General features: G+C 42.5%; 1 protein-coding gene and 1 pseudogene across 1 annotated transcript; both read right to left on the bottom strand.

Annotated features, from left to right (window-relative positions):
* Positions 1 to 18196: 18196 nt before the first annotated feature.
* On the bottom strand, positions 18197 to 63709 carry LOC148012436 (uncharacterized). The gene is made up of 2 exons (XM_087669639.1): positions 63407 to 63709; positions 18197 to 18602 (listed from the first exon to the last, which is right to left on the bottom strand). Exon 1 carries the CDS (start codon positions 63581 to 63583, stop codon positions 63407 to 63409), a length of 177 nt encoding a protein of 58 aa, XP_087525765.1. The 5' UTR covers positions 63584 to 63709; the 3' UTR covers positions 18197 to 18602.
* On the bottom strand, positions 18626 to 21491 carry LOC148012437 (uncharacterized; annotated as a pseudogene).
* Positions 63710 to 72089: the final 8380 nt, after the last annotated feature.

The following is a 72089-nucleotide window of genomic DNA, read 5'->3' as shown; positions in this document are numbered from 1 at the left end:
GTGGTCATCGTAGTCATGGTTGTAGTAGTGGTGGTGGTTTTCTTGTTTGTTGTTGTTGTTGTTGTAATGGTTTTTTTTGTTTTCTTGTTTATTGTTGTCTAGTTTTCTTATTTGTTGTTGTTGTTGTAGTAGTGGTAGTAATAGTAGTTCTTTTTTCTTTTTCTTTTTTTTTTCTTTTAGTAGTAGTAGTAGTAGTAGTAGTAGTAGTAGTAGTAGTAGTAGTAGTAGTTGTTGTTGTTGTTGTTGTTGTTGTTGTTGTTGTTAGTAGTAGTAGTAGTAGTAGTAGTAGTAGTAGTAGTAGTAGTAGTAGTAGTAGTAGTAGTAGTAGTAGTAGTAGTAGTAGTAGTAGTAGTAGTAGTAGTAGTAGTAGTAGTAGTAGTAGTAGTAGTAGTAGTTGTTGTAGTTGTTGTTGTTGTTGTTGTTGTTGTTGTTGTTGTTGTTGTTGTAGTAGAAGAGAGAGATATATATGTTTTGTTAAAGAAAATGAGAGAGGGGGAGGAAGAGAAAAAAGAAGAAGAAACAAGAGAGAGGGAATAAACATACAGAGAAAGAGAGATGGAAGGAGAGGAGATAATGAATGGATAAAAAACAAAGAGAGAGTGGTGGTGAGGTTTGGTGCAACACCACGAGACAGGAAACACTCTGACATACGTTAATTTGTGGGTGGGTGGGTGGGTGGGTGGAGACTTTACATACGTTAATTTTTGCTAAGTTACAAGAGAAGAAATCCCTTCTCAAACAATTTAAGAAAGAAAAAAAGAATGATAACAAAAACAAATTGTTTGTCGTAACATAGACAAAATGGAAAATGATGAAGGTCTTGATGTTCAAGATCACGAGGCGTATCTTAATCAGCGTGTCCCATATCCTTGCTCTCAATGCAAGCTGGCAATTCAACAAAAACATCGATTGTCTATAGAACACGTGCGACGCTTCGATGAGTTTCAATCTGAGATTATTGATTAGGCGATCTTGGATTTTCAGCAAACATTAAGAAAATTTAATATCAATCATGCATTGTACCGGCAAGCTAATTGAATACCATATACAAAAAGATTGGGTGTGACTGGCAAATTTTCTATCGAGGGAGGTGACGTCTCGTCCCAAGGAGGAGTGCACCCTTTACGGACAATTAGAAGAGTTCGTGGGCGTGCAATGGATGGAGTGCCTGAGCCAATCCACCACTTGGAAGATACTACCCAATCTATACCATCAATACCAAAGGAGACATACAGCCTTCGAGACTTACCTACAATCTTGGAGCCTAAGATGGAAGCAATGATTGATACATTGATTCCCATGGATGCCGAGACTTCTGATTCGCTTAGAGAGGAAGCATCCATACCATTATATGATGGGTGCCGAGTATCTCGCCTGAAGACACTGCTTGCACTCCTAGGTGTGCAAGTAAAATACAGATGGAGCGATGCAAGTGTGTGACCGAGTTGATCAGGTACCTTGTACATACGCTTCGTTGATCTCTTTTTGGTACTATCATTAAGAACATTTGTACTTTTTCAAGGTGCTTTATGATTTTTTTCAAGTTACTAAAGTATCATATATTACCACTTGCAAATATCATGCCTGAGTCTCATGATGATGCACGACATGTTTTACGAAAGCTTGGCATGGACTATAACAATATCCATTCATGTATCAACGATTGCATACTGTTTCGAGGAGAATACGAGATTATGGAAACATGTCCAAAGTGTGGTTCTCACAGGTATCGATAGGACTTGCAAGGGAAAACCATCCCTCAAAAATTTCTTAGACACTTTTCACTTATCCCCCGCATAAACCACATGTTTCGTACATCCGATATGGCAAGCTTGACAACATGGCATGCACAAAATAGGTCCATAGATGGAGTTCAACAAATATCAGTGGATTCACGTGCATGGAGCCACATTGACTCCACCTTCCCAGGCTTTGCCCAAGAGCTAAGGAATCTTCGGCTCGGTCTTGCAATGGATGGCGTGAACCCATTCGCTTTGCGCTCAACTTCTTACAGTGTGTGGTATATAGTCCTTGTCAACTACAATATCCCTCCATGGCTTTCTACAAAGAAAGGACATCTCATCCTTAGCTTACTCATCCCCGGTCGCTACAAAGTCAAAAATATGGATGTGTGTCTTCGTCCATTAGTCGATGAGCTTAAGATTTTGTGAGAGGAGGGGGTCACCATGCAAGATATGAGCAAGTGCGATGGTCGACGGTCCGTCAATATTCGAGGCATTCTCATGTGGACGATGCATGACTTTCCAGGATTCGGAGAGTGCTCAGGTAAATAGGCTTCCGTTCTCGTTGGTAATATCTATCATAGCTCGTTCAAGTTTGTATTCTCTGGATAGAGATGTTGGGACAGGTCTGGTTACCTCAAGTTATCATGCATGTCCATTGTGCGGGCCACAATTAGACTCCCGAAGATCACGAACCATGAAGAAGATGGTATATCAAGGACATGCCGCTTTCAGAGGGTCATGAACTCAGAGAAGGTTTTCTTGGATGACCTCCAACACGTATGAATACCTAAAGCTGGTACGAGCTGAAAATGGTCCATGCGGAGTCACATCCAAACGAAATGCGACGGTTTTCAGTTTTCTACGAGTTGCCATATTGGACCCACTTACAGATCAACCACTTGTCGGATCCCATGCATATTTTCAAGAACGTGTGCAGCTTGCTATGGGACCACATCACAAGAAAGAGAGATACTATAGGGGTACGAATGGATTTGAAGGAGGTAGGCAAGACAGAGGCGCTTTGGCTACAGTCAAGTGTTGATGGTCGCGTGCAGCTACCTCGCGCTCCTTGGGTTTTGTCCACTAAAGAAGAGCGCATTGTGAAGCAAATAGTCAAGTCTATCCGCACTCTGACGGATATGATGCGTTCTCTCAGGTCTACATTTTCTAAAGACGACCAATTATCAGGGCTAAAATCCCATGATTGGCATAAGATATGTCAGGTTTGTACTACGAATGGATTGTAATTGACCTGTGCATTTTACTATTTGGAGTGTAGTCATTGTTCATAATGCTTTCTCATTTGTGGCAGTTTGTACTACCGATCGCGATCGCAGGATGCCTTACTCCAGAAATATGCGGGCCATTTACAGGTTGTTGACTTTAGTACAATGGATCTCACAGATGGAGATTAAGAAGTCCTCTATTGAATCCGCAAGGCAGGGAGCAGTGGAGACGGTCTGTCTCTTTGAGAAATACCTGCCTACCAACATACTCACGATACAAATCCACCATCTTGTGCATCTTGTAGATGAAGTGGAAATTGTTGGACCTATCCATACGCGATGGATGTTCTTCTTAGAGCGCTTCATGAAAACCCTAAAAGGATTTGTGCAACAATGAGCTCGGCCAGAAGGTAGCATGGCTGAAGGTTGGTTGGTGTCTGAGGCGCTAGTGCATATTTCACAATGGCTACCAACGGTGAATCCAGACAATAGTATGCTATGGTCGCTGAAGGACAATGATAGACTGACCGGAGATGTGGTGGTTGAAAATGGGGTAAAAAAAGAATGGATATTGCAATGGAGGAGAAAGTGAATCGCTTTTGTATGTTGCACCATGCCTCTATGCACATCTCGCTAGATATCCGCAAGCTAGGCAAGATCGAGAGAAAGCGCGATCTCAATTTCAATGTAGTATGCACCATCGACCAATTCAATATCCTGAGGGCATGGAGGAGATGCCGCGGTTTATGTCAACGCGATAGTTGCATGGAGCTTTCACCGCAGCGTCTCGCGAAGGGGCGGAGGTCTCAACCGAGGAGTGAAAATTCTCGAGGGGATGTAGTCCAAAGATGATGATGTGTTTAGGATTTGTCATATCTATATTTTATATGCGACAACTAATTGAGTGTTTCAATGTACAGTACAAAATATATAGTACAGCGTGGTCACGCGAACAGTATTTTCGCGTGGAGCATATTGACAAAATGCGCTCCACAACAAACTGTGGTATCATGGCAAGGTTCAAGCAAGAGAGCTGACGACGAGCAACGGATCCAAACACGGTTATAGATGAGATGGAGTATTTTGGGAACTTGCAAAGTATTGTTACGGTGGATTACCGTAGCTTCTCCATGATACTATTCAATGTGCAGTGGTTCAAAGTGGTACTTGAAGGAGCTGGAACAACAATTTGACGAGGTCCATCTGGATTTCTCGAAATAGATTCCGAAAAAAAATGGACGGATTTGCGCGACACCTTTGTGTTGCCGGTCCATTGTGAACAGGTGCATAAACTTATTTGTTTGTTAATTGTATTACGACATGGTACATGTCACAATAGTTAAATCTCTCTTGTACGTGTTTGTGAATATGTAATCTTCTATCCAAACATCCGACAACCTCGATGGTGGTATGTTGAACCTTCAGCTCCTCGAAGTGCTAGAGTATATGATCAAAGTGATGTTCCGAGCATAGATGAGGACAATATGCAAATAGAGAGGTCAATATTGCAAGGGGTGGAGGCCAGGGAAAGCTTGGAGCATGTAGAGGAGCCAACATCGGGTAACAATGATGGAAATACAAGAGTCCAAGAATTCTTCGAGAACGAGGTGGACTCATCCTTTTGTGGTGACATGTCTATCGACCTTCCAGTTTATGCCGAGTTGTGTCAGGATATTGACATGGGACCATAGGATACTTCATACTTGGAGTATCCACTTACTCAATTTGTTGACTAATCGCTTATAAGGGTACATAAGATATGCATTTTAAGTAAGATCATTTTTTTAAGATTTATATTACCGTACTTTGTATGATTTAAATTGATTATGCTAACATCATTTTTTATCTATGCAGGTGACCTTTGTGGATACTTAGATCTTCAGCATGAGTTAAGGGATGAGCAATGAGAAGTTGCAGGATATCTTCACATGCATATCTCCATATCAGATAGCGAGATTCATAGACATGGTAGACCAGGAGCTGTCTCGGACATCGTTAGGCCACTCTATTAGATCTACTTCGGTGCGATCAGATGCTTCAGCTTCGAGTAGACAATGTTAATGCTCTAGACTTGGGCCAGACGGAGGGAGTGCTTTAGGTTCAAGGGGATGCTACAGAGATACGGATGCAGTGAGTCCGCGGTCGGCTCGGGATACAGGTGCTACTCCTCGCTTTCATGGCGGTTCCAGAGAGTGTGGCTCAGGTGGTTGCTGTGGAGACACGGACGCGGTGTCTCCGTCTCGTCATTCTGCTAGAGTTGCGTCACCTCCAGGATTTGTCACACATGTGGGGACGTCTACTCCAATCACTCCAGATTTTTCTCAATCGTCCGCAGATGGCACCCCTATGGGTGCTACTCCGATAGATACTACCCCGGTGAGTACACCAAATGTACAGGGGTCTCCTGGATATGCCCAGGAGCGTGATCGCAAGTGGGAGAGGACCCATCTTAGCCATACCCCAGAGGGGTATGCCTACCTTGTAGATGATAGGTCAAGAGCCATCATCGTGAATGATTAGGGGAGGAGGGTAATGGCTCGCATGAGAGAGTTGTGCCAACAAGTTTTTGGGCACAACATCTTGGATCATTGGAAAAACATACTGGAGGGGAGCAAGGACTACATAGTAGCATCCTTGCATGAGGAGTTTCTAGTACCAGCCACAGCAGATAGGTTTTCTACGGGCTAGATGATGGAGTGCATGCATGCATATATGTCACACAGACAATTGGACGCACGCAAGGCACTCAAGAGTGGGGCTGCAAAGCACGAGTGGCTAGATGTAGACGATTGGCGCCGACTAAGGGAGGAGGCTATAGATTCTCCAGGACGTGGGAGTTAGAAGCGCGAGGCGGCAAGGGCACGACTAGAGGCTGGAGTGGTCCATCATCTTGGGAGTGGCGGCCACATGACATATCTGGAGGACTTTGTAAGTTTTTCTTTTGTTTTACTTGCTTATTTTTTTGCAATATCCTTTGTACTGACAATCGTGTTTCTAACCGTTAGTATTTTTTTTCCTTTGGACATACCAACCACTTATGACTGTTCATGTCTCGAGCAACGCTCCACTACGAATCACGATCTGATCGACCTTGAGACTTGATATGCAAAGAGGCACGATCTCACTGCATTGATCGACCAATTGTATGGATGCGGCAGCCCTGTAAGTCACTCATCTTTCTTATCCATAGTTACCATGTTTAATTAGAATGCATTATTGTATGGTAGACTGATGTGTAGTTGTTTCTTTTTTTGCAGAGTCCGTTCGATGCTCCTTTGTGGTAGGATAAGCTTTCGGATGGCGAGGATCTATAGCTCGCCCTTGGATCCCTAGAGCTCACACACCCTTCTTTTTTGGTCGCATGATTTGTGTAGACATTTTCTATGTAGTAGTGATATCTTGCCATGATTATACCAGTCGTTTTCATTATGCGATCGTGTATTTATTTCATGTATCAGTGTTATGATTTAAGTACACTTTGTCTTTATTTACACGAGCATTGTACACAATGCAGAAACTATTTTGTATGGCCCAAATAAAGCACATAATGCTATATGTGGCAGGCTGTCCTACCACAAAAAAAAAAATTCCCTATTACCGTCGCTATTAGCGTCGCAAATTTACCTGCACGCATCGTTATTGGTGTTGTTATTAGTGTCACAAAGTGTCGTTATCAACGTCATTATTTGCATCGGTATCAGCATTGCAAATGTGACGTTGATACCAATGCAAATAGCGACGCTCATAATGACGCTGATATTGACTGTTCTATGGCGTCGCCAATAATGACGCTTTTTGCGATGATGGGGAACAAATTATTTATTTACATTTTTGTCGCTTTTAACGTCGGTATAAGGCCTATATCTTGTAGTGTAATCAAATAATAAGTATCCTAAAATGGGTTCTAATTCATTGTTTCACTAAAATACATTGTGCACAACATGCAATCAACCTGGAATAACCTATAGAATCTGTAAATGGTTAAATATTAGCCCCAATCACTTCCCAAGTGTCTTATTACTCATCTGTACTCATGTACCCTACTAATGAAGGGTGAAATAGGTTGAAATGTCATGTAATCAACTTATAATAGACCTATATAATCCCTGTATAATAGTAAACAAAGTTCCCCTTGAGTTGATTGTTACACCCCTTCAAGATCTTTAATAGTGGGCGAGGGTCACCTCTCTATTATCCAACTATCTCCCACCGTATCCACCTTTTTCCTTGGTGGGAATATTAACATGGCAAGAGAATTCTATTTAAGAAAACAAGGATGAGATGCATAGCTGAAAAAATCATTTAGCCTTCAATGATATGCAAAGATTTGATTGATGAAAATGGAATCAAGAAATGAAGGTTGGTTGAGGATCTTGCCACCACTGTAACTCAATGACTCACTGATTGCAAGTACTTACCCTTTACAAAAAAAAATTATTTGGTACATGAGAATTACACAATCAAATCAAGGTTATGCATCAAGACATTATAAATGATAATCATGATGAAAGATCACCGAAATGAATGTTGAAATTTAGTTAGGCTTAGATTGATGAAGAGAATTAATAATCTTTGATCTATTTATCAATTTAGAGACTTAATTAATCAAGAATCTCCCATCAACAAGTGAAAAATATTAAAACAAGTAGATGTTGAGAGATTTTAGAGATTAAGCAAGTGAAATGTCTCAATTGAGCTTGAAGAAGATGATTGATTCACTTAAAATCAAACTTCAGTCCATTAGTTGAAGAGATTGCTCCAAATCTGTCCAAGAGCTTCATGCTTCATAGAATCCAATCAATTTAGCTCATACATACTTGAAAACCATTAAATCCTTGAAGGATTAATGCCTTGAGTATTCTTAAACACTGAATAACAAAGATTTAAGATCTCTAACCAAAAGCCCCAAAATATGACTCCGTTATATACTCCAAGAAGCTCAATATGATAAAATATTTCTAATTTCTTCAAACTTGAAGCCAATCTTGCTTGCAAATGGTAGTAGAGAAGCCTTGGAAGTCAAAAAGAGCCAAATATTAAAGAAATTGAAGCTTCAGACCTATGGCTAGGGCTATACCCTACTAGTTTTTAGGATTTCACGGATCTCTAATCAAAGGAATGAAGAAAAAGATTAAATATCACTTGAAGAGGAAGATTATTTACTTACTTAAAGCTTGGTGAGCTTGGAAACAAGTGGCTAATGATTGAGGTGTGCTATAGAGCCCAATGCAAGTAGTATATTTTGCATCGAAATTTTTGGGGCTGATCAGACCTTCACATAGTCACTCAATGGACCTAGCAAGCTAGTGCTCTACTTGTTGCTTTGGAAGTGTAGAACCTTTGCCCCATTGTTAGAACAAGAGATATGATCACTGGAGATAAAGAAATAGGGTTTCTTGGTAGCCACCATGGAAGCTTTAGCCAAAATCTTAAAAGAAAGAGGAAAGAGAAGGCCTATCCTAAAAAGTAACTAGACTATTAACCAAGACTAACTCTGTTTTCTCCTTCTTTTACCATTTTACCTCCAAAATGGTTTGTTTCTTGTCCACAACCTCCCAGTTTGTCTATGATGCCTCCAACTTTGCCTTTATATACAACAGATTTAGCTTTGACTAGGTTGTCCTTAGTCTCCTTTGGTCCTCTGTACCTATCCAGTTCTAAGCTAACACCTTGCTCTTAAGTAACCAGAATGTAATAGTCTGTGAAGGAAATCTAGAGAAAGATTGAACCAAATAAACCAAAGACCAATGCTTTGATACCACTTGTCAAGAAGAGGACTAAGAGGTAAGCAAAAGGAGAGCAAAAGAGAGAGAAAAGAGAAACAAGTGAGAAAGACTAGAAATAGAAGAAAGAAGAGAGAGAAGCCATGAAAGTAGTGAGCAAGAGGTGAGATGAGAGACAGTAATTGTATTATTGTCAAAAGATGTCAAAATTTGCATGTCTCACATCTTTTATACATATGCCAACGTGACAAGGTATTATCAATAACCTCTCACCACTAAAACATATATCTTCCCAACTTCTTCAATTTTCTTTAAAAGATTGATTATCTCGTCATTCTCCTTCAACATAAATGCCTAATATACTAGAGACAAATCTCTTTGCAAGATTCAGTCTCATTTTCTTTACCCCGTTTACATAACTCGGTTATATTTTTTAACGGCCTTTTTCTCTCTCTAAATCCTATTAGAGTTTCCTTTAGCGTAGTAATTTTTCTTGCAAGGGTTGTTAGTATTTTCCAAAATGTTGACCTTGTTCATTAGCCCAAAAATAGGTGTTTGAGTTGTTAATGCTTCTTTCATTTCAAGCACCTACCTTGTGTATACAAAAGATGAAAAATGTAACCACATGAAATATCCAAGCATTCCATCACTACCATCTCTAACATATCTTACGAAGTCGTGAACATTGAGAAAAGGAAGAGGCTTACCTGTTGAACAATTTTATGTGGATAAATATTTCCATCCACCCATAAATCTATATGATTCTTTCTTTTCAGTCTCGTGATCTAATAGCCTCATCCTTATCCAATAATTTTCGATGATGTATACTTCTCTAAGATTAATAAACTAGATCTCTTTGTTGAATAGCAAGTTTATATTTGTGTACACGTGCTTGTATTACTTGAAGACATATTGTTAAATATTTTAACAAAATAGAATCAACTAGGTGATAATATTATAGAGAAGAAAAGCAAAAGCAGAATAGTGAATGGTGCAACAAATGAACCTGGAAGAAAAAACAAACATGTTTTGGTGCCAAAATCTGAACTACGCAAAATTTTACAAGAGAAAAACAACTAAAAAGGTGACCCCTAACATGATTAAAGAATGAAGGCATTTAATGGCATACCTCTTCGATGAACCATATATTCCCTCATTAATCACATCTAAACAAACAAAATTGGAGGGTGTATTACTCAAAAATCCCTTCTAATTAGCAACTTAATCATTTTCTCGTGCCATTTTTAAAACATTTGTGTCCCTAATGTCAAGTTCATGGTTGGTCACTCAAATGTGTGTGTACATGTGTGCGCGTGTGAGTGAGTGAGTGAGTGAGTGAGTGAGACAAAGAGAGACAACAACATAAGGCAAAAGCAAACTATTCTAGGTAGCCATCTAGCTCTATAAACAATAACGTCATCATACACCACTAAGTGTTAATGTGCCTATGTGAATGTGCATACACGAACTTGGTATGCAACACACATGTACTTGTTAACTATACATGTGCTCTTTGTTGAGTAGCTTGCACACAAGCACTAGAGCATGATGTGGTTGGTGAGTGTGTTGGCACTTAAGTGCGAAAGGAACCTAAGTAGTGGAGTAGATATGTGTGTGTGAGGCATGCTTGATTGATCAAGGGCTTGTGTGAGGATATCCTGATACTTGAGTGCTTGGGCACTCGAGTGGTGAGGACTCCCCACTTGAGCCCTCACCACTCAAGCATCTAAGTAGCTAATTGGTAAGGAATCATTGTACGTGTGATATTGGCATACATATGTGCCCTCAAGGGCATTACGAAATTGAATGGTGAAGGTGTATGGATGACAACACTCAAGTGCTCTAAGCACTGGAGTGACTGAGTCCTTTGGTGTGAAGTTCCCCTTTCTATTCACAGTCAAATGCACAAGACACTCAAGAGGATAGCAGGAGTGTGGATGTTGGCACTTGAGTGATCATGTAAGTAGCCTTCATATGGACTTGAGTGCTTGGGTACTCAAGTTTGTGAGCACTTGAGTGCACAAAAGAAACCAAGTGCTTTTGCATGTAATCAAGTCATGAAGTGGTCACATCATTCAATTCTAGGCAATTAATTTCCGATCATTGCCTTCATGTGCACTTCTCGAGTTGGTCAATTGAGTGAGAGTGTAAAGGCTAGCAATGCCACACTAAAGACACAAAGAATCACTACAAATTAGTAGCCAAAGAAAGAAGCATGGGAAACTCTTCCAACTTGATAAATCACCTTTTCAATACTTGTAGCCATATAAGATAAAAGAATGACTACTTCTTTCTCTTACTAAACTATTGGTATAAGAGGTATGGATATAAATTTCAAAATCATGTATATATTGAAATCTTAAGGCATGACTTTGGGCATACCATCACTACAAAGAATTGGCAAACTTTGTGAAGCACATTACATTGGAAAGAAAAATAGAACTAAATTCTCAAGAAGTATAAATAGATCAACTGGATTCCTTGATCTCACTCATGCAAATGTATGCAAATCAACCCATAAACCTTCAATAGGTGGATATACATACAATGTAAGCTTTACTAATGACTTTTCTAAGTATACTTGGATATTCTTTAGGATATCCAAGGTTTGAGTGGTTAATATTTTTAAGCACTTTCATGTTATGGTTGAGACTATGATAGCAAGTAGAAGAATCAAATTGTTTAGGTTTGGCAATGGAGGAGAATTCTTATCCAAAGAATTCGACCAATACCTCCTAAAACATAGGATAAGAAGGCAACTTACTTGGAGCTTCTCAAGGTCCTTTTTTGAGGTGGCTAGATGTGTGCTAAAAGATAAGCAACTTCCCAATCGTGTTGGGTTGCACCAAATCAAGTCCACTTGTGCTAATTGATGAACTAATTATCTAATAAATTACTAAGAGATATTACACCATATCAAGCCTTTTATGGATCCCAAGTATCTCGTCTAAAGGTCTTTGGATGCTTACCTTTTGATATTCATGATGAGAAAAGGAAGAAGCTTCATGAAAAGACTAGAAAATATGTGTTTTTTGGACATATTGATGTTACTAAAACTTACAAGCTTTATGACAAAAAGGAATCTTTTATATTATCAAGGAATGTCATATTTGATGCAAATTCAGGGTAGAAATCAACTCAGTCCTCACATTTTAAGATATGCTCTTCTACACCTCTCAAACTAGGCTGCATTAATATGAATACGAGATTTGTATAATATAAAAAATATGGGATAAGTATACAATAACCCCAACAATATGGGACATAATACAAGGACATGTCAATAAATACAATGATTATTGTATTGGATTAAGGATATGACTAATGGAAATTTCCTTTTGTATAAAAAAAGGCTTACGAATGATTCTTCATATACGATAGAATTTTTTACATTCTTTTGTACAAAAGAACATTACCCTATCTAAATGGAAGTTATTGGTGCCAGAGCGGGATGATTGGTCTACACGTCCAAATCAAATATCCTTTGTCCATTAGAAATTCCTATTACATAGATTTTTGTTCCAAGGGATTCTCTTTCTCAACATTACCAAGAGCGTGAACAAACTCAAGGAGTGTAATACCACCTCCCTTTCCCAACAAGAAATGACTAGTATTCCCAAAGACTCTTCTCACAATTAAAAGAAGCATGAATAACATGTATAAGCAAATTGTTTTGGAACTAATAGTGATTTTGATGTAGAGAGGAAGAGACTCAAATTGAATAGTATTGATCGGTTTGTGCTACCATCACCGAGATCAAGCGACCTTCAGATGTCGTGAATCTCATTGTCTTCACCACCTAGCAAGATTGATGGCCAACTTCTCTTATGCCATTTACTATGTGATCATTTGTTAATGAAAGAAAATGTTTTTTTTAATCTTTTAAAATTTATATTATTTTCTAAGGTTTTAAAAGAAATCTTACATGACCCTATTCATGTGCATATATTGAAAATTTTTGCCGCAAAGACTTGGTTCACATGCAAAGAATTGAAAGCTATCCTAGAAGCACAAAATCTATCAAAAGATTAATCAACTGCAAGAATTATTATTCTATGTAAACTATTTATATTTTATGTGATCATTCAAAAGATTATTCTTATGTACACGAGCTTCTATTTTCAACAATGTTAGGACATTCTAATACCAATGAAGTAAACACAGAGTCTCTCTTTCCCAAGATAACTCTATAGAAACAAATTGATCTTCTCCAACATAATTTGAATGGTGTTACCAAAGTGCTTCAAGAATGAAAACAACAATAAAATTCGTCCATAAATAAGGATAATCTCATTTCTTGCATTCTACAAGACGTCTTGAAAGGGAAACAAACCAAGAAGGACCAAAAAAAAAGTCACATAAGTTTGTTTTAGTTATCTAAATTTGATAGTAAAAAGGATGGAATTTTTATTTGGTTGAGCTAGTTCGATGACTACTTTGATTAATAAGCCTTTCCAAAACAAGATAAAATCAAGTGTGCCACCAACAATTAGATGGATAAAGCATTGCTTTGGTGAAATGCCCTTTGATGTAGCATCAACCAACCAAAAATGTGAAAATGTTTCAAGCAAAAGTCAAACAATCATTTCTTCCACCTCAATTTCATCTTCATGCAAGAAGAAATTGAGCAAACTTGTCTTAGAAAGAAGGCAATAGTGTGGCTACTTACATCAAAAGACTTTGGTAAAGTCTTCTTCTTTTGCGCATGCTTGAGGAAGTTCCTAAGAGCACACTCCAACGTAAATACAAAGATGGTGAGCATCCAAGCTAAGTTAAATTCTCTCAAGTCCACCTCTTCAAGATGTTATTTCCTACGCCCACAATGCAAAGAAAGAACTTCAACCATCACACAAATTTTTCTAGATGGAAATTTTGATCCTTCAACAATAGTTGCAACCCAAAGAAACCCTTTAATCATTATCACCTTCAAACCTTACAAGCAAAAAACAAAGCCAAATAGGAGACAATAAGATAAAATCCCAAAATATAAATGTCAATACCCAATGCAAAAGATTCAAGTCTACTTGCTACCATTGTGGACAAGCATATCATTTTCGAGTAACTGCCAAGTGAAACTTCTAATCAACAATAATAACACCAAGCTCAATTGCACAACATCAAGAAGGTACCTCATTACACACTGATTGGACTATGTATTCCTTAAAAAAAGAAGTATCAAACGATGAAAAATTAGATACGCATATCCCTTTGTATGCTTTGCTTAAGATGAAAGGTTTTGTTAAAGATTCTGATGTTACTATTTTGCATGATGATGGTCATTATAAATTTATAGTTATGCCTTTCCATTTAACAAAAACATCAATTATATTTGCAAGCATGATAAATCAATTATTTCTAGATTATCAAGGTTTTATGATTATCTTCTTCGATAATATTCTAGTTTTCAGTGAGTCAAAAGAGAAACGTAAAAAACATCTTAGAATTGTGTTTGACTTACTATATAAAAATCACTTATATGTAAATTTTGACAAGATTTTTTTCTAAAATCAAACTTACTACTTGGGGCATATAGTTTCTACCCTAGAAATTACTATGGATTCAAAGAAAGTTCAAATCATAAAGGACTGGCACATCCCTAAGCCTATGCATGAAGTGGAATCTTTTCTTAGTTCATCGGGTTTCTACCAACAAATTATCGAAAATTTTGTATTGATTACCTTACCTTTGAATATGTTGTTACATTAAAATATTATTTTTTGATGGGATTCTAGCCATCAAAAGTCTTTTGATTCTCTAAAATACATTTTGGCCCATACACCCACACTTCCATTGCTAATTTTTTCTCAGGCTTTCTTTCTAGTAGTAATAATTGATGCTAGTGGTTTAGGCATATGTGCAACTTAAAATGATCACCCTATTTCCTATAAAAGTTGAATAACTAAAACCCTTACAACAAAAGTACAGCACATATAACAAAGAACCATTGGTTGTAGTGCATGCTTTAGATATGTGGAAACCTTATCTTATGGGATTTGAATTTCTTATCAAAACAAACCAACAAGCTATCAAACACTTCTTGAACTAATAACTCATCTCTGCCTACCATATCAAATGGACATCACTCATTCAAAACTTTCACACAATGATTCAATAACAACCTAGACACACTAAAATAATTGTGGATACATTGAATCATAAACCTAGCAAAATATATTGTTGTCTTATCTACTTAGTTTTGATTAAATAAAATATGTGTATTTGAATCATATTTATATTGTTGAAGTTCAAAATAAATACAAGCTATTATATTCAAAGAAAATGATTTACTTCGGTTACATTTGAAAAGAGGAGGTCAAAATTCATTAAAAAACATCCAAAGATTAAATTAGCATAAAGGTACTATAGATAATTCTATATTATTTGTAAAATAAATGATAATATATTCAAATTAAGCATTGCTCCTCAATAATAGATTTATAATTCATGAAACTTTTTATAAAAATATGATAATATTACTTAATTATTTTTATAAATTTTCTTTCTCTATTTACCACACGATCATAACCTATTACGCATTGACTTGCGTATGACACTAATCGCATTATGCTTGGTAGATAAATTGCAAGAAATTATTGTGTTTAATATTGTGGTAATCTAATTATTATAGGGAGTTATGGAAAATAAATATTTTGAAAAAATGTGAAGATATTGTATGCATACTTATAATTTATTTAAATTTTATGCAATGACAAAGGCTAGAAATTATATGCATACATGTAATTCATTTAAATTTTATTTTTTGTCAATCTTAAAATAAATTTATTAAAATAGAGTTGGATAAATTATAACAAAAGCATGGCATTCATACAAAGAAAATAAGATCTTAAAAGAGGACTTTTTTTATTATATTTTAAGCATAAAAAACTAAATATAAATCCACAAATACTATATAAGGGAGATATTCATCCATGCATGGAAAAAGATTATATCCAATCTTGTATCGTACATTCTTTTTCTAATCTCTCCTTTGTTGGAATTTATGAGCTTTATAAATGTCCTCTTAATCTGTACTATTGTATAATGAATGACAACAAGATGGAGATAAAAATGCATTGTATGCAAAGTAAAAATAAAATATAATATTTAAAAAAATGCTTATTAAGTCAAAAAATGCATAACTAACTATACAAATAGACTAGCGCCATAACCCATGTAATTAAACACATATAATAAGCCATGAGTTAGTGACCATGTGAGGATCATAATGACCACTCGCGTACTAAGTGTAGACGTATGGACCCATCTACCTAGGTGATGTTCACATGTTGAACTTGCCATCTCAACACTTGTTAATAAAACTCCTGCTCCCCCTTCATAGACCACAATCTCTCTCTCTCTCTCTCTCTCTCTCTCTCTCTCTCTCTCTCTCTCTCTCTCTCTCTCTCTCTCTCTCTCATATAAAGGTACTGAACTATATACATATTATATGTACAAGGAGCAATTTAGTCACTATTCAAAAGCCATTATGTAAACTTTAAAATACAACCCAAAACAAAACATTCACTTCAAACATGAACAATAATCATGTGAATAACATCAAACCATGGAGTAACCACATCGTGTTGACATCATAAAAGTCTAAAAGGATGATTTAAAACAAACGAATTTCTAGTATAATAAATGCAACAACTAATCATCTAAAGTCATTAAGTCCAAACCGTTTAGATCATAGTTACACGGTAGCAATGTCCTAAAATAGGAAACACATTTAAACTTTTAGAAACATTTTCTACAAACAAAGCATGTTTCATAACAAAAAGTTATCAAAACTCTCTTTCAATATGTTTTACTTTGGAAATTCTGATAATTATCATGCAAGTGTGACAATTTAGAGCGCGCGCGCACACACACACACACACACTCTCTCTCTCTCTCTCTCTCTCTCTCTCTCTCTCTCTCTCTCTCTCTCTCTCTCTCTCATACATATGTATGTATGTCATAATTCAAAACTACATGTTTAAGAGTCGCACTCAAACCTTGTCTTTGATGCTATAATCATAATATAGTTTAGAATCCAAAAGTAACTACATACCTAAATATTTGACATTGTTTGAAGTGCATATAGTGAAATTGATCATTAATTATATACTTTGTAAGTATTGACCATAAACTCAAAAGTATGCAAGTTCTATGATCCCTACTTTTTGTTGTCTATGAAACATTGTGAAATTTCTTCCTAAAAATTAACATTGTAGTAAACTTGTTTGAAGCTCATTTCCAACCCTACCATTTTAGAAACTTCTAGCTACTAGGCTTTAAGTGAAGCCCCATGCCTAACCAAGTCTTACCTTGCCATTTCAAAACTTCTAGCTAGTACTGCGTAGATGAAGCCTCGTGCATATTCATTCACCAAGTAAGAAATAAAAATATAAGATGTCCTTTTACACACAATATACAAAAAAGATCATGGCTATGAGCAATCCTACATTGCCACACCATGTGACCAATAGGAAAAACTACTCAATGAAAACCCATAGACATAGCACTCTAGATTAAAACCTTGCCTTCATACAAGATCTTGGATTTCCATGTTTGAACAAAATATCATTGCATTTAACATGATCACTTTTCATGGTCAACTCCATATAAACAAACTTTCAATTTAATACACATGAACATTTAACCTCAATACATGTTCATACACTACTTTCTAACAATAAAACGTTCAACTACTTAAGTCATTGTATTTATTCTTGAATGTTCCTTATTTTCATGCAATATATTTTGGAAAAAAACTCAAAAATCCTAATTGACTGAACACAAGCATCTAATGATCCTCTACATGTGTCATTTTTGTGATTTCCATTATATTTACAAATGACGATGCCCTATGCATGCCACTTTGATTTCAAAATCAACACATTTTCAACTCCTTTGCACAACATATTGATATTCCCTCTTTTGTCTATTTTACAATTTCAAACTACTAAAAAACCCCTCTTTTTACACCTTAAAATCTTTTAATAACACACACACGCGTATGCACATGCATGGATACAGATGCATACATCAATACCTTGCATGTATGCATCCATGCATGGGTACTATACCCATACACATAGTATCTTCACATTGTAGATCTATAAACATGAACACCATACATATAAGTACTGTAGATGACCCAATAGAGCAAATTCTACAAGCGCCGGAGAATACATATTACATTTCACTCCTGCAATACTGCTGGCTACAAAATCCTGTGTTTAAGACGATAGACACTTTTTCTTGCTTCAAAATACCCATTGGATTGTTCTGTTCTAGCCGCCAATCTATAGCTATTTGAATAACTAGAGAAAACTCTCATTTTTCTTCACAACTAAATGATTAAGCCTTTGAACTTAGCCTCTACCTTATCACATCATGAAGCAGAGAAAATTTTCACTCCAAAACAATCTTCATCAAGGTTGGTGCCCAAAAGAATTATGAGAAATGAGAGAGCATAGCACAACAATGTAGTAAGCCAAGAAAGAAGGCCAGCATAAAAAATGAAGTCTATGCTGACAATTCAAGAAATACTCTCTGGAGCCCTTGAACATGTTCCAGCTCATTGTTTAAAAGGCAACAAAGGGAAGATTGCAGGTTAAGACAGTTGCTCTGAACATAAATTCTAGAAACTTTCAACTTTTAGCAAAAATTAAAGCACATTAAGTGCACACCTTAAAGATACAATGATCAGAGCAGTATCTGGCTCTGATGATATAATGGATATAATGGGTGCATTGATGCTCCTTGCCTTCTAAGGGGTTCATCTCTTCCCCATGTTGTAGCTGAGGTCTCTTTGTACAAAGGATTCTTGATTATTTATACATCATGTATGATGATCTCCCTCCTCGTCTTGCATTCCCTCTGCCTGATTTGCCAGATTTTCATCTTCTGCACATTTGACTCTGCTCAAAACACAATCTAAACTTCAGGAAATATGAAAAAGATAATTGAATTCATGCACAACCAAACCCATCATCTTCATTAGCCTGCAATCCTAATGGGTTGAGGTGAGGGGTGAACAGGGTGGAAGTTAAGTGATTTTCTCTGATTAAAGACCATCTGGTATGAATGAAAATTTCTGCCTCATTGCTCCATACTTAGTGTGTGCGCACACATGCACACATGCATAGAGCATTCGCATACATCCCAAAGCAGCAGCTTTATCACTGGTCAAAGGCAACCAATGGATAATCAGCAAAGATTCTTTTGAAGGAATATTCCTATCCCAAAAGCTTTCAACTTCTATAGCACGTTGTCTAAAAGAGGAATCCCATCTAAATAAAAATCATCCAAGAGAATACACCAAATAGCATTTTACTTGGTATGCAGGAAGCACTTTGATGATATATCTCATTGGAGTGCCTTGGATGACCAATGATAACAGATTCTGAAGCTAGACAACGTACAATTCATCTCTAAAAAGTTCCAGCAGAGTGGAGTCACAAACATATTTTTGTCGTTTGGAACTTTGATTATTTTGCTACTACCAAAAGATGGATAGAATCCTTTGTACGCCCCATATGGTCATACAAGATTGAGTGTATTCTAGACCATGGTTGTCACGTCCGATGGCATCCGATTAGTACAGTCCGATGCTAGTACGGTACTAATCGGACTAATAAATCTTGGACCTACGTCCGATGTTACATCTGATGAAAGAAAAAATACATATAATTTTAAGTCTATGCTTAATGTTTGGACTTAAAAGTTAAAACATAAACTTAGAGATTCAAGTCAAAAGTGCAAAAGAGAGTTGAAACAAGACTCCAGAGTGTACTATGTAGCATGAATAATGAAACCAACAACTTTGTTATGAGCCAGATGTGCAATCTCATACAAAAAGTGTACAAAAATGGATTGAGATAAAAGCCATCATCCATGGCTCAATCCAAATCAAGATACATAGTTACTCTAGGTGCTCATATCACTCTCGGCATCGAAGGTAGAAGCATCCTCGTCACCGCTTGAGGAGCCATCACTCTCCTCAACAAAATCACCCTCACTAATGGCATTGCCCTCGTCATCATACTCGGGCTCTCTAAGCTCTAAGTGAGAGATAGTGATAGGTATGTCCTCGTGGGCCGAACTAGGAGTACTTCTTGAGCCACTCCCATGCCTCGTATAGCATCTAAGGGCCCCACAAGCATCACGGGTAGCCGATGTGGATGCCAAAGTGGAAGTTCCATCGCTACCAGCGCGAGGGCGAATAACAACGCGGGCACGTCGTGCACGAGTGCGAGAGATCCGCCGATCTATCTCCTCGAGCTCCAAGTAAAGCTCCCTAAATATTTGCTCCTCTTCCAAGTCTCTCTCGCGAATCACACTTTTAAGTGTACTAACAAAGAGCTTGAGTGAATCCACATTTATGTATATATTTAAAGAATGAAAAACTTGGATTGAATAAATGAAACTTCTTTAAATATATTTCATAATCTATGAATAAAGTTATGAACTAAAAAGTATAAAAATTAGATATACGATACTTGTCTTGCCATAGACATCTCATGCATATTGCGTAGCATGCGTAAATTATAGTGACAATAAATTAGTCGCTCCAATTGTCGTGTGCTAAGCTTGTTACAAATTTTGGTGTGCACGAGGGAATAGGCGGACCAATTCCTCTCACATGCACCTGACGAACAATCCTAAACTATGTGAAGAAAAAGTAAGTTTAAACTTTAAGCTTGCAAGTTATAAGTTGTAACTAGAATTAAATGAAAAAATAGAAGAGATTTTCAAACCTGTGCAAGAATGCATAAGGTCACTCTTTAAAGGTGAGACAATTGGTAGCCAAATGACCACCAAAAAAGGGGCTTCACCAATAATTCTCGCTTCCAACAAATGGTAGATGCGAAAGCGGTGCCCCTTTGATCACTATAATTAATGAGCTCCTAGAGGAAGACACCATAGTGCTCTTCTGCCAAAGCCTTCGGAAGAAAGGCATCACGATCGGCAAGAACATTGGCATCCATGAAGAGGGTTTTTTGAAGGCGGGATGCAAGAGTGCCGCAAACCCATGTATGGGTCGCTTCATCCACTTGCATCTTTTCTATGTCAAAAAGAAAATGTCATCTCTTTTAGGGGTGATATCCAAGCTATTACTACAATAGGTGTGAGATGATAGAGATTTAGAGGGAGATTTAGAGGTGAAATTTGAAAAGAAAGTGTGAGACAATATGAAATATAGATTCTAAAACTAAAAAGAAGCATGAATCATTTTTTTATATATAAAAACAATACCATAAAGAAGAGACCTCCCCATCCAAGATGATCGATGATTGTATCTCCTCCATCGCATCCGCCATAAGATGATAGAGAAAGCTAATAGTAGCCCCCTCCATGTCTGTCATGCGAAGCACCTTATAGATGGGAGTGATAGCAATGATAATGCCCCTCACATCCATCCAAAATTCCTCCTTTAAGCAAAGCCTTTGAACGGCCTTTGCTTCCACTTGGCTTGATATAGACTCCCCTTCAAGCCATTCCTTAAACTCATCTACCACAACCATTTTTTGTAGCTTGTTACGAACGTCATAGAGACGCTTGAGGAGAAGCCACATGGCCACAAACCGAGTCTTCAAGGGCTTCTTCAACTCCAAGTCCAAGTATGAGTAATATATCACAAGAACTCGGACCTTGGAGTTGACAATGCCAACGATTGTGCAAGCATCGTTGACAATCCTCGCCACCCACTCCAACTTGCCTATATCTTCCATAAGAAGATCTAGACAATGTGTAGCGCATGGTATTTATACTATGGACGAAAACTCGGCCTAAAGTTTCCGCCCCATAGATGCATGGAAAGATCACCTCCTCACTTTCCCTTATAAGGCCTTTGCATCACTTCAATAACAAGTATTTCCAACAACAATCTTCATAGACATCGCCGGGAATACGGAGGCATGGTGTGGCTTCCCCTCCTAATTTACAAAGGTGGATGAGAATACCAGTGACGGAGATTTGGAGCTTTGGGCAATACTTGCATTGCACTTACAAGTGTTGGATTTCTCCTTCACTCATTCGAAGTAGACACAATGCAAGCGAAAGACCTCATGGAGAGGGGGTGCCATTGATGATGTATAGAGAGAGCCTAGAGAGTCACGGATGGAGGGTGAGATGATTGAAGAGAGTAAAAAGAGTGGAACAACTGTAATCAGTTGTGGAGTGCCGTAGCACAAGGTTTAGTGCTTCTGAAAATTTATTTGCAAATCTGAAATTTCTGCTTTTACGTGGTCATTTATTGATGGATGGTACTTGTTTGTACCTTGATCACTTGTGTGACAGTTTGAGCCTGCATTTGCTGAATTTTTTTTGTCACATTTGAAAATCATGGTTGGCAGCAATGACAGCAGTCATCTCATGCACATAAAGAAGCTTGAAGGAGCACATAACTTTGCAGTCTGGCAAAAACAAGGCTATAATATCCTGGTACAGAAGAAGCAAGCAAGGCTGATTAAAACCAAAGGGGCAAAGGCCGCAGATATGGAACAGGAAGACTGGGATGAGTTAAATGAGCTTGCACACTCAACCATCAAGCTATCCATTTCTAATGCCTTGATGTTTAACATTGAAGGTTTGGATTCTGCCTATGCTATTTGGACTCGATTGGAGGAACCGTATGCCCAAAAGAGTGCTTTTATAAAAAGCTTATGGATTTGCGTATGGAAGAGGGTACAGCAATGTCTACTCACTTAAGTGAGTTTAACTCCATTTTCAGCCAACTAGTTGCCTTGAAGTTCATAATTGATGAAGAATTTAAGGCTATGTTCTTGCTTTGCACTCTGCCAGAGAGTTGGGATACATTCAGGACTGCTATGAGCAATTCTAATGCGATCCTTTAGTATGCTGATGTAGAGAGTGCTACTCATGGAAGAAATGAATCGGCAAAACAATGCATCTAGTAAGTCTTCTAGTGCTTTGCATACTAGGGGCAGATCACAACAGAAAGGCAAATCTGATAGGAAGGGACGCAGTAAATCACGTAGTAAGGATGTTGAATGCCATCATTGTGGCAAGAAGGGTCACTTTAAACGTGACTGCTACAAATGGAAGAAAGAGAGTCAAGGAAGATAAGAAAGAGAGTCAGCCTAAGAAGAGCAGTGTCAAAATTGAAGAGATGAATGTAGTCACTCGTGACAGTGACAATAGGAATAACGTACTCTTTGTCTCTTCACACTTTGGTGCACATGCTTTACTTGCAGATACAAATGATGACATGCATACTTGGATTCTCGATTTAGGTGCTTCCTTTCATGTCACCCCTCATCGTGAGTGATTCTCTGCCTATACAGGGGGTCGACATGGTGTTCCTCATCTTGGAAACAACTATGCATGTGACATTACAGGTATTGGCAGTATACAGTTGCAGTTTCAGCATGGTTCTGTCTTCACACTTCAGCATGTACGGCATATACCTTAGCTCAAGAAGAGCTTGATTAGCACAGGGTAACTAGATGACGATGGATTTCATACCACCTTTGGTGATGGGAAATGGAAGATCTGTAAGGGATCTAGAGTGATTGCCAGAGGTTATAAGAGTGATGCCTTATATCCTCTCCATGTATCTAGTGCGCATGACCATGTTGTTGTCGTGACCAAGTAGCCAAGTGTTTCTTTGTGGCATGGCCGGTTGGGACACATGAGTCAAACTGGAATGAAAGTGCTTTCTCGTTTGGGTTACTTACCTTCATTAGCATTGTGATCATTGTGTTTATGGTAAACATGCACAGACGTCTCATAAGAAGTAATCTTCTCCTCTAGAGTTAGTACATTCCGATGTATGTCAAATGCCAAGGTTATCTTTAGGAGGGAAAGAATACTCTGTCACCTTTGTTGATGATGCTATACGGAAGATATGGGTTTACCCTATTCGTAGCAAGGACGAAGTGCTTGACAAGTTTCAAAAATTCTTGGTACACCTAAAAGTATTTGGCTGCGAGGCTTTTATGCACATTCGTAAAGAAGAACACAGCAAACTTGAGCCAAAGTCCTGTAAATGCATTTCCTAGGATATGGTGACAAAGGTGAAATGGGGTATAGATTATGGGATCCCGAGAAAAGGAAAATAGTACGCAGCAATGATGTTACCTTCCGAGAAGGTCGCAAGCATAAACAACCAAAAAAGACAGGAGATCCATAGGATTGTATTTCGGGAAGAAATACCTTTTGGACAGCAAAATGTGCCCGCTGTATAGCAGCAAATACCTGCTGTAAATGAACATGCAAATGCAGAAAATAATGCTAGAAATGATCAACCAGCCATTACTCATAATGATGAGCCACTGGATGTGTAGGAACAGCCAGGACAACAAGCTGTTAATGCTGATTTGCAAGCTGGAAAGCCAGGACAGCAAGCTGAAAATGGAAATTTGCAGACTCAACAGCCAGCAAACAATGATCATTGGGTTAGGAGATTGTCTAGGGCTACTAGACAACCTGATAGATTCGTTCCTGACGCAAACAATATGGCTGATTATGCCATATTGTGGTGAACCGTCTTGCTTCAAGAAAGCAATGGACAAACAGGACAGCAAGAAATGGTATAAAGCCATGTTGTCAAAGATGGAATCTCTAAAGAAAATTTGCACTTGGGACTTGGTGCAGTTGCCTAAAGGGCAAAAAATCCTTCCATGCAAATGGGTTTACAAGATGAAGGTCACTTCTAGTTCCTCACCAAAGTACAAAGCAAGATTGGTTGCAAAGGGGTACAAGCATGAACATGAAGTTGGCTTTGATGAGATCCTCTCTCCTATAGTCAAGATGACTACATTGAGAATCATTTTGGGCTTGGTTGCAACTGAACATATGGAGCTCATACAGATGGATGTAAAGACTGCATTCTTACATGGTGATCTGCATGAAGACATATATATGCAGTAGCCTAAAGGGTTTGTGGCAAAAGGGAAAGAGAAAATGGTATGTAAACTCAAAAGGAGTTTGTATGGGCTGAAACAAGCATCAAGAGAATGGTATCATAAGTTTGATACATTTATGCAATCTCAAGGTTTTCATAGAAGTCAAGTGAATCACTGCTTGTACACCAAGAAGGCAACAGATGGCAACCTGATTATCTTGGTTTTGTATGTTGATGACATGTTGATTGTTGGCAGGGATACTCATGCCTTGGACTCACTAAAGCAAAGTTTTCATGGCAACTTTGACATGAAGGATCTTGGTGATGCAAATCACATTCTTGGCATGCGAATACTCAGAGATAGGTCAAAAGGATTACTCTATCTATCTCAACAGGAGTATATCTCCAAGGTTTTACAGTGTTTCCATATGGAGGGGGGAAAAACAATTGGGGTTCCATTGCTTCCATATGTGAAACTCAGTGCAGAGGACAGCCCTACATCTGATGATGAGAAGGCTAAAACGGCCAAGATACCTGTTAGCAAATATTAGCCAGCTCATGGTGTGAGTCTGTGTGCAGAGGCTGGGCATTTTATGTAGCATTTTATGCAGTATTTTATGGCGCATTTTTGTGGCCATTTATGATGTACTTTTAGCATTTATTGCTGGCCGACCTGCATTTTATGCTCCCCACTTTTGTGGCTATTTATAGGGCTCCTCCTCCACAGTCTTTGGTACTTCAGCCATCAGTGGAGATCCTTCTGGGAGAGAGGAGCCGGTGCTGAGGAGCCCACGCAGCCAGTGACTCACCGTTGTATGCTGCTGTCTCGTGTTCGATATGGATTCCATTTCCCGAGCATACATCTGAGTTCTCATCTGTCTACTGTGTTCATTCATTCTTTCTTTCTTCTGTCTTGTGTTTCAGCATTTATTTCAGCATATTCTTTACGCTTCCATTGCTGCACCACTTCTGACATGGTATCAGATTTCAGGCTGCAACCTATTTGTGCTGTGTTTTCTTGCTGATTTCAGGATTTACACCCTTCTTGCTGATCAGGCAGCTGTCCTTCCTACTGGCGACTGCTGATTTGCTGCTGGCGACAGTGTTTCAGCATTTGCGTTTTGCGTTTTTCTGGACAGATTTGCGTTTACTGCTGTTCCCCTCTTTGCTGCCCGTGTTTCCTTCATCACACTGCTGGCAACAGTCTTTAGCCCCTGTTTCTTCAGTTTGCAGCCTGCGTTTTGCTGTTTACAGCATTATTTTTGCCTGTTTTTCTGATTATTCAGGCCGTTTTTGCTGTTTTTGGCAGTTTTTGACTGATTTTTTCACTTTGTGCAGCAGCTTTTGGCTTATTTCGGTCAGCCTTTGGGTTATATTGCATGTGAACTCACTATTTTTTGGTGTTTTTGGTTGCGTTTTGGCTGTGCTCACTCTCCAAACGACCTTCTTTTCTTCTACTTCTCTTTTCTACCTCCTCCCGATGGCCCCTCCGTGCACCTCAAGTGAAGATAAGCTACAGGGACGGCTTCCGTCACAGTATGGAGGGTCAGGTGAGGCTCGTGGAGCTTCAGTGAGGGGTTCGCAGAAGACAAAGTCGCAGCCACATTGTTACCATTGTGGGAAGACAGGTCATCTACGGAAGGATTGTATAAAGTTAGCGGCGTCCAAGAAGCAGGAGAAGACGTCGAAGCGGGATGCGGACTCCTCCGATGAGTCATCATCTGCCTCTGATTCTGACTCCGATCCTCCAGCCTCGGCCACGGCCAAGACGCGGAAGGGATCGTCTTCGACAGATCGTGGGAAGGGATTGATGGCCCCTTCCACAACTGCTTTCTAATGATGGCATGATGTCATCCCTCACGACTCTCTTGTGCCAGAGAGGGAGTGTGAGCGGGTGTTGGTGGGGCTGCCATGCCTCATCTATATTTTGATACAGGTGCACAGGTTCCAGAGAGGGACGTCCCTGACGCATCGACGGTATCTGGCAGTGAAATCCTAGAGACTGGTGTTGATTTCTGGGTTCATGATGAGCTGTTCTTCTTGACCGAGAGCGAGAGGCTTTCGTCTGGAGCTCACATGAGGGGACGCTTTGGTGGTTTGGCCAAAGGCGGGAACTCCATGGTCACATGTTCAGAGACATGTTTGGCAGATTGGCTTTGTATGTCCTGAGTGACATAGGTGACATTACACAGAGAGCTGCTATGAGTCTTCTCTATTTTCAGGTGTTGTTGGTACGATCGACATCGACATCAGATACTCTCCGAGGCATCTTGGTGGTGGGCTGGCCACTCACCGCTTGGACATCCATGGTCCTTCTGGTGTTTCTTTGTTGTGTAGTTTATGATTCTCCATCATTGTACTATTTTATTGTATCAGATCACACATGATCTGAGAGAGGGTGTTAGCAGATATTAGTCAGCTCATGGTGTGAGTCTGTGTGCAGAGGCTGGGCATTTTATGTAGCATTTTATGCAGTATTTTATGGCGCATTTTTGTGGCCATTTATGATGTACTTTTAGCATTTATTGCTGGCCGACCAGCATTAAATGCTGGCCGACCTGCATTTTATGCTCCCCACTTTTGTGGCTATTTATAGGGCTCCTCCTCCACAGTCTTTGGTACTTCAGCCATCAGTGGAGATCCTTTTGGGAGAGAGGAGCCGGTGCTGAGGAGCCCACGCAGCCAGTGACTCACCGTTGTATGCTGCTGTCTCGTGTTCGATATGGATTTCATTTCCCGAGCATACATCTGAGTTCTCATCTGTCTACTGTGTTCATTCATTCTTTCTTTCTTCTGTCTTGTGTTTCAGCATTTATTTCAGCATATTCTTTACGCTTCCATTGCTGCACCACTTTTGACAATACCATATGCTTCAGCTATTAGCAGTTTGATGTATGCTATGGTCGCTACACATCCTGACATTGCCTTTGCAGTGGGAGTGGTTAGCAGATACATGGCAAACCCTGGTAAAAAGCATTGGGAAGCAATGAAAGGTATTATGAGTTACCTCAAAGACACAAAGGATTTGTGCATCTATTTTGGAAAGCAGAAGGCATTTATTATTGGCTTTACAGATGCAGACTACGCTGATCATGCGGACTGCAGAAAGTCCACTTCAAGGTATGTGTTTACCTTCACAAGAGGAGCACTCTCTTGGATCTCTAAGCTACAAAAGTGTGTTGCATTGTCTGCTACAGAGACAGAGTATGTGGTTGCCACTGAGGCATGCAAGGAGGCTTTATGGCTTTCACGTCTAGTGGGAGAGCTTGGCATTACAGAGTTACATGTTCTCCATTGTGATAGTCAGAGTACTATCATGCTAGCACGGAATCCCATCTTTCATGCAAAGACAAAGCACATACAGGTAAAGTATCACTTCATTAGAGATATACTTAACAGCAAGAGCAATGAGCTTGTCAAAGTGCATACAGATGATAATCCTGCAGATCTTCTCATAAAGGATCTTCCAGCAAAGCGGTTTGCTCATTGCCAATAGATAATGAAAGTTGGATAGGTATATGTATTTCAGCTTTATACATACCTAGACTTAGCTGATTCTTTTCTCCTCTTAAGGCACATTGCCTTTAGATGGGAGGTTGTTGGGAATAAAGGGCCATCATGCCTTTTATATGTGCATAGGTGTGAAAACACCTTTAGCACATTTGTACTTTTATATATATCTATCTAAAACCTACAGAGGTATACACAAAAAATTGTACCCAAGAACATCATGCATCTCTCTCTAACTCTCACTCTCTACACTTGCTCACGTTTTGTTCTCTACATGACATTTTCATCACAGGACATTGCATTGCCACTGCGCATCGCTCACTTCAAACTGCATTCTCTTTACCAAGTCAATACATTCACCCACAAGAATACCCTCCAAATCAAGCCTCAACAACTTCCTATCATAAATCCCTTGACCATGAAGGATCACAAAGAGGACAAACGCAAAGGGTTTCCAAAGTGTCCACATTCTTCTGAGGCCTCACATCTTGAGGAAATTTGCTAGAAGTACCCTCACCTTCGTCATACTATGTTGAGCTCAAAATACATTAGCTTTATTAAAACAGCCCCAAAACTCAAATTAATTAATGAATTAAAACCTTTTATTGAAAATAAATGCAGTCCTAGAGAGTTTCTATGTCCCACACGCAAACCCTAATTTGGGAGGCCCGATACTTTCTATAAATAGACAAGCTGCCCTCCCATTCAATTAATCTCGTTTTTTTAGTTTGTAGGTGCTGAAGCTTCGCTGTCCAGACCCTGTTTGAGGAGGATATCTCGGCCTGAGCTATCCATCTACTAGCGCCTATTTCTCAGCCTTCCATTGCAGATTCTGAATGTTTCCAGCCATCTCCTTCTTACTAATCATCAGGACGACTAGTGGACACCATCTAGAGCTTGCATTTATTGCTGCCAACTCTGCATTCAGTGCAGAACAGCTGTCACCTACAGATGGCGACTCATAAACTTCTGTGTTTGCTGTCATCTGCTGCCGCCCAGCCTTGTACGACCCTCTGACTACTGTGTTTACACTGTTCAGCTACCGCCTGGTCTTTCTGGAGTCTTGGCTGCGTTTCACTGTTCTATGCAGTTGACCGGCTGCCACATCATCTCCTTGGGCTGTGTTTGCAATTTTCTCTCTATGTTCTGTCCGTCTCCAACATCCACTGCTGCTGCCAAACACCTTCCAAGGCCTTGTTGTGTTTCACGATCCATTACAGTACGACACTCTCTCCAGCTCATACTCCCTGCATTAGTCGTCAAGGCAGGGGAGTTCGGGGGACAATATTCATTTGCTACATAGTATGTTTGCTGCATGAGCATCGTATTTATTCAGATTTGTTCATTTTATGACTCACTCTGTTCATTGTCTTTGAGTTACCCTAACCCTAATTGTGTTCTATTATCAGTTTGTGCTATGTTAGACAAGTTCCTTAGGACTCACGGATACCATTCTACATCTTATGACCCGAACTTATATGTCTATATTATCAATTTGTGCTGTGTTAGACAAGTTCCTTAGGACTCACGGATACCATTCTACATCTTATGACCCAAACTTATATGTCTATATCACTTGAGGTGGGATCTATACATTGACAATTGTATATGTCCCGAACTTATATGTCTGCATCACTTTACATGGGATCAGCTATATCATGTTATACATTGACAACTTACTTCTCACTTTCTCAAATTTTGCTACCACAACAAAATAAAGACCCAACTTAGTTCTATATTTGAGATGCCCAACCTCGGTCAGTTGTCTTATTTTTTGGGGATAAATATAGTTTATTCCGAGGGTAGTATTTTTATATCATAGCAAAAGTATGCTCTTCAATGGGTGGAACAAATATTGCACAAATCAAACGTCATGCGCTTTGAAGGGGTTTGTTCTTTATTCTCACCCTCCTCTCTTCTGGTCCATATCTTTGTGAGAATGTGCAACGGAAGAGAAACACGAACATAGAGAGAAGCACAAAGAGAGAGAGAGAGAGAGAGAGAGAGAGAGAGTTGAAGATGAGGGGTGAATACTACACTAACTGAAGGAAAATGCTGATACAATGATGATGGATTGATCAATCTTTGCACACAGCCCAAAGTGTCAATGAGGGCACTAGATCACATGACGATGCCAGCACCAAGCACAGAGAGTTGGAGTGTCAAAGTGTGCACTTGCAAAGGGAAGACTCAAGACAAAAGAGTGTGTTTGCGAAGTAGGCGGTGCAGCTATAAATAGAAAGTGCACCAAATAACTGGCCGACCTAATCCAAGGGAGGCCATAAATGTTCGTCACATAAAAAGAAATGCCATAAAAAATAGAAAACACCCCAGAAAAATCCCAAATGGCAATGACAATGACTAGCACGTGTAGGCAAACTGTGGAAAGTAGTAACTGGCCCAGGAATGCACACAAGAAGCTAATAAATAAAGAAAATGTACCTAAGTTGCCAGAGCTCTAATGTCTCCGTCAGACTCTAATAGGAGCGCACAACCAAGAGATGATAGACTGACATGACTAATACAAGTAGGCTAACACCCCCTCTCAGATCCTGGGAGCGTCTGAAGACCCAACAACCTCATGTAATGACGCATAGAAGCCTTGGGCAAAGGCTTCGTGAAGAGATTAATTGTGTTGTCCTCCGTGGGACAATAGGCCACTACCAGCTCGGAATCCACAATCCGCTCTCCAACGTAGTGGTACTGAACCTCGATGTGCGTGTGAGCATGAAACACAAGGTTCCTGGCGAGAGCTAGAGCACTCTAATTGTCCACACGCAGTTCTGTAGGTCCTCGCTGAGCAAAGCCAATCTTTGCCAACATGCGGCAAAGCCAAACCGCCTCCATAGTTGTAGAACACAAGGCATGATACTTGGCCTCTATAGAGGAAAGTGTTAGAGATCATCGCCTGTTTTGGAGGGCAGCTGCACAGTCGGACTGTGCAGTCGAACTACCACGTGGCAGTCCGACTGTTTGCAGCCCAGTCGGCTGCATTTAATGCAGCCGACTTGTTTCCAGGCTGCGCCCTGTTTCTGGCGCCCCAGTTCGTGGCAGTTTTCGACTATTTAATAGTCGACACTTTCAGCAGTCTGCACACTTCTTCTCTGATGCAGATTACAGACCGGTGACGCGCAGTCTCTATCTCTGTTCACAGATTTCAGACAGCAGACAGTGCAGACTGCAGCAGACTTCGAGGTGGACAGCAGGTCGCATCGTTGAGGTGGAGACACGCAGTCCAGCGCACTGCGCCCGTGTATATCTTTGTATTCAGCATTCTTTATACAGCAGATCTTCATCGTCCACTGTCTCTTTCTCTCCCTTCTCTCTCTGCGTTCTCTCTCTCTCAGTCCTACGCTTCCGCACCGCTGCACTCTGACATGGTATCAGAGCAGTGTTTGAGGGCTGACTGAGCACAGAATCAACCTGAAGAGGAGTTTCCATCATGACACAAATTTGCGTTTTTTTGCGTTTAAGGGCAGACAGGAGGGCTGCACCTTGGAACAAGGCTGAAACGAGTGTGGGCGCACAGGAAAGGAGTACAGGTGGTGGATTTGCTGCTGTTTACTGCTGTTTGACGCGGAGGAAGTTTGAGTTTTCAGCCTAAAAGTGCAGGTTTTGTTTTTTTCATCGCCTCCGGCGGGTGAAGAAGCTTCAGGACGCGGAAGAGCCTTAGCAGGCTGAGTTTACCCAATCAGAGGGGGCTGCTTTTGCGTTTGAGAAGGCATTGCAGGTGAAGATGTCTACAGAGATGGACTTGGAGTTCCAGGCGATTATGGACCGGAAGGTGCCTGTCTTACCAGCTCTTCCTACAGATCAGAAGCTCGACGGCGACAACTACCGCATTTGGCGCGTTATGATGTTGGCCATCCTTGAGTCCTATGATTTGGCGGAGTTGGTACAGGAGGATATTGACCGGCCTTCGGTAAGAGATGAGTCCAAACTCTCTTCCGATGCTCGTACGGAGTTGGCCAGGGCCCAATCTCATTGGGACAAACTGAATGCCAGGATTCGATCCTTTCTCTTTCTATCATGCACTACAACCGTGATCGCTCACATAGAGCACTTGACGGTGGCTCGTGAGATATGGCTGGAGCTTGATCAAATGTACAATCGGATGACCCTGATGAAGAGGGTTTCTTTGGAGGTACAGATGCGGACCTTGTCCGTCAATAAGTCTTCTTCGCTACGGGAGCACATTAACAAGCTAAGGCAGCTTCAGATGCAGGTTCAGAATGCGGGGAAGCCGATTTCCTCCGAAGACATGGCGATCACACTATTGTCGCAGTTGCCACCACGATTCGGTACATTTTACTCTGCCCTCATTGCTTCTGGGCGAGAGTCTACTCTTCGGTGGGAAGAGTTGGTTCCTATGGTCTTGGACCAAGAGGAACAGTTAAAGGAACAGAATGCTTCCAAGTCGGAGGCGTTGACAGGTCAAGCCTCTCAGAAGAAGGGGAAGGACCAAAAGAAGAAGAAGGGGGATAACAAGTCCAAGAAGGACAAGGAGAAGGACAAGGACAAAGACTCCACATGTCATATTTGTGGAAAGACTGGCCATTGGAAGAAGGATTGCCCTGACAAAGACCCGAAGGACACCAAGAAGAAGGATACCAAGGATTCTGGAGCGGTGGCTGCACCCTCATCAGCTGCATTTCTTCATCTAGCTGTCATTGAGGACGCTTCACCGAATGCTTCTGATGCTGCGATGACGGCTCCCTAGGCTCGAGAGTGGATTGTTGATAGTGGTGCCTCACGGCACATGACTCCTTCATCAGATGGTGTTGCCCAGCTGCGACCTTCGCGTGGGCAGGTTCTCATTGGAGACAGCTCTTCAGTTTCTGTTGCAGGTCGGGGTAAGATGCAGCTTATTCCGGATGGACGAGGTGGCACCCATACCTCAGAGGTTTTGCATGTACCAGGCTTAGGGTACCATCTCCTTTCAGTTCATAAGCTTTGCTCCCTTGGTCTTTTGGTGGAGTTTGACAGTTCTACAGTGCGAGTCCTTGATCGTGAATCGAAGAAGGTTCTATCATCTGGATATGAGGAGAACGGCATTTACAAACTAAAGTCTTCCACTGCCCTCTCTACTCTTCTTCTTACCTCACAGTCACAGTCTGAGTTATGGCATGCTCGGTTTGGTCACCTAAACTATGACTATCTTCGGAGGGCGTCACGTGGACAGCTTGTTCGAGGGTTGCCGGATATAGTGGTGAGCCAGCAGCCATGTGTCTCCTGCATACGGGGGAAGCAGCATCGAGATGCCATTCCCCACACAGCTTCGCGGCGGTCTACTTCACCGATGGAGCTTGTATCTACGGATCTATGTGGCCCTATGAGGAATGAGTCCTTGCGCGGGAGCTCGTACTTCATGCTGATCGTGGATGACTATAGCAGGATGACGTGGGCCTACTTTTTGGCATTAAAGTCAGAAGCTTTCTCGCACTTCAAGGATTGGCTTCTCTTTGAGGAGAACCGATCAGGCCGGAAGTTGAAGACCTTGCGATCCGACAAGGGAGGTGAATTTGTGTCTAATGAATTTGCTCGGTTTTGTGCAGATAGAGGAATTCACCAGGAGTTTGCCAATACCAATACTCCTCAAGAAAATGGTGTTCTAGAACGGAAAAACCGCAGTGTGATCGAGATGGCGCGCACCATGATGGAGCACCGACAGACCCCTCAGGTTCTGTGGGCCGAGGCTGTGGCTACTGCAGTCCACATCCTTAATCGATCCCCTACTTCGGCCGTGGAAGGGATGACTCCATTTGAGGCTTATTTTGGGACGAAGCCAGATGTTTCTTACTTTCGGGTCTGGGTGTGATGCCTATGTTCACATTCCCAAGGCTCACCGTGATAAATTTGAAGCGGCTTCTCAAAAACAGGTATTTGTTGGCTACAGCTCCCAGTCCCAAGGCTACCGATTGTATGATCCCGTCAAGCGGGATGTATATACTAGCCGTGATGTGCGGTTTGTGGAGGTTCCGGCTACTTCAACGGGTGAGGAGCATCCCGTTCTTGGAGATCCAGGGGAGAGTTGGGCTCCTTCTACAGTTCCACTGGAGCCCGTGCCTTTTGATTATGATTCTGCTTCTGACACAGAGTCTACTGTTCCACCGGACCCCTCTGAGAAGTTACCACCGGTGGATATTCCAGAGTCTTCTGCTGATGGAGAACGACGAGGGGAGGTTCGGCCTCCTCCTCGCTGGGCCCGTGACACACTCCGTGATTCAAGGATCGAGGGGCTTCCTGAGGAGTGGGGACCGCAGGATGGTCCACGGCGGTCACGGAGGCACCAGACGCATTCTTCGGAGCTTGTTTGCTCCAATTATTGTTTGATGTCCCGTGTTATGCAGGATCGAGAGCCCACCTCCGTGAAGGAGGCTTTACAGTCCGCTCCAAGGAAGAAAGCTATGGAAGCTGAGTTGGAGGCTATTGAGAGGAATGGCACTTGGTCACTCGTGCCACGCCCCTCGAAGAAGAAGGTGATTGGAGTCAAGTGGGTCTTCAAGACCAAATATCTCAATGATGGTACTTTGGATAAGCACAAGGCTCGCCTTGTTGCTAAAGGTTTTGCACAGCGCCCAGGGATTGACTGTCATGACACCTTTGCCCCCACAGCTCGTATGGCAACCATTAGAGCTGTTCTTGCTTTGGCTGGCCATAAGAGATGGCCTGTTTATCAGTTGGATGTGAAGTCGGCCTTCCTGAATGGTGATTTGAAGGAGGAGATCTACGTTGAACAACCTCCTGGCTTTGGTTCTTCAGATGGGAAAGTCTACAGGTTGAAGAAGGCCCTGTATGGCCTCAAGCAGGCCCCACGAGCTTGGAACGAGAAGATTGATTCGTTCCTCCAGTCTCAGTTGGGATTTCGGCGGTCCAAGGCCGATCCGCAGCTGTATGTTCACACTTCCGAGGATGGTTGTGTGTTGTTTGTATTATATATTGATGATTTGATTGTCACAGGTGATGATGCACAGCAGGTCCAGGAGACAAAGTCAACTTTACATCGGACGTTCGAGATGACGGATTTGGGGCTACTCCATTTCTTTTTAGGCCATGAGATTTATCAGTCTCAGAGGGGGATCTTTATCTCCCAACAGAGATATGTACAGGAGCTCTTGGTGTCTTTTGAGATGGAAGATTGTCGGGCCCTCTCTACACCTATGGATCCGAACTGGAATGCCACTTCCCATTCAGCTTCTCCTTTGGCGGATGCGTCCCACTATCGACAGTTGATAGGGTCCTTGATTTGGCTTCTCAACACCAGGGTTGATCTATGTTTTGCTGTTGGGCTCTTGGCAGGGTTCATGAGTGAACCTAAGACGGTGCATTGGCAGGCTGCTCAGAGGATACTTCGGTATCTGAGGGGGACGTCTGATTTGGGGATTCATTACCCCGCAGGGACAGATGGGTCAGATCTTGTACTTGCAGGTTGGAGCGACTCGAATTGGGCCGGTGACGTGGACCACAGGCGGTCTACTACAGGTTACTGCTTTACTTTGGGTGCAGGTGTTATTTCATGGAGTAGCAAGAAGCAGCCCACGGTAGCCCTTTCGTCTACTGAGGCGGAGTATCGGGCCGCGTCTTCCACCACATGCGAGGTTGTGTGGCTTCGGAGATTGTTGGAGGAGCTTGGGTGCCCCCAGACTCGTCCTACATTGCTGCGATGTGACAATGAAAGTTGCATTGCCTTGGCAAGGAATCCTGTTTTTCATGCCCGGACGAAGCACATTGAGATTCAGTACCACTTCATCAGAGAAAAGCTTCTGGATGAGACCATCACTGTGGAGTATTGCAAGACGGAGGACAATCTCGCGGATTTGTTTACGAAGGCGCTTCCTCAGGCTCTACTTCGGCAACATTCCAGATCCCTCAGGCTTCTGCCCTTTCCAGGCTCTGAGAGGGGGTGTTAGAGATCATCGCCTGTTTTGGAGGGCAGCTGCACAATCGGACTGTGCAGTCGGACTGCCACGTGGCAGTCCGACTGTCTGCAGCCCAGTCGGCTGCATTTAATGCAGCCGACTTGTTTCCAGGCTGCGCCCTTTTCTGGCGCCCCAGTTCGTGGCAGTTTTCGACTATTTAATAGTCGACACTTTCAGCAGTCTGCACACTTCTTCTCTGACGCAGATTACAGACCGGTGACGCGCAGTCTCTGTCTCTGTTCACAGATTTCAGACAGCAGACAGTGCAGACTGCAGCAGACTTCGAGGTGGACAGCAGGTCGCATCGTCGAGGTGGAGACACGCAGTCCAGCGCACTGCGCCCGTGTATATCTTTGTATTCAGCATTCTTTATACAGCAGATCTTCATCGTCCACTGTCTCTTTCTCTCCCTTCTCTCTCTGTGTTCTCTCTCTCTCAGTCCTACGCTTCCGCACCGCTGCACTCTGACAGAAAGGGCCACAGTATGCTGCTTCTTGCTGCTCCACAAGATAACTCCTCAGCCAAGGGAGAATGCATAACCTATAGTGGACCTCCGCGAATCCACATCACATGCCCAGTCAGAATCACGCTAACCAAAGAGAGTAAACCCCCCCACATCACATGATCTCATAGGATTAAGTCCCTTGTAAATAACGAAGAACGTGCAAGGTCACACTCCAATGCTCTTAAGTGGGAGTCGTCATGAAAGAAGACAACAAAGACACAACAAAATAAATATCCAGCAGAGTGTGAATAAGCTAGATGAGGAAGCCAACAAGACACTGAAACGAGTGGCATCTATAAGGGGAACTTTAATAGGCCAAAGCTTAGTCCATGGGGCATGAAATAGTCCGACAATTGGCCATACCAAATTTCGAGAGAAGCTCCAAAATGTACATGTGCTAGAAACAAAAATGCCATGTGCCATCTGATAAATCTCCAATACAACAAAGAAAGTGAAGGATCCCTAGATCCGTCATGTCAAACTCCTGTCGCAAAATCTCCTGAGTGCAATCAACCTCCTAAGTAAAGCTCCCTGTAATGATAAGATCATCCACATACAAGATGAGCAAAACACACCTGTCACCCACAACTTGGAAGTATAGGTTGGGATCATGAGCTGATCAATGGAAGCCAATCTGGAGAAAGAATCAATCAATCCTCTCGTACCAAGCTCTGGGAACTTGCTTCAAGCAATAAAGGGCCTTCCACAATTTGTAGATATGGTCCACCTTTCCCTGCACAAGAAAACCAAGAGGTTGTGAAACATAAATCTCCTCCTCAATGACTCCATTCAAGAAGACAGACTTCACGTCCATTTAATAAACAAGCCAACAATGGCAGGCTGCAAGAGCCAAAATAACCTGAATAGTAGACACCCGAGCGTAGGTGAAAACGTTTCAAAATAGTCAAACCTTGCCCTCTGAGCAAAACCCTTGCAACAAGTCTAGCTTTGTGCTTGTCCAAGGAACCATTTGCAAGGTACTTGGTCTTAAAGACCCACTTCACACCTATCACCTTCCACTTCAGGTTATGCAAAACCAGCTCCCAAGTCTGATTATGCTCAATGGAATCAAGCTCCTCCTTCATGGCTTGACGCCAAATATCCTATACAAAAGCCTCCTCAATGGTAGTAGGCTCACGATCATGAAAAATCTGTGACATAAGAGCATAGTTCATACAAAGTAAACTATTCTGTTAGGTCTGTACTCCTCCTACATGGCTTGACGCCAAATATCCTGTGCAAAAGCCTCAATGGTAGTAGGCTCACGATCATGAAAAATTTGTGACATAAGAGCATAGTTCACACAAAGTGAACCATTCCGTTGGGCCTGTAAGCGAGCGGATCTACATGGACCTATAGGAGAAGCAAAAAAGTGAGAAACACCTACATCATGCATGAGCTGTCGGTACCAATGGGAAATCCAAATAGCCTCTATTCGAAATAAAGACCCTCGTGCCTTTTAAATGTGCTCGGGTGAGAACACACCCTTAGCACTTGTACTTTTATATATAGATCTATCTAAAAACCTAAAGTGATACACTCGTCACTGTACCCAAAAATCATGCTCATTCTCCTGCTCACTCTGCTTCCTCTCACTCTCACTCTCTCTGCTGCTAACAACCGCTGAGTGACTCGATCTTCGTGCTCCCCATCACTACAAACTGGTATCAGAGTGGGCAAGGAGTGCACGCTTCTCAAGACGTCAAAAGTGTGCCGCAGGCTGCAGAAAGCAAGCAGTTCGTGAGTTCGTGGGCGATAGTTGCTACAAACATGACAAGGCAGCTGACAGGCGAGAGCTCTCGATGGGCAGTGAACCAGCTGACAAGCGAACTCTTGGTGGGCAGCAGACTGACAGTCGATGGGAGTGTTGACTATCAGACGAAGGCAGCATGGACCAGCGGGGGGCTGACGACGGACGCGGCACGGTCCAGTAGGCATGACGGGCAGTAGCAAGCGCGACGGGCAGCAGCGGGGCTCACGGGCTCACGGACAGGACAGCGCGCAACGGACAGGACCAACAGGACGTGCCAAGGACGGGACCAACGGGGCTCACGGGCGCCAACTGACAGGTCAACGGACCTGTCACCCGTCATCCTTTTTTTTTTTAACTTTTTTGAATTTCCTCTTCTCTTACTGAGGGTTCACGCGTGGAGGCACAGCTTCAAATTCAATCTAAGCCCAAAAATTTGGGGCTTCTCTAGACTGAGCACTGTTCATGCAAAATTGAGGCATCTGTGTTAGAAATTGCAAACATTGTGTGCATTTCAATTGGGGATTTCGCCAAAATTATTGAAATTTTGCTCATCTACGTGAAATTTCTCAACATTGGACCCATAAAATTTGGGGCTTTTACTGTATTGGTGAAATTCTATTCAGCTGAGTCAGATTGGCTGACATTGGTGCACATTTGGACCCAAGAAATTTGGGGCTTTTGCAAAATTGTGAGAAATTTTGCTAATTTTTCCCGTTTTATGCTTTCGGGAACATATATTAATGCAATTGGGACAGATTGGCCAGTAAAATTTAGGGGTTTTGCTGAAATTGCTCTATTTTGGCAAAATTGGCCTATTTTATGTATGTCAGAGACAGTGCAAATATATGGTTGATGCTTTGAGCACAAAAATTTTGGGGCTTTTGACCGTGCGTGTCAAATTTTGTGCCCATGGGTGCATGTACAACAGAAATTGCAGCTAAATTTTGGGACTTCTCATGTAATGTGATGTATTTGTCCTTGCAGCAACTGTAATCAGTTGTGGAGTGCTGTAGCACAAGGTTTACTGCTTCTGAAAATTTATTTGCAGATCTGAAATTCCTGCTTTTACGTGGTCATTTATTGCTGGTTGGTACTTGTTTGTACCTTGGTCACTTGTGTGACAGTTTGGGCCTGCATTTGCTGAACTTTTTGGTCACATTTGGGCTGAAAATCATGGCTGGCAGTAGTGACAGCAGCAATCTCATGCACATAAAGAAGCTTGAAGGAGCACATAACTTTGCAGTTTGGCAAAAACAGTGCTACAATATCTCTGTTGCAAAAGGGGCAAAACTCGCAGATATGGAACAGGACGATTGGGATGAGTTAAATGAGCTTGCACGCTCAACCATCGAGCTATCGATTTCTGATGCCTTGTTGTTTAACATTGAAGGTTTGGATTCTGCCTATGCTATTTGGACTCGACTGGAAGAACTATATGCACAAAAGAGTGCCGCAAGCAAAGTGTATTGGCTGAAAAAGCTTATGGATTTGCGTATGAAAGAGGGTACAGCAATGTCTACTCACTTGAGTGAGTTTAACTCCATTTTCAACCAGCTGGTTGCCTTGAAGTTCTTGATTGATGAAGAATTTAAGGATACGTTCTTGCTTTACACTCTTCCAGAGAGTTGGGATACATTCAAGACTGCTATGAGCAATTCTAATGCGATTCTTTTGTATGCTGACGTAGAGAGTGCTCTACTCATGGAAGAAATGAATCAGCAGAACAATGCATCCAGTAAGTCTTCTAGTGCTTTGCATACTAGGGGCAGATCACAACAGAAAGGCAAATCTGATAGCAAGGGACGCAGTAAATCACATGGCGAAGATGTTGAATGCCATCATTGTGGCAAGAAGGGTCATTTTAAACGTGACTGCTACAAATGGAAGAAAGAGAAAGGAAAGGGCAAGAAGACAGATGATAGCAAGGAAGAGAAGAAAGAGAATCGACCTAAGAAGAGCAATGTCAAAATTGAAGAGATGAATGTAGTCACTCATGACAGTGACAGTGGAAATGACGTACTCTTTGTCTCTTCACACTTTGGTGCACATGCTTTACTTGCAGATACATATGATGACATGCATACCTGGATTCTCGATTCAGGTGCTTCCTTTCATGTCACCCCTCATCATGAGTGGTTCTCTGCCTATTCAGGGGGTCGATATGGTGTTGTCCATCTTGGGGACAATTATGCATGTGGCATTGCAGGTATTGGCAGTGTGCACTTGCAATTTTAGCATGGTTCTGTCTTCACACTTCAGCATGTACGGCATGTACCTTAGCTCAAGAAGAGCTTGATTAGCACAGGTCAGCTAAATGACAATGGATTTTATACCACCTTTGGTGATGGGAAATGAAAAATCCGTAAGGGATCTAGAGTGATTGCTAGAGGTGGTAAAAGTGATACCTTGTATCCTCTCCATGTATCTAGTGTGAGTGACCATGTTGTTGCCATGACCGAGCAGCCAAGTGTTTCTTTGTGGCATGGCCGATTGGGACACATGAGTCAAACTGGCATGAAAGTGCTCTCTCGTTTGGGTTACTTGCCTTGCCGTCGTTATGCTGATTTTGAGCATTGTGATCATTGTGTTTATGGTAAACATGCACAGACGTCTCTTAAAAAGTCTCTTTCGCTGAAATCTTCTCCTCTAGAATTAGTACATTCTGATGTATGTCAGATACCAGGATTATCTTTAGGGGAAAAGAAATATTTTGTCACCTTTGTCGATGATCCTACACGAAAGGTATGGGTTTACCCTATTCGTAGCAAGGATGAAATACTTGACAAATTTAAAAATTCTTGCCATTGGTTGAAAATCAGACTGATAAGATACTCAAGTGTCTTCGCTCTAACAATGGTGGGACATATGTCTCCAAAGCCTTTCAGGCATTTTGTGACAGCAAAGGGATCAAGAGGAAGCTTAGTGCCCCTCATAATCCACCCCAAAATGGAGTTACAGAGCATATGAATCGGCCCATACAGGATAAGGCCCGTACGATGTTGTCTCATGCTGCATTACCCCATGGTTTTTGGGCAAAAGCTGTTATGACAGCCGTACACTTGGTTAATCGGTCACCAAACAAGTCTTTGGGGAGGGAGTTCCCCAAGAAGTGTAGTCGGACAAACCACCTTCATATGCTCACCTGAAAGTGTTTGGCTACAAGGCTTTTGTGCACATTCGTAAAGAAAAACACAGCAAACTTGAGCCAAAGTCGTGTAAATGCATTTTCCTAGGATATGGTGACGAGGGTGAAATGGGATATAGATTATGGGATCCCAAGAAAAGGAAAGTAGTACGCAGCATTGATGTTATCTTCTAAGAAGATCGCATGCATAAACAGCCCAAAAAGACTGAGGAGGTCCGTAGGGTTGTATTCCGGGAAGAAATACCTTTTGGACAACAAAATGTGCCCGCTGTATAGCAGCAAATACCTGCTGTAGATGAACCTGTAAATGTAGAAAATAATGTTGGAAATGATCAGCCAGCTATTGCCCATGATAATGAGCCACTAGATATGCAAGAAAAACCAAGACAGCAAGCTGTTAATGCTAATTTGCAGGCTGAAATGCCAGGACATCAAGCTGAAAATGCTCAACAGCCAGCAAACAATGATCATTGGGTTAGGAGATCATCTAAGGCTACTAGACAACCTGATAGATTCATTCCTTGTGCAAACAATGTGGTTGATTATGTCATGCTAACAGACTGTGGTGAACCATCTTGCTTCAAGGAAGCAATGGACAAACAGGATAGCAAGAAACGGTATAAAGCCATGTTGTCAGAAATGGAATCTCTTGAGAAAAATGGCACTTGGGACTTGGTGCAATTGCCTAAAGGGCAAAAAACACTTCCATGCAAATGGGTTTACAAGATGGTCACTTCTGGTTCCTCACCAAAGTACAAAGCAAGATTGATTGCGAAGGGGTACAAGCAGGAACATGGAATTGACTTTGATGAGATCTTCTCTCCTGTAGTCAAGATGACTACCTTGAGAACCATTTTGGGCTTGGTTGCAACTAAAAATATGGAGCTTATACAAATGGATGTAAAGACTACATTCTTACATGGGGATCTGCATGAAGACATATATATGCAGCAACATGAAGGGTTTGTTGAAAAAGGGAAAGAGAAGATGGTATGTAAACTCAAAAAGAGTTTGTATGGGCTGGAACAAGCACCAAGAGAATGGTATCATAAGTTTGATACATTTATGCAGTCTCAAGGTTTCCATAGAAGTCAAGTGGGTCACTGCTTATACACCAAGAAGGCAACAGATGGCAGCCTGATTATCTTGGTTTTGTATGTTGATGGCATGCTGATTGCTGGCATGGATACTCATGCCTTGGACTCACTAAAGCAAAGTCTTCAGGGCAGCTTTGACATGAAGGATCTTGGTGATACAAATCACATTCTTGGCATGCGAATACTCAGAGATAGGTCAAAAGGATTACTCTATCTATCTCAACAGGAGTATATCTCCAAGGTTTTACAGTGTTTCAATATGGAGGGGGGAAAAACAATTGGGGTTCCATTGCCTCCATATGTGAAACTCAGTGCAGAGGACAGCCCTACATCTGATGATGAGAAGGCTAAAACGGCCAAGATACCATATGCTTCAGCTATTAGCAATTTGATGTATGCTATGGTTGCTACACATCCTGACATTGCCTTTGCAGTGGGAGTGGTTAGCAGATACATGGCAAACCCTAGTAAAAAGCATTGGGAAGCAGTGAAAGGTATTATGAGATACCTCAAAGGCACAAATGAATTTTTTGCTTTGGAAAGCAGAAGACATCTGTCGTTGGCTTTACGAGAGACTATGCTGGTCATGCGGATTGCAGAAAGTCCACTTTTGGCTATGTGTTTACTTTCACAGGAGGAGCAGTCTCTTGGATCTCCAGGCTACAAAAGTGTGTTGCATTGTCTACTACAGAGACAGAGTATGTGGCTGCCACTGAGGCATGCAAGGAGGCTTTATGGCTTTCACGTCTAGTGGGAGAGCTTGGCATTTTAGAGTTACCTATTCTCCATTGTGATAGTCAGAGTGCTATCATGCTAGCACAAAATCCCATCTTTCATACAAAGACGAAGCACATACAAGTGAAGTATCACTTCATAAGAGATGTACTTGACAGCAAGAGCATTGAGCTTGTCAAAGTGCATACAAATGATAATCCTGCAAACCTTCTCACGAAGGGTCTTCCAACAAAGCGGTTTGCTCATTGCCGACAGATGATGGGAGTTGGATAGATATATGTATTTCAGCTTTGTACATACCTAGACTTAGCTGATTCTTTTCTCCTCTTAAGGCGCATTGCCTTTAGGTGGGAGGTTGTTGGGAATAAAGACCCTCGTGCCTTTTAAATGTGCTCAAGTGTGAACACACCCTTAGCACTTGTACTTGCATATATATATCTATCTAAAAACCTAAAGTGTACACTCGTCACTGTATCCAAAAATCGTGTTCACTATCCTGCTCACTCTACTTCCTCTCACTCTCACTCTCTCTGCTACTAACAGCCACTAAGTGACTCGATCTTCGTGCTCCCCATCACTACAGCCTCATCCTACTGCTACAAGGGAGACTGTTTAGTCTCCGTCGATACTTGTAATGTACCTGTCTGGGGTAGGAACTCCCCCTCACCAAGGGAAGATAGATTCTCCTCATCTGAAAAGGGCTCCCCCTCTCACGGCTGAGCACCTCGAGAAGACTCCCGAGGGGAGGCAAAAGGGGTGGAAGTATGCGACGAAGTAGAAGTAGTCGCATCCTTCGATGGCGGTAGGAAAGCTAGAGTAAAGGAGGAAAGGGAGAAGCTGAAGACAAAGAAGGGGTGCAAAGAGGCAACCCGGAGGGGAGAAGAGGGATAGAGGGTGGAGAAGGGTCAGATGACGAAGAATCACGTGCAATAGAACCATAAATACATCCCTGCTCACCTCACGCTTCCGTATCATCAAGTCGTAGAGTCAATAGCCCTTCGTGGTAGTATTGTAGCCCACGAAGATGAGCTTCCTTGACTTCGAGTCACCGTCTGCCTCTTCTTCTTGTCCACATGGACAAAAGCATTACAACCAAAGATGCAAAAATGAGACATAGAAGGCTTTCAACCAAAGAAAGCCTCGTAAAGGAGTCATGTCCTGCAATGCAGAAGTCGAGAAGCGGTTGCGGATGTGAACTGCAATAGCCACCACCTCACCCCAAACAGTATAAGGGAGATCCCAATGCTCCAACATCGATCACATCTCTAGCATGGTCCAATTTGCACGCTCCACCACACCATTCTCCAAAGGTGTGTTCGGATGGGTATACTCCACCCGAATGTCCTGATCCCTGCAAAACTAAGAAAAGAGGTTAGAAGTAAACTCACCACCATGGTCTGCTCGTATGCCACCAACTTTGGAGGTAGCCTGTATCTCCAAAAACACCTTCCACTCGCAAAAATGGGAGTACACCTCGCTCTTGTACTCTAGAAAATAAGGCCACACAACAATTGAATTCATCTATAATCAGCATCAAATACTTCGCCTTCCTAAGGGAGCCCATGCCCATAGGTCGGCAAAAGTCGATGTGAATCAACTCAAGCGGGATAGAAACCCTCCTAGTGGCAACCTAGGGATGTATCTGCCTATGTTGCTTGCCCTGGAAACAACTAGGGAACAAAGTGTGAATAGGAGGAAAATCAAGAATGTTTGAAAATTATAGCAACTACTATGGAGGAGAGAAAAGAGAAACAATGAGAGTGTTGAAGCAAAAGAGTAGAGTGTACGTGCTGAACTGAAAGAAAGAGAATAAAAGATACAACATAGGTCTAAGAAAGACCTAGCTCTAACTCAACTAGAGTTACCTGACTCTAACTCTAACTCTAAGAGTGGTGGCACAACTTATAACTTTAGTTGTGTTCACACTAAGAACTAAAGACTAAAACATTGGGCATGGGCATTGCCCATAGAATTAGCAAATTCTAAACCCCCTGTAGTGCTAGTGTGGTAAAGTACAAGTATGATCAATCACCAAAGGGTAGCAAGTTTAAGGACTTGAGAAAAGCCTCAAACTTCTCACGAGGTAGTGCTTTTGTGAAAATGTGTGCAACATTTTCTTGTGTAGAAACATACATCAAGTTGATCTCTCCTCCGTAGCATCTTTCTCTGACATAATGGTAATGCACTTCAATATGTTTCATGAAAGCATGAAACACAAGATTTCGTGCCTTTGCAATAGCACTTTGGCTGTCAGAAAGAATGGGTGTAGGACCGTCCAATGGTAAATGTAAATCAGCTAACAATCTACACAACCATACACATTCCATTGTTGCGGTGAAAGCTGCTAGCCTCACAAGAAAAGGTAGCCACTGTAGGCTGTTTCTTGCTTAGCCATGAAATGCATGAACGGCCCAAAAAGAAACAATGCCCACTAGAGGACTGCCTAGTGTCTGAAGATCACCTGGGAAATAATAATTGCATGTGACTGAGTATCTTAGAAGTATCTAAAGATTAGCTGGAAAATAACAATGTCCACTAGTAGCCTACCTAGTGTCTGAAGATCAACTGGAAAATGCATGAACGGCCCAAAAAGAAACAATGTCCACTAGTAGACTGCCTAGTGTCTGAAGATAAGCTTGTAATAGCAAGTCTTCCCTCCCCCCTCCCCTCCCCCCCAAGAAATAATAAAGCATATGACTGAGTACCTTGCAAGTATTTGAAAATCTGCTTAACAACTTTGCCAATGTATAGTCCGTAGGCTATGCATATACCTACTCACCTGAGATATTGCATACTAAATGTCAGGATGTGTGTTGCAAAAATAAATAAGATAGCCAACAGCCCAACTCTAATACCAAATGTGATGAGATTGTGCATCATAGATATCCAACAAAACAGGGTCCCAGACAACCTAAATGTATAATCCATCTCCCTGTCTCTGACAATGCATTTGTCATCCTCAAAGATGATCTCAAAGCCATGCTTGTTAAAAGCAAAGATAGATAACAAGTTCTTTGTAATGCCAAGCACAAACAAGACATCTAGAAGCATGAAGCCAGAACCATCTGCAGCACTAATAGTGACTGTTCCAATGCCACACATCATAAATGTTGCTGTTTGCACATGTAACACGCTTCCCAGCAGGGGCCGAGTGCAAAGAGCAAAACAAAAACTTCATAGAAGTGATGTGCTTTGAAGCTCCACTGTCAAAATACCATGTTTGCTACATTTCAGCACTATTAAATGCTGAATCGACCACTGAAGAATCATAACTACAAGTCAAAAATGCATAGTCCTCCTCCACAAAGGTTGAAGCATCACCATCAATAGATTTGCTGGGTGATGTCTCTTGGACAACCAAACCGGAGTCATTTTTCTTTAAAAGAATCATAGCCATGTCTTCAAAAGATATCATCAACCAAGAGAGGCAAGCTCACCTCCCATGTCCTCCATCTTTGTGATGTGCTCCTTCATGGAGGAGAAATCATCAAGACTAAGCATCTGCAACTTCTTCTCCAAGGAAATCTTGTGGCCAAACATCTTATGCTAATACAAAGACACAACCTTCTTCCACACGTTCACCGCAGTCTTCAACTTGCGAACATGCATAAGAATAGAATCCTACAAACTCATAAAGAGAAAGGATTGGACTCAAGAGTCGAGCCAATCCCACAAGGCTACACGGTCCAAAGAAGTTTCATCTACAAGATCCTCCTTAGGACAGGGGATGGAATCTAAAACAAAAGCCCAAAGATCGAAGGTGTCAAGTATGCACTCCACCTTACACGACCACAACAAATAGTTCGAACCATCAAGTTTGTCTTCTTTGGGTAATGAAGGTAAGACAAACACCTATACCAAGGGTATCAAGGACGGTATCTTCACAAAGAATGAAGCCTTCTATGAAAGATGAATAGAAGGGGGACGAGTGTAAATGGCGGACTCCTCATGCTAACTATAATCGCAATAATCATGTCTCCGCTCAAAAGAGTGCCTCGAAAGAAGCTCCTTCTTTGAGTCATCAAAGCTTGTGAATTGATAAGACATCTTTGAATCTACAAACACCTAGTAGGTTGTGTTTGACAGAGAAAACAACAGTCACCTACCACCAAGAGGCTAGGACCTGCCCAAAAACTATCGCCAAGGTAGAGAAAGTTGCCACCTCTACAGAAATATGTTGCTGCCAACAAGGAGTGAACACCAACAAAAATGCAAAATTGTGTTTTGGTTAAAATGCAAAAGTTGATATCACCTGGTCCTTGGAGATTGCCGCCTGGCTGCTTGAGGGTAAAAACGAGCAATGGATCACTTGTTCGGGCTATAAACATAGTAAACATAGGCTGAAAATCTATGTTTTAAAAATTTGGGTTGCTTCTCTATATAATGAAAACCTGCTCTTCTACAAGAAATCTCCAAATCATGTCCTCATTTAGGTGATGATACCATGTGAGTGCACAACGAAAGAGAAACACGAACACAGAGAGAAGTCGAGAGAGAGAGAGAGAGAGAGAGAGAGGAGAGAAGAATACTCCACTAACTAAAGAAGAATGTTGATACAATGATGATGGACTGATCAGTCCAAGCACGTAGTTCAAAGCATCAGTGAGGGCACCAAATCAGGCTGATGACGATGGTAGCACCAAGCACGAAGAGTCCGAGTGTCGAAGTGTACACCTACAAAGAGAAGACTGAAGACTAAAAGAGTGTGTGTGTCTGCCAAGTGGGGGGGATGCAACTATAAATAGTAGGTGTCATGAGGACATGTATTTTTGAAACCTCACTTAACATGTGAATTAATTTTTAATCACATGATTAAGTAAATGTTGCACACGTGAGGTGCAATAAGGGTTAAAGTAAATTTATAAGCGCGAGACTCGACGAAATCACGGGATGTCAAAGGCAAAAGTTGCTATAAGTTATGTCACACAGGTACTTGGTGGTATCTGGTGTCAATTGTTGGCCTACATCATTCATTTGGCCATAAGTGTTAGTTGGTGACACCAGAAAAGTGGCGTTTAATGGTACATAACACCAATCTGATGGTCAAAGATGGCGCAAAGGCACTCGAGAATGGAAGTTGCTTGGTCAATTTAATCATTGGCAAGTCATATTATTTTTCAGGGCACCGAAATAATTATTAGATTAATTTTCAAAATTTAAAGACTGAAAATTAATATTTAATTATGAATAATATTGGAAAAACCATTTGGGAAGGCTGCCACTTGTCGAAAATACCCATGCAAGACTGAAAAACGTCTTTAGTGGCTGGAGAGAGGCATTTTTAGTGTATTCAACCTACAAGAGAGAGGGAGGAGATGATACTGGTCTGATTTGCAGCCATTGGAGAACCTTTTGAGGCAGCCAAGGGCAGGAGAAGACCAATCAACAGCAAGTGACAACATCTACAGGCTGTTGAGACAAGGCAGCAGCAATAAATAACTAATTTTCTTCAATTCTTTGCATCTACAAGCTATCGTAGCAGGGGAGCAGATGCATTTGACTAATTTTCAATCATTCTTCGCGACAAAACTTTGAATTTTCTCTCTCTACAGCTTTCTCTCTCATCTCCTAGCCATTTCACAGCCTTGCTCCGAATATCTCAACATTTGGACCCTTGGAGGATGTGAAATTGTAAATTTCTCTGCTGTAAACCCTAATTTACAGCAAAAATTAGGGTTTAACAGCAATCTTGAGAAGTGTGCCAAAAATTGGAAGCTCCAAGACTTGAATTCAACAAGGCTGAATGTGAATTTCAGCTAAATTCAGGTGTAGGACTAGCCAACCATTGAATTTGGGGCATTTTCATCGTCTATGAAGTGGGTGAAGGCCAATTAAGTGCCCGAATCAAGGGGCAAAATAAATTGAAGACTTGCTGGTCACTTTGGACAGCAAGGGGAGTTTGGATTACGACGGGGATCCGGAGAATCCCATTGTAAATCAACTTTTTCTTCAATAAAGCTAAAGAAATACCGAAAGGGGTGCCAATTTTGGGGCCAATCAGGTGTGCATTTGTCAGAGTGCAGCGATGCGGAAGCATAGGACAAAGACTGAGAGAGAGTGAACACAGAGAGGAGAGTGAGAGAGAAGGAGACAGAAACGCAGAAAATCTGCAGCAGTATGCTCTATAAGAGTGCAGAAATATACACGGATGCAAAGAAAATATCTATGTGTGTCTCCGCCTTGAGATCCTCAATCTCCGTCAGCCCGAACGTTGTCAGTCTCAGCAGACCGACTCTATCAGATGTCAGATCGGAATATATGAGTGTGCCACAAACTGACTATAAATAGCCAAGAAAAAAATAGTGCCCAGCACCAGGTCGGCTGCAATAAATGCACCTGACTCCATAAAATAATGCAAAAATTGTCCGACTGACCAAATTGTTGTCCGACTGATCAGTCAGCTGACGTGGCACTCTGCACTGTCCAAGAAATGACTCTCTAACACCCTCTCTTAGATCTTGGACAGGTCAAAAGACTGAGGAATCTAGCATGTTGCCGAAGAAGTGCCACGAGGACCTGAAAATTTGATACTTTGCTTATGTTTAATTGACATTTGATTAAAGGATTGATCAAATGTGCAATTAAAAGATGCACATGTGTTGCACATGTGAGGTGCAAGCTACTTTTTCACAGTTGAAGGCCGAAGGACCCTGTGAAAGAGATGGGTATCAAAGGCAAAAGTTGTAACAAGTTACACTTGTTAGATTCTAGGTGAATTTTGGTGTCAGTTTTGCCCCTAGGACCATTAATTGGCCATTAAGTGTCAGTGGTGACACTAAGGACTAGGCATTAATTAATGGATTAATGCTTGTCCAAGGGTCAATTAATGCATGGGATCACTTTGGGTTGCAAATGGCCTAGCCAATTAATTTTTGGATGGGCAAGGTCAATTTTCTAGGCATGGATTAAGGACTGAATTAATTTTCAGAATTAATTAATTCTGAAAATTCATTAAATGGCTGGAAATTGCTGAAAATGGATTAAGAAAGCTGCCACTTGGCAAAACTTTCCCATGCAAGTGGGGGAAAGGCTAAATAGGGCTGAAGGGAGAGGAAAATCTCATTTTTTCATTTTGGAGCTGTTGGGAAGAGGTGTTGGACTGTTGCTACCAGCTTTAGGGGCCATTTCCCAATCATTGGAGACCATTTTGGTGATGGAGATTGCATATTCTTGACCTTGGGAAGTTGGCAATTGCTTCTGATGCACTTTCTCCTGAAGATCATAGTCTCTGATGCTCCTATTGTTGTTGGTGCATCCGTTTGGGGCTGATACAACAGGGCAGCTGCTGATTTTGATCAATTCTTCGTGACAAATCTCAGAATTTTCTCTCTCTACAACATTCTCTCATCTCCTTCAGCCTATGCTCAGCCATTCTCAGCAATTCTCAGCCATTCGGAGGAGATCTCAGCCATTTTTGGTGGCCTGATTTGTAATTTCTGTAGTAAACCCTGATTTACAGCAAAAATTAGGGTTTAGCAGCCACTTTGGGATCTGTGCCAAAGATTGAAGGCTCAAGGGACTGAAATCAACAGCTGATAATTGAAGATTATCAAGGGAATTCAGGAACCAACCCATCCCAAATTGATTTGGGGTAGCATTTGGCTAGCCAAGGGTCAAATTGGAGAAGAAGTTCTGGGTGAATCAAGGGGCAAATGACCCAAAAGGCTTGCTGGTCATTTATGACAGCAAGAGCAATTGGTTAGCAGGAGAGGAGATTGAAGAATCTCGAGTTGTACTCCTTCCAATTGAATGAAAGCTAAAGAAATACCGCAAGGGACGCCAATATTTGGGGCCAACAGGGCGTCTACTGTCCAAGAATGTTATGGTAAAGTGTGTATTTCATTTTATGTGCATTTATTTATTGCTGTAATTAACTCTTAAATCAGGTTATCACCACCCATTCCAAGAAGGAAGGCTGGTTGCAAGAAGAGCCTGGGGAAGCGCCTTCGTGAACAAATCTGCAAGATTATCCTCCGTCTTGCAGTACTCCACATCAATGGTCCCATCCAGAAGCTTCTCCCGAATGAAGTGATACTAGATCTCAATGTGCTTCGTCGGGGCATGGAATATAAGATTCTGTACCAAGGAAATGCAACTCTCATTGTCGCACCGCAGAAGAGTAGGACAAGTCTAGGGACAACCAAGCTCCTCCAACAATCTTCGAAGCCACACAACCTCGCATGTGGTGGAAGACACAGCCCGATACTCCGCCTCAGTAGAAGAAAGGGCTACTGTGGGCGGCTGCTTGCTATTCCAAGAGATAACACCTGTACCCAAGGTAAAACAGTAGCTTGTAGTAGACCTTTGGTGGTCCACATCGCCAGCCCAATCCGAGTCACTCCAACCTGTAAGAGCAAGATCTAAAGCATCTGTACCTGCTGGATAAGAAACCCCTAAGTCAGAGGTCCCCCTCAAATACCGAAGAATTCTCAAGGTAGCCTGCCAATGCACCTGTTTGGGTTTACTCATGAACCCTAACAAAAGACCCACAGCAAAACAAAGATCAGCCAAATCAAGGATCCAATCAACTGACAGTAGCGGAAAGCATCCATCAAGGGAAAATCTGAGTGTGAAGTGGCCTTCCAGTTGGATCCATAGGAGTAGACATGGTCCGACACGTCTCCATCTCAAAAGTCACCAAGAGCTCTTGTATGTATCTTTGTTGAGAGATAAAAATCCCCCTCTGAGACTGATAAATCTCGTGGCCCAAGAAGAAATGAAGAAGCCCCAAATCCATCATCTCAAACATCTGATGTAAAGTTGTCTTGGTCCCTTGGACCTTCTGTGCATGATCCCCTGTCAGAATCAAATCATCAACATACAACACAAACAACACACAACCAGCCTCGGAAGTGTGCACATAAAGCTGCGGATCGGTCTTGGAGCGCCGATATACCAACTTTGACTGAAGAAACAAGTTAATCTTCTCATTCCATGCATGCGGAGCCTGCTTTAGGCCATACAAGGTCTTCTTCAACCTGTAGACCTTCCCATCAGAGGATCCAAAGCCAAGAGGCTGCTCAACATAGATCTCCTCCTGCAAATCACCATTGAGAAAGGCCGACTTCATATCCAACTGATAGACACGCCATCTCCTATAGCCAGCCAAGGCAAGAACAGCTCGAATAGTCGCCATACGAGCAGTGGGGACAAAAGTATCATGAAAGTCAATGCCTGGGCGCTGAGCAAAACATTTAGTAACAAGGCGAGCCTTGTGCTTGTCCAAAGAACCATCGCTAAGGTACTTGGTCTTCAAGATTGGTTATGACTCTCTTTATGAGTTATCTCGCCGTCAGCTGGTTGAGGGCCTTCCCCGCCTTAAACTAGCTTGCGATGTCTACAAAGCTTGTCAGCTCAGAAAGCAGTACCATACCCCATTCCCTCAACAGTCTACACATCGTGCTGAGAAGCCTCTTAGATTGATTCATGTTGATCTTTGTAGGCCAACATCCACTGCCGCCTTGAATGGCGCGCTATACTTCTTTTTTATAGTGAATGATCATTCTAGATACATGTGGGTGTACTTCCTCAGGCATAAGTCTAATGCTTTTACCTATTTTTCTGCTTGGGTACTGCTGGTTCATAACCAGACTGGACATCGTGTTGGTTGCATGAGGAGTGATAACGGTGGTGAGTTTATCTCCCACGAGTTTTCCGAGTTTCTACTGAAGCATGGCATCTCTCGCCATGCTCACCTCTACTAACTCCCCCTCTCAGAATGGAGTTGTACAGCGTAGGAACCGGACAGACATGGAAATGGCACGCTCTATGCTGTTTGCAACAAAGCTTCTTGAGCGCCTTTGGGTCAAGGCTTTTAACACTTCGGTATACATCCTCAACCAGTGCCCGACTGCAGCTCTTCTTCAAAAGACCCCGTATGAGGCATTTTTTAACTCTTGACCTGTCATTTCCCACTTCAGAGTCTTCGGATGTCGTGCCTACAAACACACGACTGATAATAAGATAGGAAAGCTCACTCCCCGAGCTGATCTTATTTTTGTCGAATATTCGTCTGAAGCAAAAGCCTATCGTTTGTTCGATTCTCGGACAAACAAGGTGATCGTTAGGAGGGACGTCGTTTTTTACGAGAGGGATATCGTGCAATCCTCTGCACATGATTCCGCTCTTATTCCTCCTTCCACATCATCGGAGATCGTGCCTACTGAGCCTGGTCTACTTTCCGCTCTCCTGACATTACTGCAGATCCTTCATCTCCCATGGGCCCCCTCCGCGAGATCCGTTACCTCGCTGGTACCAGCAGACCATGCGGAATTCGAGGATCCTACCACCGGATTCCACTCTGGAGGGACCTAGAAGATCTGCCTGGTTTGCTCCTCAGGCTTCATTTGTGTTGTTGTTTATAGTCGATTACATAGCGCATTCTAAGCCGGATACATGGCAGGAGACTCTTCTGTTAGAGATCACAGCCAGGCAGGCAGGCAGGTGCAGTCGGACAGTGTGCAATCGGACTGCACAGTCGGACTGCCACGTGGCAGTCCGACCTGTGCAGGCAGTCGGCTGCATTTAATGCAGCTGACAGGGTATTTCTGGCGCCCTGTTTTGTCCAGATTTTGGCTATAAATAGCCGACATCTCCAGCAGTCTCCCACACTTCTCTGCTCGCAGATTACAGACCGGTGACGCGCGCAGATTCCGTCTCTGTTCGCAGATTTCAGACAGGAGACAGTGCAGACTGCAGCGGACTTCGAGGTGAACAGGTTGCATCGTCGAGGTGGAGACACGCAGTCCAGCACACTGCGCCCGTGTATATATCTGCATATCTTTGTATTCAGCACACTTTATACAGCAGATCATCATCTTCCACTGTCTCTTTCTCTCTCTTCTCTCTCTGCGTTCTCTCTCTCTCAGTCCTACGCTTCCGCACCGCTGCACTCTGACATGGTATCAGAGCAGTGTTAGAGGGCTGACTGAGCGCAGAATCAACCTGAAGAGGAGTTTCCATCGCGACACAAATTTGCGTTTTTTGCGTTTAAGGGCAGACAGGAGGGCTGCGCCTTGGAACAAGGCTGAAACGAGTGTGGGTGCGCAGGAAAGGAGTCCAGGTGGTGGATTTGCTGCTGTTTACTGCTGTTTGACGCGGAGGAAGTTTGAGTTTTCAGCCTACAAGTGCAGGTTTTGCTTTTTCATCGCCTCCGGCGGGTGAAGAAGGTTCAAGACGCGGAAGAGCCTTAGCAGGCTGAGTTTTCCCAGTCAGAGGGGGCTGCTTTTGTGTTTATGAAGGCATTACAAGTGAAGATGTCTACAGAGATTGACTTGGAGTTCCAGTTGATTATGGACCGGAAGGTGCCTGTCTTACCGGCTCTTCCTACAGATCAAAAGCTCGACGGCGACAACTACCGCATTTGGCGCGTTATGATGTTGGCCATCCTTGAGTCCTATGATTTGGCGGAGCTGGTACAGGAGGAGATCGACCGGCCCTCGGTAAGAGATGAGTCCAAACTCTCTTCCGATGCTCGTGCGGAGTTGGCCAAGGCTCAGTCTCATTGGGACAAACTGAATGCAAGGATTCGTTCCTTTCTCTTTCTATCATGTACTACAGCCGTGATCGCTCACATCAAGCACTTGACGGTGGCTCGGGAGATATGGCTGGAGCTTGATCAGATGTACAATCGGATGACCCTTATGAAGCGGGTTTCTTTGGAGGTACAGATGCGGACCTTATCCGTAAACAAGTCTTCTTCGCTGCGGGAGCACATTAACAAGCTAAGGCAGCTTCAGATGCACGTTCAGAATGCGGGGAAGCCGATTTCCTCCGAAGACATGGCATGGCGATCACACTTTTGTCCCAGTTGCCGCCATGATTCGGTACATTTTACTCTGCCCTTATTGCTTCGGGGCGAGAGTCTACTCTTCGGTGGGAAGAGTTGGTTCCTATGGTCTTGGACCAAGAGGAACAGTTAAAGGGACAGAATGCTTCCAAGACGGAGGCGCTGACAGGTCAAGCCTCTCAGAAGAAGGGGAAGGACCAAAAGAAGAAGAAGGGGGATAACAAGTCCAAGAAGGACAAGGAGAAGGACAAGGACAAAGACTCCACATGCCATATCTGTGGAAAGACTAGCCATTGGAAGAAGGATTGCCCTGACAAAGACAAGAAGGACATCAACAAGAAGGACACCAAGGATTCTGGAGCGGTGGCTGCACCCTCATCAACTGCATTTCTTCATCTAGCTGTCATTGAGGACGCTTCACCGAATGCTTCTGATGCTGTGATGACGGCTCCCTAGGCTCGAGAGTGGATTGTTGATAGTGGTGCCTCACGGCACATGACTCCTTCATCAGATGGTGTTGCCCAATTGCGACCCTCGCGTAGGCAGATTCTCATTGGAGACAGCTCTTCAGTATCTATTGCAGGTCGGGGTAAGATGCAGCTTATTCCCGATGGACGAGGTGGTACCCATACTTCAAAGGTTTTGCATGTACCAGGCTTAGGGTACCATCTCCTTTCAGTTCATAAGATTTTCTCCCTTGGCCTTTTGGTGGAGTTTGACAGTACTACGGTGCGAGTCCTTGATCGTGGATCGAGCAAGGTTCTCTCATCCGGATATGAGGAGAACGGCATTTATAAACTGAAGTCTTCCACCGCCCTCTCTACTCTTCTTCTTACCTCTCAGTCACAGTCAGAGTTATGGCATGCTCGGTTTGGTCACCTAAACTATGATTATCTTCGGAGGGCGTCACGTGGACAGCTTGTTCGAGGGTTGCCAGATATAGTGGTGAGCCAGCAGCCATGTGTCTCCTACATTCGGGGGAAGCAGCATAGGGATGCCATTCCCCACACAGCTTCGCGGCGGTCTACTTCACCGATGGAGCTTGTATCTACGGATCTATGTGGCCCTATGAGGAATGAGTCCTTGCGTGGGAGCTCGTACTTCATGCTGATTGTGGATGACTACAGCAGGATGACATGGGCCTACTTTTTGGCATTAAAGTTAGAAGCTTTCTCACACTTCAAGGATTGGCTTCTCTTTGAGGAGAACCGATCGGGCCGGAAGTTGAAGACCTTGCGATCCGACAAGGGTGGTGAATTTGTTTCTAATGAGTTTGCTCGGTTTTGTACAGATAAAGGAATTCACCAGGAGTTTGCCAATACCAACACTCCTCAAGAAAATGGCATTCTTGAACGGAAGAATCGCAGTGTAATCGAGATAGCGCGCACCATGATGGAGCACCGACAGACCTCTCAGGTTCTGTGGGCCGAGGCTATGGCTACTGCAGTCCACATCCTTAATCGATCCCCTACTTCGGCCGTGGAAGGGATGACCCCGTTTGAGGCTTACTTTGGGACGAAGCCAGATGTTTCTTACTTCAGGGTCTTTGGGTGTGATGCCTATGTTCACATTCCCAAGGCTCACCGTGATAAATTTGAAGTAGCTTCCCGAAGACAGGTATTTGTTGGCTACAGCTCCCAGTCCCAAGGCTACCGACTGTATGATCCCGTCAAGCGGGATGTGTACACTAGCCGCGATGTGCGGTTTGTGGAGGTTCCGGCTACTTCAACGGGTGAGGAGCATCCCGTTCTTGGAGATCCAGGGGAGAGTTGGGCTCCTTTTACAGTTCCACTGGAGCCCGTGCCTTTTGATTATGATTCTGTTTCTAACACAGAGTCTACTGCTCCACCGGTCACCTCAGAGTTACCACCGGTGGATATTCCAGAGTCCTCTGCTGATGGAGAGAGACGAGGGGAGGTACGGCCTCCTCCTCGCTGGGCCCGTGATACACTCCGTGATTCAAGGATCGGGGGGGTTCCTGAGGAGTGGGGACCGCAGGATGGTCCGCGGCGGTCACGGCGGCACCAGGCACATTCTACAGAGCTTGTTTGCTCTAACTATTGTTTAATGACCCGTGTTATGCAGGATCGAGAGCCCACCTCCATGAAGGAGGCTTTACAGTCCGCACCATGGAAGAAAGCTATGGAAGCCGAGTTGGAGGCTATTAAAGGAATGGCACTTGGTCACTCGTGCCCCGCCCCCCGAATAAGAAGGTGATTGGCGTCAAGTGGGTCTTCAAGACCAAATACCTTAGCGACGGTTCTTTGGATAAGCACAAGGCTCGCCTTGTTGCTAAAGGTTTTGCACAGCGCCCAGGGATTGACTGTCATGATACTTTTGCCCCCACAGCTCGTATGGCGACCATTAGAGCTATTCTTGCTTTGGTTGGCCATAGGAGATGGTCTGTTTACCAGTTGGATGTGAAGCCGGCCTTCCTCAATGGTGATTTGAAGGAGGAGATCTATGTTGAGCAGCCTCCTGGCTTTGGATCTTCAGATGGGAAAGTCTACAGGTTGAAGAAGGCCTTGTATGGCCTCAAGCAGGCTCCGCGTGCATGGAACGAGAAGATTGATTCGTTCCTCCAGTCTCAGTTGAGATATCGGCATCCAAGGCCGATCCGCAGCTTTATGTTCACACTTCCGAGGATGGTTGTGTGCTTTTTGTCTTATGTGTTGATGATTTGATTGTCACAGGTGATGATGCCCAGCAGGTCCAAGAGACGAAGTCAGCTTTACATCGGACGTTCGAGATGACGGACTTGGGTCTACTCCATTTCTTTTTGGGCCATGAGATTTATCAGTCTCAGAGGGGGATCTTCATCTCTCAACAGAGATATGTACAGGAGCTCTTGGTGTCTTTTGAGATGGAGGATTGTCGGGCCCTTTCTACTCCTATGGATCCGAACTGGAAGGCCACTTCCCATTCAGCTTCTCCTTTGGCGGATGCTTCCCGCTATCGTCAGTTGATTGGGTCCTTGATTTGGCTTCTCAACTCTAGGGTTGATCTATGTTTTGCTATTGGGCTCTTGGCAGGGTTCATGAGTGAACCTAAGACGGTGCATTGGCAGGCTGCTCAGAGGATACTTCGGTATTTGAGAGGGACGTCTGATTTAGGGATTCATTATCCCGCAGGGACAGATGGTTCAGATCTTGTACTTGCAGGTTGAAGCGACTCGGATTGGGCCGGTGATGTAGACCACAGGCGGTCTACTACAGGTTACTGCTTTACCTTGGGTGCAGGTGTTATTTCATGGAGTAGCAAGAAGCAGCCCACGGTAGCCCTTTCGTCTACTGAGGCGGAGTATCGGGCCGCGTCTTCCACCACATGTGAGGCTGTGTGGCTTCGGAGATTATTGGAGGAGCTTGGGTGCCCCCAGACTCGTCCTACTTTGCTGCAATGTGACAATGAGAGTTGCATTGCCTTGGCACGGAACCCTGTTTTTTCATGCCTGGACGAAGCACATAGAGATCCAGTACCACTTCATCAGAGAGAAGCTTCTGGATGAGACAATCACTGTGGAGTACTGCAAGACGGAGAACAATCTTGCGGATTTGTTTACGAAGGCACTTCCCCAGGCTCTACTTCGGAGACATTCCAGATCCCTCAGGCTTCTGCCCTGCCCAGGCTCCGAGAGGGGGTGTTAGAGATCACAGCCAGGCAGGCAGGCAGGCAGGTGCAGTCGGACAGTGTGCAATCGGACTGCACAGTCGGACTGCCACGTGGCAGTCCAACCTGTGCAGGCAGTCGGCTGCATTTAATGCAGCCGACAGGGTATTTCAAGCGCACTGTTTTGTCCATATTTTGGCTATAAATAGCCGACATCTCCAGCAGTCTCCCACACTTCTCTACTCGCAGATTACAGACCGGTGACACGCGCAGATTCCGTCTCTGTTCGCAGATTTCAGACAGGAGACAGTGCAGATTGCAGCGGACTTCGAGGTGAACAGCAGGTTGCATCGTTGAGATGGAGACACGCAGTCCAGCACACTGCGCCCGTGTATATATCTGCATATCTTTGTATTCAGCACACTTTATACAGCAGATCTTCATCTTCCACTGTCTCTTTCTCTCTCTTCTCTCTCTGCGTTCTCTCTCTCTCAGTCCTACGCTTCCGCACCGCTGCACTCTGACATCTTCAACACCCTCAATGGCGAAAGGCCATGGAAAAGAAGCTAGAGAGTGTTAACCAAAATGAAACTTGGACATTGCTAGATCGTCCAAGCCACAAGAAAGTCATCGGGATAAAGTGGATTTTCAAGACCAAGCTAAAACCTGATGGGACTTTAGATAAGTACAAGGCTTGCCTTGTCGTGCAAGGGTTTCGACAAAAGCAAGGCATTGATTATGAAGAGACCTTTGCACTTACCGAGCGGTTGACATCTTTCCGGTTACTTCTTGCGCTAGCTGCTCACCACGGTTGGCTGATATATCAAATGGATATCAAGAGTGCCTTCCTGAATGGTTATTTGGAGAAGGAAGTCTATGTGGAGCAGCCACCGAGCTTTCCTTCAGGGAACCCGAGGGATAAGGTATTCCGCTTGCAGAAAGCTCTTTATGGGTTGAAGCAAGCACCGTGATCTTGGTTCCATAGGATGGATGAGTTCTTATAGACTCATGGATACCATTCTACCCCTTATGACCCGAACTTATATATTCGATCGACTGCAGAGGGGACCAGCTATATCCTGCTATATGTTGACAACTTACTCATCACAGGCTCAGATTTTGCTGCCCTAGCAAACATCAAGGCAAAGCTTAGTGCTACTTTTGAGATGACAAACCTTGGTTTGTTGTCTTAATTTTTTGGGGATGAAGGTAGTTCATTCTGGGGGATGTATTTTTGTGTCACAACAGAAGTACACTCTTCAGCTAGTGAAACAACACACTTCGGATTAGACACGACCAGTAGCCACGCCTCTTGATCCTACTGTCCACTTGCCGAAGGATACCTTAAGACAACCCTTCGATGCACATACCTATCGCTCTATTGTAGGAAAACTTCTTTGGTTAATTCACACTAGGCCAGAATTAGCTTACTCAATTAACATACTCAGTCAGTATTTCACAGCACCTGGGATATCACATTGGATTGAATGTCTTCGCATGTTACGTTATTTATGGTGTACTTATTGAATATTCTTATGGCCTGACTTATGGTTCTGGTTTATGTTTGCAAGGATACACTGATTCTTATTAGCCGACATTCCCATGGCGGCTACCTCTTTACCTTGGGCGTGGCTCCCATTTCTTGGTCTAGCCATAAGCAGGAGACAGTGGCCGCTTCCACAGCCGAGGCTGAGTACTGGGCTCTCTTCGATGGCACCACTGAGGCCATCTACCTGAGGAGTTTACTGGCAGTACTTCATTTTCCATGCGACTCTCCTACCGTTGTCTACTGCGACAACCAAAGTGCCATTGCCCTTGCGGGCAATCCTATCATTACACCACGAACGCGGCACATGGGAGTCCCCTTCCATTTTTCAAGAGAGCAAGTTGAGCTAGGCACTATCCGCCTAGAGTTTGTGCCTACATCCAACAATTTCACAGATATTTTGACTAAAGCGGTCAACTGGCCGGTTCTTCAGTACCTATTGGATCGGTTTCGGTACACCCTCCCCTACATCTTTAGCTTGACGGGGAGTTTGTTTCCCTCTTGCTTTCCCTTCCAGTTTGAGAGGGGGCAGCTTTTACTCTTGATAGTGACAGTGATGATACTTACAGTTTTTAGACATTCATTCATTTATCGTATTATGGATCTTTGTAACTTCATCCGCATTGTCAAGATGATATAATTGTAAAAGGGCACTTGGACACGTAAACAATTCCCTTGCAAGGACACTGTCCAAGTGGCATCGTTGCATTGCATCTTGCGTGAGCATGACATCTTGTATCGCCCTTTGCATTACCCCATGCATTGGCATTATGTTCATGTACACATGCATCTATGCGCATTTATCCCTTCTCGGTCTTTTGCAGTGGTCGACTCTGGATCCACCATATTCATGGCATTTTCCATGGCAATCTCCAAGGCAGTTTTTCCTTAGCTTGCTTGCTTGCTTTGCTCGTCTTGCTTGCTTCACATATTTGCTATACCCACAGTCATTTTCTTTCTTTACCAACACCCAGTAACGATAGGGATAGTATGCTTGTTTTGTGAAGGTCTTGGGTCTAACCATCCTTTATCATTCTCCCGTTTGGGACTCAGATACTCAATAGGACGAAAACTTATTTAAACCCCCACTTAATGCTAAATCGATCAAAAAAATAAAAAAATAAAAAAACAAAAAAAATCCATAGCTAATTCCATCCGCCTTTGTAAGGCTTGGTAGGCCACTGGGCAGCCGACGTGCACCCTTTGTTCGATGCCCTGTCCTCTCTGAGGAGATCACTTGGGCTCCCTTGGTAAGATAACCATCTCCTCTGTAGTCTTAGTAGGCCGCTGGACAGCCGATGCGCGCCCTTTGTCCAATGCTCTAGCTGTTCTAGGGTGGGACGCCTTGGGGTAAAAGATCTTTCTCGTGGTACCATTGTTAAGCCTGAGAGAGAGTATTGAGCTAAAAATGCATTAGCTTTGCTTAAACAGCCCCAAAACTTACTTAATTAATGAAAAAACCTTGTTTGTTTTTAAAAAAACGCGATCCTAGGGAGTTTCTAAGTCCCATAAGCACAAACCCACTTGGGAGGGCCCAAACTTTCTATAAATATGTATGCTGCCCTCCATTCAGCCCTGAATCTCGTTTTTGCAGATTTCAGGTGTTTCAGCTTGCTGCCCACACCTTGTTCGTGGAGAACATCTCAACCAAAGCTGTCCATAGCTGTCTACATCAGTTGGCACCTAATTTTTAGCCCTTCTCTCGTTGTTTGGAGCTCAGTCCAGCAAAGCAACTGTTGTTTCTGCACAGACCTATTGTCGTACTGTCTGCCACGTCATCTGCAACTTGCGTTTGGAAGTTTTCTCTCTCCTCTAGCTGTTGCCCAGCTTCTGTAAGCTGTCGCCAGGCCGTCCACAACCTACGTTTGGCAGTTTCCTCTCTCCTATAGGCTGTCTTGCCTGCGTTTTGTCTTTCTTGTTAGCAGATTAGTCAACTCAAATGTGAGCCTGTGCTGCAGTGGCTGTGGTTTTTTTGTAGTATTTTTTCTAGCATTTTTTTGTGTCCTTTTTAGAGTTGGGGAGCATTTAATAGTGGCCGACCAACATTAAATGCTGGTCGACTGCATTTATTGCTTCCTCCATTTTATGCCTATATTTTGCTAGGGCTCCTCCTTCTCTTCAGTACTTCAACCATCATTTGTGGATTCTTCCGGGGAGAGAGGAGCCGGTGCCAAGGTGCCCGCACAACCAGTGACTCACTATTGTATGCTGTTGTCTTGTGTTCGATATGGATTCCATTTCCCGAGCATACATCTGAGTTCTCATCTATATTTGTATTCATTCATTTTTTGTTTCTTTTATCTTGTGTTTCAACAGTTTATTTCAGCATGTTTATGCTTCCATTGCTGTACCACTTCTAACATTTCTCTCCTTCAAGTTATCATGCCTGAGTTTTTAGTCTTTCTCTCTCCTGCAACTTGTGTTTTTAGTCTTTTTTTCTCCTCACTGCCGTCTGCATCAAATCCAACTTCTCACTACTACATTTGCTGGTGTTCAACATCCGGAGGCTGCCTTGATGCGATTCGGGATCCGTTCGGAATACGACACACTCTCCAACTCATTACCCTTGCTCTGATCCTTGAGATACAAGAGTTCAAGGTTTAGTATTCATTCATTGCATAGTGTGTTTGCTGCATGAGCATTGTATATTCAGCAATTATATCACTTCAATTATTTTCTGTGTTCATTGTCTCTAAGTTACCCTAACCCTAATTGTGTTCTTTTATCAATCTGTGCTTTGTGCTTTGTTGTATGATTGTTATTTGTGTTTCTCTGTCAGAGTATTTCTTTACACCAAGAAGCATCAAAAGATTTGAAGATAAGCTTAGTGTGAAAAGAAAAGACAAGGAATGATCTGTACCTGGAATCTGGAGCCACAATTCTAGAAAGGTATACAGTTAACCTCGAATATAAAAGCAAGAAATAAATAGTATCTGAAATCTGGAAGTCTGAAACTGAGGCACATATTTAACAGTTATCTTACACGCAAAATAATGGCTGTTAGGACATGTATATCTCGTGTATGTTTCTCTTCACAGTACAATACTATGACTTTTAGGACATGTATGTCTCATGCATTTTTCACTTCACAACACAGTACTAAATATTATGGGAGACATGTATGTTCCGTGTGTGTTTGTCTTCACAAAACTGCGTGTTATGAAGGGAAAACTATTAAGGAAGACATGCATGTTCCGTGTGTATTTCTCTTCAGAAAAAACTGCGTTGTTGTGGAAAAGCTGTACGTACCTATGGATCATCGTCTGATCTGCTGGGCTTCTTCCTGTAATTCTCCTCGTAGACGCGAGCGATGATGATGCCCGTCTTCACAAGCTTGCGGACGTCGGGAACGTTGTAGTTCTGCGCCAGATAGACGCCATAGACAGTGCCAGCCCCAAAGAAGAAGAGCGTGCGCATGAAGGTCATCGCTGATCGCCCTTCTCCTCCTCCTCGCCCTTCGGACCTTCAGAATCCTTAAGAGCCTTCGAAGCTCCACATCATCTTTTTGACATCTTGCGTGGCAATTTCTGTCCAAAAGCAAACACACACGCATTTTTTTAACCTCTTTAAAACAAGGGCACATCATTGCGCAAGCGTATTGCCTTTTCCTTTCAAGAGAGGGGGAGAGGGCTCTTCTTCTTTAATTTTCTAAAGGAAAGGTGTGTTATGGTGTGCATAAGAGCATTGCCTTTTTTCGGCAGGAGAGAGAGGAGAGAGAAAAAGAAGTTTTGCATTGAGCATTTGGACTGAATCCCACAAAGAAGTAGGTAACATAAACACCCATCACTTCATAGGAAGTGATGAGGGGCCTCCAAATCCAACTTGGGCAAGTCTCTTGCTAAAACTACAATCAAAATGCTTAACTCATTGGGAAAAAATGAGTCATGTGCATGATGTAAATTAAATGACTTTATGTATATTTTCCTTTTATTGAGAGGAGTGTACATGTATTTAGCACTATATGTGTAATTCGTATACATAAGGGCTAGACATAGTTGTCGATTGTATTGGTACACAAGTAAGTGCATAGGGAAATATAGCCCTTCTGCCTTTTCAAATGAAGATGCAAAGAGAGAGAGAGAGAGAGAGAGAGAGAGAGAGAGAGAGTTGTCTTTTTCTATAATTTTCTTTTTTTTTAATCCTTCTTAAAAGGCAAGGCATAAGTCTCGAAGTGGGTCACTTAATAGAAGTTAACAAGTGGTTAATGTTTTGGGTTTGACACCACCTTGTCATTGTACCACATGTAAGCATATCTCCAAAAGTAGGACAAATATTCAAGAATAAGCATATGTGCTAAAGGGCTATACTAACAAACTTTTGAAAGTAATGCAAATATTGAAGAGTATTGCAATGACTTGCTGCAATATTGGCATTTTCTTGAAATTGTTCCAAATCAAGTTATTTCTCTCATCTCACCTCAAAGTATATAGCGTTTTACAAGTGTGCTTCATCCTCTAGTATGACACCAAAACTAATAGTCCTTTACTACTACCCCCTTTCATGCAACTCCAACCATAGGAATACTTTACAACAAGCATGTAATAGGCTAACCATCATAATCAAAAGCCTTGTGCTCTACTGAGCTAGATCAACCAAGTTGCTTGTTTCTAGGTCTACTTAAACTATTCTTGAAGACTGCAAAAATTTAGCACTACAATCCAATAATGTTGTAACACCATCACTAGTAGTGGATGCACAATTATTTTAGATCAAATCAATGGAGTACATGTCGCTAAAGGTAAATAATGCCATGTTGATGTTGTGAGAAATGCGGGATCTAGAGCATGGCAAAACCGGAAGCTATGGAGGATGAAATGAGAAGTGTGGACTCATGATGGAGAAGACAAAGACACTGTTTGTTACACAAGTGAATTAGGTTCCAAGATTGAGACTTGGACTCATAAACACAATCTTGTGTATGTGGACAATGACATTGACACTTCACTGAAAAGAAAAGAGTAGTATATTGCATTAAGAAAAGGAAGCAAGTACAATGCTTTATAGGAAAGTAGGAAACTGCAGTAGGCACCATTGTGCATATGGGATAAGTTAGCCTGCATATCCTTGACCTTGAAGCTCCATACAAAGAGGTTGTTTAGTGAGTGTGATTGTTGATTCTCAACACCCTCCTCAATCACAACTAGAAAGGCACAAAGTGTGTAGAGGCTGTAATGAGAACCACCTGCAAAGTGTGGGCATACCACAAACATGGCAAAACACCAGAGGCTATCGCAAAAAAGGCTAAGTGTGGGTACCATAAACATGGTGGACATCCAGAGGCTGTAACAGGGGCCTCACAAAGTGTACAGGGACTATAATGCCAAGTTACATAAGGAGTTTACAAAGCTTATGGCAGGAAGCATTAGGGCAAGAAAATACAAGGCTTTTAAAACAGTCTATCATAATTATGAGAGTACAAGGACTGATGAGTCTTGTCCTTCCGATCCTGGTGGTCTTCATCTTCATCTTCTTCTTCCTTTGCTCCATTTTCTTCTTCTTCTTTGACTGCGACTAGATAGGCCTTTTGGGATCTCTTTCTTGCGTGGCAGAACTTCTCGGTGTGTCCGGTCCTTTTGCAGAAGTCACAGAAGAGCTGATCCTTCTTGCCTTTGTACCTGTTGCCAACATATAATGCATGCTCATCTCTAGAGGTACTTGGTTCTTCCTTAGTTTTTAGCTTCTTTTCCTCTTCTAACAGTGATGCCTGGATATCAACAAGTTCAGGATTTGGCATGTTGATTAAAGTTGTTGATACATTATTATATTCAGGAGGCAAGCTCTTAAGTAGAACACCAATGCAAACATCTTCATCCATTTTAATGTTGATTCCTGAAAGTTGGGTTAGGAGTCCTTCCATGTAATTAAGATGTGTGGCAAGTGATGTGCTGGACTTCATTTCAAGCCTGAAGAACTCAATCAGGAGACCATACTTTGATGATTTAGATTGTGCACCGAACAGGGTGTCAAGTCTTTTTCATGTATCCTGTGAAGGTCTCACAGTTATCCACATGATGGATATAACCGCCGTCTAGCTCCAGTTTGATAATGGCCTGGGCTCTGTCATCATTCTTTTGCCAAGTAGTTGCAAGGTCCGCGTCCCGAGGTTTCTTTTCTTTGCCATTTGTGATGGCCCAGAGACCCTTTTTCATCAAGATGAGCTTGATGCGGGTTTGCCAGGTGTGAAAACCGACTCCTTTGAATCGAGCATTTGGAGAGTCTTTTTCCATGTTAGACTTACGGGAAGAGTAGCAAATCAACTTCAGACTATTAGATTTGAGCAGCAGAAGAGTTGGTTGAGAGACACAAGTGCTAAAAAACACTAACTGAGTGTCAATGAATATCAAATTTATAAAGTCCTTTACTCTTTTTAAATCCAAGTGTAATCTTCCCCTTCTTGATTTGATGCTGATACCTTCAAATCTGAGTGACAGTACTTTAATGAACTTCAGAGAGTATTGCTCAGTGATTAAAATCACTGTTGATAACTTCAGTGAGAGAAACAGTGAAAAATGTCAGAATTTTGAAGCTTTGGCTATGGCTTTTGCATTAGGGTTTCTGGGGGCAGCCTGGTTTTTTGCTGATTGCAGGAGCTACAGTGGATCATTTTCAAAAATTTTTATATGGCTAGGAAGCTGACTTCATGGGCTATCAAAGCCCCATGATAATCGTCAACATCGTGGACTGTATGCAGCACGCAGGCAGCTCGAACGAATTCGACGCAGTTCAGGACAGATTTTCGCGATTTTCGCAATGCTGGAGTTAGGGCGCAGTAATCTAGTCGATTTTCATGCTAGGATGAAGCGCCTTGAGTAGAGGAACAATTCCCTAGAAGAAATTGTGGGCTGAAATGGCCTGGTTGAGGAGTTATTGAAGCTCCAAGTAAGGTAGGTCCTGTCTGGCTATAGCAGACACAGAGCAGAGATTGAGGATTTTCACAATGCTGAGCTCCAGATGGTCCAACGTCCTGGATTGATGTGATACAGGGAAGCTTTGTGAGTTGGGGAATACTTTTCCAGAAGGAAGCTCCAAGAGATTTGACATATGGAGTGAGATATAAGCAGCTCAATCTGACAGGGTGCTGCTGGCTATGGCTGCCATGGAAGCTTCAGTGAGAGTAGAGTTGGGAGATGAAGTCATGAGCTGACATTGAGCTAGACTGAGGTTGAGAGGAATCAAGAGAGGCTAGAGAAGCAATGCCATGCCCAACTGGGCTCTGATACCATGTGAGAAATGCGGGATCTAGAGCATGGCAAAACCGGAAGCTATGGAGGATGAAATGAGAAGTGTGGACTCATGATGGAGAAGACAAAGACACTGTTTGTTACACAAGTGAATTAGGTTCCAAGATTGAGACTTGGACTCATAAACACAATCTTGTGTATGTGGACAATGACATTGACACTTCACTGAAAAGAAAAGAGTACTATATTGCATTAAGAAAAGGAAGCAAGTACAATGCTTTATAGGAAAGTAGGAAACTGTAGTAGGCACCATTGTGCATATGGGATAAGTTAGCCTGCATATCCTTAACCCTGAAGCTCCATACAAAGAGGCTGTTTAGTGAGTGTGATTGCTGATTCTCAACAGATGTTGGAATAAATAAGTATGAACCTAGAAGCAAATCCTCTCAATCTAGTCTCCTCCCCCCTATATGCAAAGCCACGACCACCTATATATTTCTTTTTTGGGGTGACCAATCCATTGCCTACTAGCTAGCTCATTGGATTTCTTCAATAACATTCAATTCAATTGGCTTTGTACAGAGACAGAGACACACAGAGAGAGAGAGAGAGTGTGTGTGTGTGTGTGTGTGTGTGTGTGATGTGGTTCCATTTGTGTGACCCAATAGTAGTCATGGGCAAGGTTGACAATAGATTTATGTATCAAGCCCCACTTCTATGTAGCCCATATGTATAAATTGCTCTATGGCTAAAGAAAGAGAGGTACTAGTTATGATCAACATTCACCATCATTGCTACCATTAATATTTAGAAACATAGCCAACACACTGAAGAGAGCTACCACTATGGTTCAATAAAGAGAGGTATCATTTATGATCAATACTCATCATCATCTGTGTAACCTACATCACTAAATGGCAATTGCCATTCCAACACTACTCCTTGAACTAACTAGCATCCTACCTATCAAGATTGTGGGAGAGAAGGAAGGAGTCTCACTTGTAGCTTTCTTGCTTGCACAATGGGGGAATACACACAAGGGTGGAGGCTGAAAACAGTTTTCCTCTTCTTAGTTGTGTAAGCCAAAAGAACTCTCATACAAAGAAATAGAAGAACCCTATATATGGATCTCAAACCAAACTCAACTAACTAAGGTGGCATACTAACTGAGCCACGAACTAGAGTAGATAAGGATAGCTGTCATGTAGCTATTATTCATGGGCGGTGTACCAACCGCGTCTGCAATTGACAAGTCGGTGACATAAATACACAACGGTCACCTTGGCGTATCACGAGTGGAGCTCGATATCTCAACACTCCCCCTCGAGCTCAATCCCAATTCCTGCACACCAAGCAGGTCTCTGAACTTACGCAGCTTCTCTGCGCCCAATGCCTTCGTGAATATGTCAGCTACCTGATCCTCTGTGCTGACATAAACTAGATCAACCCTCTCTCGCACATAGTGATAATGCACCTCAATGTGCTTTGTTCTAGCATGATAGACTGGGTTATTTGCCAAGTGTATACTACTCATGTTGTCACAATAAATGACAACTGGCCCATCTGTAGACTGATGCATATCATAAAGTAGCTTATGCAACCAAGCTACCTCACATGCAGCCATTGCTGCACCCCTGTACTCAGCCTCTGTGCTGGACAAGGCAACTGTAGGCTGTTTCTTGCTGCTCCAAGTGATTGCAGCACTCCCAAAAGAGAACACATATCCACTGGTAGATCGTCTATCAGAAATACTACCAGCCCAATCAGCATCAGTGTATCCATGCAACTGTATCTTAACCCCAGTCTCATAAAATAGTCCATACTGCAATGTGGACTTCACATACCTGAGTATGCGTCTAGCCGCATCCAAATGTGGTTTCCTTGGAGCCTGCATAAACTGACTTACCAATCCAACAGCATAGCTCAAATCTGGCCTGGTAATAGTCATATAAATCAAACTTCCTACTATGCGTCTGTACATAGTAGGGTCTTCTAGAAGCTCACCTGTATCTGTGCTCAGCTTCACATTCTGCTCCAAAGGAACTGAAATAGGCTTACAGCCTGTCATCCCATATTTGGACAGCATGTCCAATCCATACTGCCTCTGCAAGAGCTATATCCCACTTGGTGATCTAATCACCTCAATGCCCAATAAATAACGCAGCTCTCCCAAATCCTTCATCTCAAACTTCTGCTTCAATAGCATTTTCACATGAAGGATATCTTCATCACTGTCACCTGTCATAATCAAATCATCAACATAAATGACAAGTAGCATAATACATTTCTCTGTTTTTCTCACATAAAGTGAGAAATCTGCCTTGGAAATCTGAATGCCAATAGTGACAAGATACTGTCCTATCTTGTCAGACCATGCTCTAGGTGCTTGCTTCAAGCCATACAAGGCTTTCTTCAACCTGCAAACAAACTCAGGATGAACAGCATGCACATAACCTGGTGGCTGCTCCATATAGACCTCTTCTTGGAAATCACCATGCAAGAAGGCATTCTTTACATCCATTTGATGTAAAGACCATCCCTTTGATGCAGCCATAGCAATGACTGCTCTTACGGTTGCCATCCTTGCAACCGGACTGAATGTTTCTTCATAGTCAATGCCATATGTTTGTGCATACCCCTTGACTACTAATCTTGCCTTGTATCTATTCACAGAACCATCTGCATTGTGCTTCACCTTATAAACCCACTTACAGCTAATTGCATTTTTACCTTTAGGCAAAGGTACCAATTCCCATGTAGCATTTGCTTCCAAGGCATCCATTTCTTCATCCATGGCTTTCTCCCATATTTCTTTTCCCATGGCTTGCTCAAAAGAAGTGGGTTCTGGTTCATGTATCACTTTAACCATATATGCATAGTGAATGGCTGTAAATCCATCATATTTCAACCTATCCACAGGATACCTAGCTCTCGTAGACCTGCGCAAGATAGGTTCACTCCCAGGTGCTCTCAAAACATCCCTGGTCTTCCTTACTCCAGGTGTAACAATAGAAGGAATACCCAACTCATAATCAATGCTCTGTTCTGAGCCACTGGATTCACCATCCACATAAGAGTGACCTGCATTCACATCAAACATGGGCTGATCAACCTTCTCTTTTCCTTTTCGTGATACCTACATACCACTATCTGCATTGCTTTGAGAAGATTCTCCTGATCTCAATCTGCCTGTCCATGGCGAAGAATGTGAACCACTGCTAGAGGACGCTCCAGGTCCACTAATATTTTGTGACTGCTGCTGTGAATTCTGTGCAGCATTACCATTTTGTGTATCTACATCATCAATCACATTTACTGGTTTATACCAGCTACTCATCTCATAAAAAACAACATCTCTGCTCATTGTAAACTTACGAGTAGAAGGGTTATAGCATCTATACCCTTTTTGCTGCAGAGAGTAACCAATAAAGATGCACTTCTCAGCTTTTGGATCCAACTTGGATCTCAGCTCATCTGGCATATGTACATAGGCAATGCAACCAAAAATTTTCAAATGAGAAATATCTGGTTTCCTACCAGTATACCTCTCCTCTGGAGTCATCCCATGTATTGCTGCAGTGGGAGTCCTGTTCATTATATAGACTGCTGTAGCAACTGCTTCAGCCCAATAAAAATCTGGCAAGTCTTTTTCATTGAGCATGGCACGAGATACCTCTCCAATATGCCTGTTTTTCTTTTCTGCAATTCCATTTTGTTGTGGGGTATGACTGCATGAATATTGCTTCTTTATGCCATGCTCCTGCAAGAACTTTGCAAACTCATTTGAGAGGTACTCTCCCCCTCCATCTGACCTTAGGCATTTTATTTGCAGGCCTGTTTCTTTTTCAACCATAGCTTTAAGGGTTTTGAAATGCCCAAAAACTTCACTTTTCTTTTTCATAAAATACACCCAAACTTTTCTGCTATAGTCATCAATAAAAGTGACAAAATAATGACAGCCTCCAAGAGATGCAGCTTTAGTAGTCCACACATCAGAGTGGATTAATTCCAATGGCTTCTCACTCTCTTGAACATGTCTAGGAAATGGTTTCCTTGCCTGTTTTCCAAATTGACAGGCTTCACATACCTTATGCATTTCTGCAACCTTGAATTTAGGCAAACCTGCAACAATATTTTGGGCCTACATTGATTTAAGTCGATGTACATTAATATGACCAATGCGTTTATGCCAGATATCAATATCTGCAACTACACCGGTCCCATGTGCAAACATTGCTGCACTCAATTCAGGCATGTCTGCATCCAACGTAAACATTCTGCCCTTCTTCTTTCCTTTTGCTATCAAGCGACCTTTATTTTTCATATCCTCAACAAAGCATCCATGAGGATTAAATCTGATCTGCAAGCCCTGCTCAACCATTTGACCAACAGAAACCAGATTCTTGGTGATATTCGGGACATGAAATACATCGGACATGTATTTTCTTTTTCCCATCCTGCATAGACAAAGGAATTTTTTCAATCTGCACAATAGGATGTGCAGTATCATCACCAGTCTCCACAAATCCTGGTTTTTCCATTTTCCTTGCATCCTCTATCCATTCTGCATGACCTGTCATGTGGTTTAATGCACCTGAGTCAACATACCATACATCATTGCTTTCTTCTGCACTTGTCACAGAATTGTTCATGTGCTGCACCATAAACAAATGCTCATTTCTGTCATCACCCTGTCTACTAGAAGATGCATAATTTCCTTGTTGCAGTTTTCCATTCATGATGTCATTCTG

The sequence above is a fragment of the Lygodium microphyllum genome, chromosome 27 (genome assembly GCF_053477565.2).
Source record: "Lygodium microphyllum isolate KBCC chromosome 27, Lygodium_microphyllum_v1.1.10, whole genome shotgun sequence".
Taxonomy (NCBI): Eukaryota; Viridiplantae; Streptophyta; class Polypodiopsida; order Schizaeales; family Lygodiaceae; genus Lygodium; species Lygodium microphyllum.
This window is presented reverse-complemented; position numbering and strand designations above follow the sequence as displayed.

Bases quoted from the DNA above. Each gene is read 5' to 3' on its own strand.
- LOC148012436 (XM_087669639.1), bottom strand. From the start codon at position 63,583: ATGACCTTCATGCGCACGCTCTTCTTCTTTGGGGCTGGCACTGTCTAT.